Source organism: Theropithecus gelada, chromosome 14 (genome assembly GCF_003255815.1).
Source record: "Theropithecus gelada isolate Dixy chromosome 14, Tgel_1.0, whole genome shotgun sequence".
NCBI lineage: Eukaryota > Metazoa > Chordata > Mammalia > Primates > Cercopithecidae > Theropithecus > Theropithecus gelada.
In genome coordinates, this window is record NC_037682.1 from 17077238 (window position 1) to 17149326 (window position 72089).

Here is a 72089-nt window from a genome sequence, read left to right on the forward strand (position 1 = left end):
AAATAACCACCAAAGATTGCATGTTTTCTCCTTATTGAGACTACACTCCATATTATATTATGAAAACTAGTGCACTCTAGAATAGGTGCTGAAATAGAATAGATGTTGAAAATCCTGACACTTTCAACATCTCATTTGGTGTGTTGATTATAAGTGCTAAGTCGTATCAGTGAAAGAGATTTCTACTGCAGCATTTGATGTATCTCAAGTCCCAACCTCACTTACATTGCTGTTCTTTTAAATGAGTAGTTTTAGTGTAGTTCAGAAAGAATCTTTTATTTACATCCTTAACTGTCGTATGGGTAATTTTACAGAAAAGTTAATTATAAACTATTACCCAAGTTCTCTTCCAATGTGGTTTCATTTGTCATATTTATTAATTTACTTAATAAATATGCAATTGATTATTTAATGCCGACTATTAATTGTCATTTTCAACATTTTCTTAGGGTAGATAAGTGAGCAACCCGGGCAAGCTGCTTAACTTCTGTAAGTTTCAGTTTTCATTCAGTTTTATTACTTACTTCATGGAATAGTTATGGGGATTAAAAGATCAAACTTTTACAAAGTGATAAACAGAGCCTAGTATATAAAAAGCATTCAATATATATTTGGTAGAATAAAATTATGTTAATAAAAACGTGTGTAATGAGTGCTATTTTACTAACTTGAGTTAATAAAACAAATAGAAATGAAGTTGAAAAAAGTGAGATTAAGTTCTTGGTGTGCATATTAATCCTCAGACCACTTGCTATGAATATGAGGGTTCTCGGAGGGAGATGTCTATATCCCACAGAGTAGAACCTCTTGTTTTAAGACATCATACTTCCTTTCCTACATACTACTTGCAAATAAATTATACATGTATTATTGAAGCTAGAAAAATTCGTTTCCCAATGCCAGGAGGGGCAACTTTAAATCACCGGTGGGAGCAGAAGTATTTCTTGGTGATCCACATCTTCTTTAACCAATGACTTTCTGTTTTCTCTCACTCTCTCCACCATCCATTTGTATTTTTCCTATTTTTCCCTCGTATCTTTGGCGTGCTTGAGGCACCTCCACATCCTCATTTGTATCTAATTAATGAGTATGAGGAAGATCAACTTACTGTTCGTGTAGGCTAAATAGACAAACCAAAAGTTAAATTTATTACAACATTGGAATTGATTTCAATTTGCAAAATAAGGGAAACTTTAGGGAATAATATTGTCTAGGATGCTAAAACCTTTTATCATGTCTTGAAGTACTCCCTCTGAAATGCAGGAAAAAAGTTTTTTCCCAACATTCCATGGGAAGGCTGCTTTCAAAAAGAGATAATCTCGACACTAATTTAGAGAAAGGAACAGGAAAAAAAAAATGAATATTCAACTGTTTTCAAGGTTTAATGTTAACATATGAAATAAATATAATAAAATACAGTATTTGGAATAAAACAATCTTTTGAATTCAACAAATACAAGCCTGAACTGGTAAAAGCTTGGCCTGAGCAAATCAGAAGACAAGAGTGGTTCAGGAACAAATGGATAGTTCTGACTCTCATATGACTCATCTCTGTTAAATCAATGCCTCTTCCTCAAGTCACACATATGGCCTCACCGGGAAGCCTCTGGGATCATCTGACAGAGGAGGAAAGGATTCTGGTCAGGTTCACATACAAGTCACCACAGTACATTGACATTAACCTAAAAGGACATCCCAGCCCTAAATGGTGGCCTTAAAGGTATGTAGCGTAGAGAATTTCTGCTAATGGACAAAACCCTGAATAATATTCTTGGTTTCAACTTTGTGTAGAAGGGGAAGAGTCCTGGGTAATAAATATACATTGACTGGAGGCAGTGGTAAATGCCTAGTTTGTTGATAAAGTGCCTGGAAGATCAGAAGACTGGACCAAGTAATCTGGAAAAGAGTTATGTGAATAGACCTATTGAAGTTAGACCTAACTTGAAAGCATGTACAAGAGAACAGGCTTTAACTATCCAGATGATGAGGATGAACTGTGCTCTGACATGGTCCGTCCCTAAGGATATTCCAGTGATAGCACAATGAGCCCATGAACAGAGAGTCTATACTGGCAAGGATGTTTTATGCCTGGGCTCAGCGACACGAGCTCCCTACCATAAATGCTCATCTGCCGTCTGCCCGCTCTGAGTGTCCAACATGCCAGTAACAGAATCCATGCCTGAGCACTCAATGTGATGCCTGTCTCTGGGAAAATATTCATGTGCCTGATAGCGTGTTAATTATATAAAACCTCTTCCACCCTGAAAGTGAAAGCAATTGGTCCTAATCAGAAACAATAGACACTGTAGATGCAGATTTGTCTTCCATCTCCATAGTACCTTCATCTACACCAACATTTGACAGCTTGCAGACGGACTGACACATTGACATAATATCCATTAAAGATTGCCTAGGACCTGGTACCTATTTTGGGGCAAAGGAGATATAAAATGTTCTCATGATCTCAGAATTCACTGATCTTCCTGTATAGCCCATCACCCATAAGTATCTAGCTTCATAGAAGAGGGGAAAGGACTGGTAAACGCTCAATCAAGGGACTAGCTAGAAGTCAGCTCTGGAGGAGACAGGATGCTCGTTTCAGGATTCAGCGTATGCATTGAATGCTGACCCGATGCCTGGTACGCGGTGTGGAGTCCCCATTTGCCTGCCATATACGTCATTCTGAGATTCAAGGGGTGAAAGTAGAGTGTTTTCTAATTTTTGCACTCCCAGAAACTCACTTTCTTAGTCTTCAGATTCACGAGGACCAAAGCCCTGGTTTCTAGAGAGAAAAACATATTTTCCAGGAACACAGCAGGAACCACTATTTTGTGCTCCTTATGCAAATGGACCAGCAGGAAAAAAAAAAAATAGTTACTATTTTGGCTAGAGTACTTGATTCTGGTTATCATGAGTGGCTAGTGTTGTCATAATGGATTAGGACAGAGATGATTGTATCCAGAACACAGAGAAGGTAGTGGAATCTCTCTTAGCACTTGCACACCAGGGATAACTGTAACTGGACAATTGCAGCAACTACAGTAAATAAGAACAAGGCAACTAGGGATCAAACTCTTATATAATGCTTTCAGTCACCCCACAGGGTAGACAACCTAAACCAACTGAAGTGCTGGCCAAGGGCGAAAGAAATCAAGGGTGAGAAAATGGGTGCTGGAAGAGGAAGATGTTCTCTATCAGCTATGGTTCTGGGAATTGCTGCAACATTAAGGAAGTTATCTCAGTTGTGTTTTTCTTTAGGTCTAGTTCGGAAAACAGAACTGGTCACAATCCTAAGGACATTCTCGATTACTACCTCCCAGTCTCTGGCCACATACTCAATCAGTTGCGAACCCTGGATGTTACCTCGTTCATCTCACCCTCTCACACTGCCGGCCGCTTTGACCTTCCCTGGGATAGGACTGTTTTCTGGCATGGTCTCCAGTGTGCCTGCTGTGGCGACAGCATCCACGTCCAATCTGACTAGACCCTGGGGTTTCATTTGTAAGTGCTGTCGTGGAGAGACGGTCAGATCATATTATTCTCTAAAGGAAAGAGTTACGTGTCAATGTTTATACTATTCCTTTCTGTGACTACAAACATAACATAAAATAGAAATTATAAGTGAATATAGGTAAAAAATTATTTTTAATGGAAGGAATCATAAGAAACTGCTAACAATGGTGTGTTTCTAAGAAAAGATAGGAAAGTGATTATTATGCTTTTTCTTTCAGTTTTTACATTGTTGAACTGTTCGAGTTTTCAGACAGTTCAGTATGCATGTGTTCCTTTATATATTCATGTAAATAAGACATCTGTATGGTAATATTATGCAACTTTTCATTTTCTTCTTTTCTTTTGTCATTGTGTTATGACAAAAGCTAATAAGTGCATATTTTAAAAAATAAAATTTCTGTTAAACTTAGTAAACTGTCCACAAAAACGTATTTCCTTTGTCGTCTGCATTGTCGCTAAAATAAGAGTAAAATAGAAATTATATGTTAATCCACAATGACAAAAAAGCAGGCAGGAAATACCGGCTGGTGAAAGATTGTCACACATTTTTTTGAAAAATAGAGAACAGTGTTACCAGGTAGTTGACTCAGTGTTGTGGGGGAAGTTACAGCCATCTGAGCAAGGACGGAGAAAACTAGCAAGTTAGTTCACCTGCAAAACTGAGATGCTAAATGCTTGTAGCATATGATTCTACAGAATGTAGGAGTGAAACATACATTGTATTACATGAAAATTATTTTATTTCCACGGGCCATTTTCTACACAGCCAGGTAAGAATTCCTCTATATTATTTCACAAAAGATTGGAGGTTTATTCTTTTGAAAGACTGAGCTAAATAATTCCTGGAATTAATGTGGGGGACAGTGATGAAACATGCACGTACAAGGATAAGTGAAATCTACGCTGTGAACTATGGGGCCTTTTCCTCTCGCTGCTCCCAGGATGTCAGCAGCCAGCACACATTACAATTTTATCAATTCCCCACCACTCTATACATAGCCTCAGCAGCAGGGTAAAGGATTTTTTTTTAGGAGGGAATATATGAGTCATACTATAGTGCCTGACACCTCAAAAATTAAGCCCATAAATATGCAAACACTGCCCACACATTTGGGAATGCTAAATTTTTTAAAATTTATTTCCTCCACTTTAAACATAGGGTGAGTTTCTGCTTTCAGGGATATGACGGCAAGACCAGTGAATGGCAAGATAGGGTAATCGAAACCGGTCCCCAATGGAAAGCCAGGAGGAATTGCTCTTCTGCATATTTGTGATTCTATGTTTAATAATGTTTCTCTGTCATAGATATTTCAGGAAGTTATCTAATTATGAAATATTAGAAAAATGCGATAATAATGACAAATAATACCTTACTCTTTTGAATGTGTTATTCTCTCATTTTTCCACTCCAAATCCCATGACATTGTTATTATCGCCTTCATTGCACAGATGAGTTAAGCAACGCTGAGAAATCTTAAGATCATCTAGCTTAAATTATTAAGTCCAACTTTTTCCCTTTAGCCTCCAAGAAAACATTTCTGCCCCAAAGTTTCTTCATCGCATTCTTTACCTCTGCATTTCTCAGCGTATAAATCAGAGGATTTAACATGGGAGTGATAATGGTGTAAAATACAGCCACCATCTTATCCTCTGAAAAGGTGGTATCAGGGCGCATGTACATAAACGTACAGGGGCCGAAAAAGATAATGACCACGGCAATGTGGGAGCCACAGGTGGAGAGGGCTTTGCGCCTGCCTTCTGCTGACTGCTTTCTCAGGGAAACCAGGATGATGCTGTAGGAGATTAGCAAGATAACAAAACTCCCCAGAGCAATGGTACCGCTGTTGACTGTCACAACAACACCAACAATGTACGTGTCTGTGCAGGCAAGTTTCAACACAGGGTGAACATCACAAAAGTAGTGATCTATCTCATTGGGTCCACAAAAGGGTAGCTGGACTACCAGAGCCACTTGGATAATGGAGTGTAAGAACCCACCTACCCATGTCCCTAATAACATCTTATTGCATCTCTCCTGGTCCATGATGGTCGTATAATGTAGGGGTTTACAGATAGCCACATAGCGATCATAGGCCATCACAGTGAGGATGAAGATCTCAGTGCAACCAAAGAAATGTACTCCAAAGAGCTGCAACATGCACCCCACATAGGAGATGGTTTTGTCCTTTGCTAACAGGTCAACAATCATCTTGGGAGCTGTGACTGAAGAGTAACAAATGTCCACCAAAGACAAGAAGCTGAGAAAGAAATACATGGGTGACTTAAACAGACTGTTCAGGCAAACTGTCAGCATGATGAGGAGATTTCCCAGAAGAATGATTATGTAGAAGACAGAAAATACCACGAAACAAACTTTCTCAATCTCTGGGTTCTGAGAAAGACCCCAGAAAATGAATTCAGTTACGTTGTTTATATTTTCCATGGAACGAGTCAAGTTCTTAGGAGACAATTAAATTACCTGAAAAAAAGAAAACATAAAAAGGACTATATTTCTTCTATTTCTAGCACAGAACCAATGGAAAATAACAGTAGTTGAAAATAGGAAAAAATGCTGATTGGCATGCATACTTAACGAAATTGAAGTGCATCTGTTTTGATCATCTTACCTCAAGATTAAATCACATTCATTCACTTCAGGTGAGAAAGCAAAATCCAGAGAGAGAAAGTAAAACCCCCAGTCTCATATATATGTTATCATATGCCTCTCTTCTCTCACCTTTTATTAATGTTTATTTAGCTGTTTCTAAACGTTATTTAGTTTTTATTTTGTACAAGATATTGAGTTTTGAAACAACTTCTGTATTTTGGGATGTGGTCACATCTATGTTATCTATCGGCAAACATTTGGAAATGTTTGCTTTATTTTAGACCCATAAGTGAAACATATCCACATTTCACCTTTTGAATATTGCCATGCCTGATTATCACATCCACTCACAAATACTCTGCAATTTCTCTGCAAGTGTATCCACTCATGGGCTTTGTAAGTTCTTCTCGTGAAACTCTATTGTACACACGTCTGCACCTCCGCCAATGTGGTCTCGAGCCCTGATAGTCAAGATGTTGTGTGACATAATAGAAAGAAGAGCAAAATTACACAAACTTGATTCTAAAATGACAGTGCTGTAACCCCAGGTAAATTATTTAACTTAATAGAAATTCTCTTATCCCATTTGTGAAATAACAGTTTCAATTTCACTACTACATATCATATTAATGGTTATTTCAACCATGAAATTAAATCACTTCTGTCAGTATGAAATATTCATAAAACCCTGATAGGAAGGCAGAGAGAAGGTAAAGCAATAAAAGAAACTTTTAGAGAGAAAGCAAGACCTGGTTGATTTGAAAGGAGGTGGAGTGAAGTCTTACGTAATTTCTCCATGTACAAACTCAGAATACTTTAGGATTTTCCAGGACTGACTTTGCTTTGTATTTTAAACATTTGTCTATCAACTGAAACAAAGAAAATGGGTGTAAAAAAGAGAAGACTGTCCCTTAATGTCAACATTGCTTCATACATCTTTCTAATCTTTCAAGTTTTATTCGGGTTGTATTTATTCTCCCAGTTTGGTTGATTTATAGTTCTGGAAGAGATCATCACTGAATGATAATTTTGATGGGTTTAGGAAAATCGCAACATTTATTTAAATAGATGAATGTTCAGTGGTGAAATTTCAGGCACTACAATGGGGTCGTTGGTATGTTTGGATGGAAAAGGGCATGTGGAATAGTTTTGATTAAAGGAGCTTTTAGGACTGTTTCTCAAATCAACCACAGATATAAGTGATTCCTCCAATTACAGGTTGTCTAGCAGAGACCTGTAGATCCTCTCAAGATCCACCCAGCTGAATGCTGACAACACCTACTGAACTCTGTGCTCTCGGCTATCCCTGTGCAGTGACATTGTGGCTAACACTTCCAGCTTTTGGGAAACTACAGGGCTGTGTTTCTTCAGGTATTCATGTTAGAGTTGGCACAGTATTCATTACAGGCGTGCCATCTCTTGTGCATTACAAAATAATGATTATAAACGTAATAGTAATAATATGATTTAGGTACAGACTGACGCACATTCCCTGCTTTTACATACTCATTCCTCTTCAGTTTTCCTGCTGAATTAAAAGAAATATACTATCCTCCACTAAGAGAACCCTTCAACTTAAGGAAGCTCACATCATAGCAGTTTTGGGCAACAATTATTTATGTTGCTTGGCTCTCATCTACAAGAAACTGGGCTTTTGCACACAAGCCTGAGGATTTTTCCTCTACTGTCCATATCACAATGTTCTAGAGGAATTTTTTTTCATTCACCAAGATATTTTATTAAGGGACTAATTTATCTTGATTGCAGGATTGAGATTTAAAGTTCCATTTATCAGAATGTGCATCCTAGTAAAGGCTGCTAACCTGAATCATGGCCTCTCTTGACTCCGACTGATGCAGTAGCATCTTGCTGTTTATCTCAAGCCAATATCCATCGCAAGGATGCCTTCCTCCTTTTACTGAGTATTTTGGGCATAATGACTCACTTTCCTTTGAAATTATTGACATTTTCTTATTCATATCCATCCTACCCTACCTCATAGTCATGTTTAGGTGCATGTTATTATCTCCACTATCATCGTTGTAATAATTTGGTTATCTCTGTATTTCAAAGAACAATCTCTATCAATTATATTACAAATGTTCAAAATCTAACAATTTAATTATCTTTTTCCACAAATATTCTGTATTTAGTTTAAAAAAAAAAAACTCACCAGTATTTTCCTGAGCTTGAGTTCACTTTATGTTTCTATCTCTTCTTGAGTTAATTTGGGTGCAGCTGCGCAAAGCAAAGTAACAGTGATGCCTGAGGAATTCCTTTGTGAATAATTAGTACCAGAAAATACCTGACCCCCCAAACTGAAAGGCTGGTAGAAATCAGTCTTTGTTGTTCCTGGTTTTGTCACCTAATGATATCTGCCATTTCACAGGGTCTCTGGCAATAAATGCTCTTTTCTCTATTCTTATAGGTCTATTTAAAGAGGAAGATGCAAAATGATAAATGACCTTGGAGACAGCTTTTCCCCAAAGTCTTCCTCCATAGTCAAAATCAAATTGCAACCCTACCAATGAACTTTAATTCTAGTGTCTGTTCAATGTTTTAAAATTAAATTTTAAAAATTATTGCTAAATACAAAAACCGATCAATTCTCATATTAATGACTGTGGCCCTAATCCAAAGCAATTCAGCAAAGAGAAGTAATAATTTTATCATTCTAAACCTTGTTTTTTGAATTAATATGCTTTATTATATGCATTAAATAGTCCATATTTGATATAACATATTAAGATATCTGTTTTATGTTATTTATTGAATTGTAATTGTTCTTTCTTGAAAGCTATATTTTAATACAAAATAGTATATTCGATTGTGCTATTTGGGAACATTGCTTTTCTTCTTAATTGATTCTATGCTGATTTATGGAGAAATAGGTGGGATAAGGTTCATGTTTGGCCTATGCTTGGAGTAAGTATGGGTTGAATTTAATTCATTTACTTTTATATTGTAAATCCTTAAGGTTGACTCACGAAAACTAATAATAATCTTGCTTTTTCTCTTCCTATTCCTATTAGTTTCTTTCCCCATGCTTGACTTTTTACTTTACTCTTCTTACCTTATCTCACATTTTTCTTTATTTCGAACAACATCCAAAATGTCAAAGAGATCCTGCTTACATTTTCACTATCTGGAGTTAGCAGAAGAAATGAGTGAAACATTAAGAGCAGGAAGTAAAAAAGCAATTAGGCACAGGTTTGTGGAAACATTCATCATGATTAAGCTAGTGTGTTAGTTTCCTGTTGCTACTGCAACAAATTACTACAAGCTTAGTGACTTAATACAAAGTCAGTATTTCACATTTCTGCAGGTGAGAAGTCCAAAATGAGGCTCACTGGGCTAAAATCAAGGCATTGTAATGGATAAATCCTTCTGAAGTCTGTAGGGGAAAACTCATTCCCTTAATTCTTCCAGTTTCTAGAATCTACCTGCTTCCTTATGACTCCTTTCCTTCATCTCTAAAGCGGGCAGTGTAGCATCGTCAAATCTAACTTCTGCTTCACTTTCCTACTTTAAATAAACCTTGTGAATACATTGAGCCCACATGGAAGTGCAAGATAACATCTTTGTTTTAAGGTCCACTTATTGGCAAACTTAATTTTTATCTACAACCTTTATCACCTTATCCTGTAACAAAATATATTGATAAGTTCTGAGGACTAAGATGCGAACATCTTTGGGGAATCCCTATTCTGCTACTCAGTTACTTAGATGAGTAAAATTATCTATTTTAAGGTAATTTTTGTAAAGGGTATAAAACCCAGATCTAGATTGGGGTGTGAATTATTCGATGCTGATGAAGAATTTATTTGTGGCAGGTTAATTATAATGAATTATTCTGTGGAAGAATTAACTATAAAATATGATAAATTCCTTTGATTTAGTTGTTGACTATACTGTTCTATATATGTCTGTTAATCCTGCTTTGGATCATTTGATGGTTTTGGATCAAATTCTGTCTATCCTTCTCTATCCATGTGAAGTTAGAATTTGTAAATGTTTCTATCTTGCAAATTCCATTAATATTTAATTATTTAAAACATAATAATCAATATTGCTTCCAATGCTAACATATTTGCCTGCTTTATCCTTTTCATGCTTTCAGTTTCACTTTTGTGTGTATGTGTAATCAATGGTTTAGGTGCATCTTCTGTGAAAGCACATTTGACAAACTGTATTTTAAACCTTTATGATAATTTTCATTATTCTGTTGAAGAATTTACTTCATTTTGTTAATTTTGTTCTAACTTGTATATTTTAATTGGCTTGTTTGATCATTTTTTGCTTTTATTTTTGTTTCTGACCAATTTTTATGTTTCCTTCCTATTTTCTTGCCTTTTATTTGGAATGATATTGTTTCTTTTTAAAAATACATCCCTGGTAGGGTGTGGTGGGTCATGCCTGTAATCCCAGCACTTTGGGAGGCCGAGGTAGGCAGATCATAAGGTCAGGAGTTCAAAACCAGCCTGGCCAATATGGTGAAACCCTGTCTCTATTGAAAATACAAAAATTAGCTGGGTGTGGTGGTGCACGCCTGTAGTCCCAGCTACTCAGGAGACTGAGGCAGGAGAATCGCTTGAACCCGGGAGGCAGAGGTTGCAATGTACCCAGATTGCACCACTGCACTCCAGCCTGGTGATAGAGCGAGAGTCTGTCTCAAAAAATAATAATAATACATTTTTATGTCTCTTTTCCTCTCCCGCAATTTTAGTAATTACTCAAAAAATCATATCTGTACATTATTATTACCAAGTCCAAATTTAATCAGTATCTTTTCTCTCCTACTAAGCAATACTTCTTTTCAATTTACATGATGTTGTGGTCTACGTTTTTCGTTCTTGCTTCTATTTTTCATCTTCTATATATTAGACATGTTTAATATTTTTAACACAATATCTCAGTTTACAGATAAGGTTAGTATTTTCCTGATTCACTATTCCTTCCTGGATTTTAAATTTTCCTTCTTGGAACATCTTTCCTCTTAATAAAAATTAATATTTACAACTACTTTAAGTGAGTGTGTCTGTATAGTAAATTCTTGGTCATTTTTAAATGGCGGTTTATTTTGTTTTATTCTACTGAAGACTCCCCACTTCACTTTTCTTGAAAAACTATGGAATTCAAGGATAATATTTTACATTTGGCATTTTTAAAATGTAATGCTATTTTCTTCTGGCTTGTAGTCTTTCTGTGTTTTGAATTATTTTATTTATTTATTTATTTATTCATTTATTTGAGACGGAGTTTGGCTCTTGTTGCCCAGACTGGAGTGCAATGGTGCGATCTCCGCTCACTGCAACCTCCACCTCTCAGGTTGAAGCGATTCTCCTGCCTCAGCTTCCCGAGTAGCTGGGGTTACAGGCACGCACTACCACGCCCAGCGAATCTTGCAGTTTTAGTAGAGATTGGGTTTCTCCATGTTGGTCAGGCTGGTCTCTAACTCCTGACCTCAGGTGATCTGCCCGCCTTGGCCTCCCAAAGTGCTGGGATTGCCGGCGTGAGTCACCGCACCTGGCCCCGTGTTTCAAATTATTATTAATTAGAAGTAATATTTTGTAGGGCTCTTTCAGAGAGCAACTCTTTTACTTTGTTGTAATTTTTTTCTAAATATTTCTCATAGTTCTGGAAATTGTCAATTATTATCTCTTTAAATGTATTTTCTCACTATTTTATAAATCCTGAAGTCTGGTAGACATATGTTGCTCCCTTTTATTCCATTTCTAAGGTCTGTTAATATCCCTTTAACTTTTTCCATATATTTGTCTCTCTCTCCTTTGTTTTGAGTAAATTTGTTGATATCTGGAATTCACTAGGAAACACTACTGTTTTATCCACTGAGTTTCTAATAAAAATATCATTTTATTTATTTATTGAAGTTATTTTGTTATCTAACAGCCCAGAAAATTTTTAAACTAAATGTAATTTGACTTTAAAATCATTTTCTATTTTATACAATAAAGATTTATATTATGTTTTGTGTCCATTAACTACAATAAATCCCGTCTTTGTATGCTTGTATGCTGTGCTCTGGCATAGCTGTTTCCAACCTAATTTCCTCCTATATTCAGTCATTTTTATTGTGTGATCAGTTGCTCTTGAGCAAATTTTTTCTTCTTTTAATTTTTGGTTTTCTATATGAGCAGATTTATTTCAACTATGCCTTAAATATAAATTCCTGAAAAGACTTTATTTTTTGCATTAGATGTCTGCACACACGTGTGTATGTGTCTGAGGGTGTGTGTGACAGTCCAGTGTTAGCATAAACTCATAGCACGCCTTCTTCATTTGGCATCACTGCCCTTATTGGGAGTTCAGTGAAGTACATTATTTTTCCTTCTTAGAAGCTAAATACAGAATGTTTCCAGTTTCATTTAATATGGCAAGTGACTTCATATGCTACAATGAATATTCTATTTGATAACATTTTTCAGTGGTGATACTTCTGTGTTAATCTTGCTATCATAATCTAATGCTGCATCCCTGGAAGTTTTTCTAAGCTTCATTGTGTAAACTACCATTCTAAGAGCATTCATCCTTTTTTCCTGTGATTCACAGACAGGTTTGCATTAATCAGCTTATCTCGTATCCCACTGTGTGGATCCTAGAAGTGTAAGCTATTTCACATATTTATTTCTAAATCTTTTATTTCACTTAGTGTTTTTCTATGGCTAATTATTTTTTCAATTAATATCTTTCATTTATATGAGTAATATATTATGAAAGATATGAATACAAATATAGTACTACTTTCTTAAAATTGTTTTAATTACATTATAAAGCATAATGAAATAATAAAAGACATATATTCACTAAAAAGTACGTTTCAAAATGTTCAAAGCAGCACTATACATAATAACCCTAAATGGGAAACCACCCAAATGCCTGGCAACAAGGGAATGGATAAATTAATCATTATATATTCACATCATAAGATACCGTATACATTAATGAAAACAATCAGAAAACTTGCCAACATGAGAAATGACTCACAACTGAAATACTGAGAAGGCACACATTCAGCAGCAAAATCTATATCACTCTTATTCTTCAAAGTACAGGAACAGATAAAAACATTATTATTATTACTATTATTATTATTATTATTATTATCATTTGAGATGGAGTCTTGCTCTGTCACCCAAGCTAGAGTGCAGTGGCATGATGTCAGCTCACTGCAAACTCCGCCTCCCCGGTTCAAGCTATTCTCCTGCCTCAGCCTCCTGAGTAGCTGGGATTAAAGGCGTTCCCATTGCGCCCGGCTAATTTTTGTAATTTTAGAAGAGACAGGGTTTCATCATCTTGGTCAGGCTAGTCTCGAACTCCTGATCTCGTGATCCACCCACCTCAGCCTCCCAAAGTGCTGGGATTACAATACTACAATATTTAGAAATAAATATTGTGGTTAACTTTGGGAGGTATTAATAATAAACAGGAATAAGGAGGACCTCTGATGTGCTGATACTTCTGTCTCTTAATCCAGTTGCTGATTACACGATCATGCTCAATCTGCAAAAGTTCATGAGCTGTACACAGGCAATATATGCATTTTTTTGTTTAGACTTCAGCACAAATGCAAAAAGTTGAAGGTAATATTTCATTCATTTTCTTGGCAGTTTAAGGCATGAAAATGCATAGTCTATTTTATTTTTTCAACACAACGCCATGTAATCCGTATTTTAAAGAAATTTTCTGGTTATTTCATATCACATGAGCACAATCATAATGATTAAGAAAGGCGGAGGAGAGTATGGATAAGAATAATGTTCAACTGGTTAAAGAGACGTCAATGCCTGTAGTCCAGCTACTCGGGAGGCTGAGGCAGGACAATAGTGTGAACCTGGGAGGCGGAGCTTGCAGTGAGCTGAGATCCGGCCACTGCACTCCAGCCTGGGTGACAGAGTGAGACTCCGTCTCAAAAAAAAAAAAAAAAAGAGACGTCAATGCAGAAGTATAAAATCCCAGAAGGGATATGCATCCTGTTTGCTCACTTTTCCCTCCAAACAACAAGGACAAGAGCATGATGAGAGTGAATCTTTCTCACTCATCAGTGTGGTCTCAGGGAACCATGGCATGAAAAGCAGAAACAATTCAGAAAAGTTCACTTCCTTTCAGGAGTATTTGACAACACCACACTTTCCTCATGGTGTTCTTCATCTCCCTGTTTCTCAGAGCGTAGATGAGAGGGTTGAACATGGGAGCAATGATGGTATAAAAAAGGGCAAACACTTTATCTTCTGAGAATGTTGTGACCGGTCTAATGTAAATGAATAATGCAGGTGCAAAAAACAGGACTACAACCATTACATGAGAACTGCAAGTGGAAAGAGCTTTGCTGCAGCTCTCTGCAGAATATGCTCTGATGGTATACAATATAAAAACGTAAGACAACATCAAGACAACAAATGTCACCAAAGCAATTAAGCCCAAATTAGCAATGACTAAGAGACCTATCATGTGTATATTAGAACAAGCCAATTTCAGCAAAGGATACACATCACAGAAGTAGTGATCTATCTCATTTGGGCCACAAAACGGTACAAAGATGGTGAGAAGAAACTGACTGGCAGAGTGTATAAACCCCCCAGTACAACAGACTATGATGATTGTGTTACACCTTTGCCTGCTCATGATGATGGTGTAGTTCAGGGGCTTGCAGACGGCCACATAGCGGTCATAGGCCATCCCTGTGAGAATGAAGATCTCTATGCCTCCGAAAAAATGGGTGGTAAAGAGTTGTATCATGCAGTTATTATAAGAAATGGTCTATCAGTAAGTCAGCCATTAATTTGGGGGTCACTGTGGATGTGTAGCAAAGGTCAGAGAGTGAGAGGTAATTGAGGAAGAAATACATGGGTTGGTGAATGAGCTGGGTGCACTGGTGGAAGGTGGGGAAATTCATGGACTTTTCTAGAAGTGCTTTACAATCTCAAGTGAAAAGATGGGAATAAAAATCATGCACAGCATATCTTGATGGAAATGGGCACTACCAGGTAAGAGCTGTTGGTAGACGTGGGTAGGAGATAATTAAACAGAAACAGGCTACTCTGGACAAACTGCCTAAGGGTAGCCCCGCTCTGCAAGGAGCAGTAACAAAATGAATAAATAAACAAACAGAAATAAAATGTATTGGGGTGTTCCAGGAAGTGCTCCACGAAGGTGATGATGTCTCTCGTGGTATGATGCTGTCTTCCTTCTCCTTAATGGCAACTAAGTATAAAATAGTATAAAACATTAATGATTTGGATCTATAGGAATTTCTTTTAATTCTTTGATTCAACAGATATTTATCAAAAACCTACTTTTTCATAAATACTGAAATTTAGCAGTGAACAGATAAAGATACTCTTTCTTATGTTGCTTCATTCTAATATATAGTACTATAAAAATGTGTAATGATGTCTATTTATATCTATTTATTCCTGCTTATTCATTTATTCTGGAGATACGTGTGTGTGTGTGTGTGTGTGTGTGTGTGTGTGTGTGTCTTTTTATAATACTTAAGAGAAGACAAATTCAATTTTTTATTTCTGTTTGCTAAAGAGCTTTCACAAACTTTCAATACAGGAAGTGAATCTCCAGTTAGTGACAGTGTGTCTGCATATGTTGTATTTACAGAGCACTGAGTTTCAACACTACTGCTATATCTGACTTACTCAAATTTGTGAAACTCAATGTAGCCCTAAGAATACCACTAGAATACCTGACTACAACAGAAGGCAGTTGTGATGGCTCAGTGACATGCCATCACAAGGTGAATAACAACCCATCTCCCAAGGTAAAGCTTTTAAAGCATTATTTTTGATGTAGCATTATTATGACACATGGTCAAATATTACCAAAGTGAATATTTTTTAAAGTAGGTCTTTCTCCCATCTCTAATGCCAAGAATGCAATTTCCCCACTCAGAGTCATTATAGTTTTTTCATACTCTTCTACTATAATTCATGTATTTAAATATGGAGGTGTGTGTAGTAATGACTGTAACTGATGTTAAGGAAAATGTTACAATTCTAAGCATGCAGTATTAATCTCTTACATTTCAATTTACACCATATGTCAGGGACCATTTTCTGTGTGTGTGTGTGCGCGTGTATAAACACACAGATATATGTATCTGCTTCATTCTAATTAATGGTTGCATAAAAATATCATCCTTGATTCTTTAATGTCCCTTCCGAGGGGCATAAAGTTGTTTCCTATCTCTTGCTACCATCTAAGGCAAAATGATTGTCCTTCTTTCTATGAATGAGTGTGTCTATAGGAAACAGAATAACTGGATCAATTTCTATATGCAGTTGTCATATTATAGATACTGAAGTCACTTCCTAGAAGGTTGCACCCACTTACATTCCCACCAAAAGTTTGTAGGGTTGACTGTGTCCCACACCTTCGTCAAGACTATTTGTTAAGACATTCAGCAAAAGGATTACTTTATTAGCCTTATAGGTGAAATTTACCTAACTGGAATTTTAATTTGAATGTATTTAACTGTGAATGAAATTGAGCATCTTTCCAGAGGCGTACTCTTTACCATAAGGAGAACAATCTCTTTTAAGATGGGTTGTTTTCCTAATGTTCATTTGTGTCATGTTTTTCAGAAACTTATCTGTGAAATCCATTTACATTTGAAAAAGTTATGCTTTTGTCTCGCATATGTGTTGTAAATGTATTTTATCATATAGGCACTTCCCTTTTAATTTTTTACTGTGTTACCATGTGGAATATATATGTGAAAAGGTATATGGAACAATTTGTTCAATATTTGATATATGCAAATAAATATTAATTCTCTCTATATATTTAACTTCTCTTTCTTGCAGTCAGGATATGGGATTCTCAAGAACATACAAACTAAAAATTCTATTGAAAGTTTCAGTCCTGACTCGGAGCACATAGATCTCATTTTCTAAGTCACTGATGCTTTCCTGTAAAACTGAAATTTGAAAGAATGTCCTGATATATATGTCAAGTATTCTTCCACTTTTTTCCTCATTTTAGTCTCAGTATCTACTTGTCTCTTAAGAAAACTTTTTGAAGAACCCAGAAGAATAATGAAAGAGGGAAGAATTTAACTTTGGACAACACAGTAGAACAAGGCAGTGCAAAGTTGAATAATAAAGGATGAATTTGGAGCTGAAAAGAATTAGAAAATTTTCAGAGGTAAATTAAAAGGAAATAAAGATAGTCAAGGCAAGAGGTTAAAATAATGCTCATGTTGGGCTGGAATGACTGACATTTTGCTCAGTGCAAAAATTTTATGTTTATTCTCTGTGTGTGTGTGTGTGCACGCGTGTGCGTACACGTGCTCGCCCACATACATGTAAATTTTATTAAGGAAGGTATTCTGAAGTATTTAAATAATCATTATTAGAATGATCAGTATATTTACTAAGTAAATATATTATAATGGTACTATCAGGTTCAAATAATGTGAAAGCCTATTGAAGTAAGTAATGTACATTTTCTTCTGTTATTGCAACAGAGTACAAAATATTTATTATTCCTGGCTATAAGCTAAAGAAACACATTCAGCTCAGAAAGATACCTACTCATACCAACCCTCTAAACTAATGTTTACTTTGTTTGAAAAATCATTTGTTTTTAAGTTATTTTTCTATTTCTCATTGTATTATTTTCATGTGTAATTGTGTCATGCCACTGCAGTCCGGCCTAGAGGAGAGTGTGACACTCTGTCTCCAAAAAAAAAAAAAGTAATTTGGTAAATATATTGAATAGTTACTATGAATTCATTTTACTAAGAAAAAATACACAGATTTGTGAATAATAACCCATTGGAAAGTTGCAATTTCATTGCTAAGAATATGTATTTGACTTCCAAATCGAGCGTTTATTTCCTTTTTTTCTTCCTTTGCAGATTAACTATTTCCTATCTGTGGTTTCTTCACATCAACTGAAACAATGCAGCAAAATCACAATGTGACTGAATTCATACTGTTAGGATTAACACAGGATCCCTTGAAGCAGAAAATAGTGTTTGTAATATTCTTAATTTTCTATATGGGAACTGTAGTGGGGAATATGCTCATTTTTGTGACCATCAAGTCCAGCCGGACACTAGGAAGCCCCATGTACTTCTTCCTATTTTATTTGTCCATTGCTGATTCTTGTTTTTCAACTTCCACAGCCTCTAGATTAATTGTGGATGCTCTCTCTGCAAAGAAAATTATATCCTACAATGAGTGCATGACACAAGTCTTTGGGCTACATTTATTTGGCTGCATGGAGATCTTTGTCCTCATCCTCATGGCTGTTGATCGCTATGTGGCCATTTGTAAGCCCTTGCGTTACCCAACCATCATGAGCCGGCAGGTCTGCATCATCCTGATTGTTCTTGCCTGGATAGGGTCTTTTATACCCTCTACGGCTCAGAATATCCTGGCCTTAAGGTTGCCTTTCTGTGGACCCAATTTGATTGATCATTATTGCTGTGATTTGCAGCCCTCGTTGAAACTTGCCTGCATGGACACTTACATGATCAACCTGCTGTTGGTGTCTAACAGTGGGGCAGTTTGCTCAACTGGTTTCATGATTTTGATAATTTCATATATTGTCATCTTGCATTCACTGAGAAACCGCAGTGCAGAAGGGAGGAAAAAGGCTCTCTCCACTTGCACTTCTCACATAATTGTAGTCATCTTATTCTTTGGCCCGTGCATATTCATATATACACGCCCCCCAACCACTTTCCCCATGGATAAGACGGTGGCGGTATTTTATACTATTGGAACACCCTTTCTCAATCCACTCATCTACACACTGAGAAATGCAGAAGTGAAAAATGCCATGAGACAGTTATGGCATGGCAAAATTATTTCAGAAAACAAAGGATAAATTGAGGGCCTGGCCTGATTACTTATTCAGTCAAATCATGATTTATTCAGTCAAATCATGATTTAACTGAGTAAGTATAGATATCAAATAGGAAAGTACCTGAATGTTGTGGGAATAATATACATCATATCTAAGTTTGTGGGTTCCTATGTTTTCTAGTGAACAGGAGCTATGACTACCAAGACATTGTCTTTTGTGACAGAACTAGGTAGAGTATAGATTAATTAAGGTGATTACGGACCAATAGTCTTTTCTTTTCAGATTATCTTCCTTTCCAGTCATGCATTTTCTAAGGTGTAAACCTGACTATCTCTATGCATTCTAATCTAATGCATCTGATTTTCTTACTTCTTTCCTGTACTTTTGACCATAGACTGATAAACTCCCTGAAATCTTCAATTTGGCTCCTCCTTTTCCTAACAGCTCAATTCTGCCATTGCTGATTGTGAACTACACATCACAACTCTGTCTACACTGGTTTAATAAAAAGACATTTATACAATCACAAGTGTTCAAATTTGTGAGCACCCACAAAGAAATCTCAAATTCCTTCCATAATGCATTTACAATAAGGTATCAAGCTTCCTCCTGAACACTTCTAGGGCAAAGGAACTAACTCAGTATATCAAGATGTCCATTTACATTTTATCACTACTTTGTATTTAGAAAGTTCTATATTTTTGAGTCAGAGGCTAATATACTGCAGGTACAACATATTTCCTGAGCCTGAGGTGCAGAAGGGTAGAACATGGTTGAAACCAAAAATGGTATGATCTATTGTGTTTAAAGTTGGGTGATGTCAATGAAATAAATAAAATTGTCATAGGAATTCAGAAAACACTCAGGACACTTGTCTCTAGTGGGTTTAGGGAGAAACTACTACTGCTATAGGAAGTTACCTCTCTATTTATTCTGTCCTAATAATTGGGGCTGCATAGATTCACAGGTTAGAAGTGGCAAGGGAATTTTCATGCCCAGAGTGAGTACAGCAGGTAAAACACTGCACTTTAGATGTTTATATAATGCACTTTTGTGTGCGTGTGTGTGTGTGATGGAATCTCGCTCTGTTGCCCAGGCTGGAGTGCAGTGGGGCAATCTCGGCTCACTGCAAGCTCCGCCTCCCGGGTTCACACCATTCTCCTGCCTCAGCCTCCCGAGTAGCTGGGACTACAGGCGCCCGCCACCGCGCCCGGCTAATTTTTTGTATTTTCAGTAGAGACGGGGTTTCACCGTGTTAGCCAGGATGGTCTCGATCTCCTGACCTTGTGATCCGCCCGCCTCGGCCTCCCAAAGTGCTGGGATTACAGGCATGAGCCACCGCGCCTGGCCATTATGGACTTTTAATATTCATCTATTTCAGTGTAATAAAGTGTACCATATCTTTAATAACTGTTATCAGATTCCACTTCATTTTTAACCTTATTTATCATTATTTAATGAAAAATATTACCAATTGAAATTATGTTCTCCTGTCAAAGATAAATTTAAAATAAATTCAATTGGCCGGGCGCGGTGGCTCACGCTTGTAATCCCAGCACTTTGGGAGGCCGAGGGGGGCGGATCACGAGGTCAGGATGTCGAGACCATCCTGGCTAACACGGTGAAACCCCGTCTCTAGTAAAAATACAAAAAAAAAAAAAAAAAATTAGCCGGGCCCGGTGGCGGGCGTCTGTAGTCCCAGCTAAGGCAGGAGAATGGCGTGAACCCAGGAGGCGGAGCTTGCAGTGAGCCCAGGTCGCACCACTGCACTCCAGCCTGTGTGACAGAGCAAGACACTGTCTCAAATAAATAAATAAATAAAATAAATTCAGTTAAATAACGTGAGTGTTTTATGAGCTCACTTCACTTCGTTTTCTGTGATGTAATGTTTCCAGTGTTCGCACTAGTGTCCCAAAGTTGACATATCATACACAAGGAAGGCCATATATTTAATAGACAGTGGAAACTTAATGATTCCATTATTAACTTATCTAATATCCTTCACAACAACACACGTACATACACGAACACACATATGCACACACATACCCTATAAAGGCCTTAATGTTGATTTGCATTGCAGATAAATAATTGAACATTAAAAGTTTAGAAAAAAGGTATATGGGTAAGCACAGGCACAGGAAAAGAAAAGAAAAGGATAAATTAAAATATAAATAAATAAATAAGGATTGGAAAATAGAATAAGAAGAAGCTATACAGGGGAAGAATATTGAAATGTTTTGTGCATTGTAGAAGTACTACTAGTCAAATCAAAATGGAAAATAAAGATAAAATATTTTAAAAGTTCTTCAACACCATATCCATTCGATGGGTAATCTTGGAATGACCATCCTCCCTCAAAAGTGATTGACCTAAAAGAAAAAGTGTAAATTCTGATTATCTCTTCATTTCAGGAACAAGCAGTGTCTAAATGTGTCCAAACTCTTTGTTTTTATTATACTTGTGTCTCACTAAAATAATACCAAGTTTGTTATTTATATTGAAAAATTAAATTTTGAAGTGAAAAATCTAAAGTTTAGAGAACTGAACAAATTAGTACCTTGAGATTGTCTTGCTAAGAAGTAACAACATTAAGGTTTTAACTCAGTTCTATATGTCTCCTATGTTAGTAAAAAATCTTAATTGAAACATCTTTTCAAATGGTCAAAAATATAAAAAGTATTAGGAAGTTGATGCAGTAATTATGAACTGAACTTTTTTTAACTTTAAGATGGGTGGTGGAATATGATGAATAGAGTAGTATGCACCCTAGAATCACACTACATAAATCCAAATCCTGGCTTTGCCAATTTAAAGCCTTGTAACTTTAAGAAAAATGTGTGAAATCTTAGGCCTAATTTTTATCTGTAAATCAAAAGTTAAAATAGTTTCTATTTTATTGGCTTGTCATCAGAATTAAAGAAAATAATATTCATAAAGAACTTAAAATAACAAATTTAATATGAGCTTTCATAATAAAATAGATTTTTCGAAAAATTAATTTAAATCTGTTTTTTATTAATATAAACCACCATATTTATTAACAATGTTTTTCTTTTGTTTTCAAAGAATGTAATTTATAATTGGAAATAAAGTTTAACTCAAAATAACACAGTCAAGTTTTGTTTTAATAGGATTAAATAAAAACCTAAGAGAATTTTAAATGCATTGGTATCACTTTAAAATAAAAAGAGGAAGTCTTTATGGAACATGTTCCCGTATCTGCACATTTGCATCATCAACTTTAAATAGTCCGTATGTAAAGGAAAGAGAGGAGCATCCTTCTGATGTGAGCGTATAAGAGATAATCATAAAGTGGGGCAAAGGGACATCAATTTAAGTTGGTGTCTGGCATGTAACTAAGGTTTAAAATAGCAGAGATAAGAGGTGAACAAACTCTAGATTATCATTTACACATAGTTAATAGCACATGACCTGGAATAGTTTATTCTACTTTTCAGTCTTCTGCTTCCTTCTCTATTCTTCATTTCACCTCAATGCTGACACAAGGTGGAAGAGACATATTATTGAAAATCTACTTATATTGAGGTCCCACAAGAACAATTTTGGTTAATTGATTGGACTACTGAATACTTAGTGAAATTTTCCTTCCTCTTTAACCTTCTTTTCCCTTGCCTTCCCATCTATTTTCTACCATGCTTTGTACACACACTTTCAGAAGACACCATTGAGAGGCAGGGTTGTAAAAACAAAGTAAAATTAATGGGGAATATACATGGGTAAATAAGCATAAAAAAACATGCTCAACAGTATCTGTTATTAAGGAATTGCAAATTAAAACAATGAGATACAACTATACCCCTATTAGAATGGCCAAAATTCAAAATAATAACACCACCACATGTTGACAAGGATGTGGGACAACAGAAACTCTTATACATTGCATAGAAGAGGAAATGAAAATTGACATTGAAGAAGCTTAAAGTTTTCCAAATACATTGAACCTAAAAAGATTGCCATAAAGACACATTGTAAATAAAATGTTAGAATAAAAAGACAAAGAGGTTGGTCACAGAAAGTAATGTTAGCAGCACGGCATAATAGGAGTTCCCCATTTTCACTCCCCTGACGATGACAGAAATTCAACCAGCAACTATCCAGATGCAAAAAAATATTATCACGAATATCCCAGACCTCGAGAGTGAGTCTGAGAAAGCCTTTTGGACCAGAGAACTGAGGAAAGCCACATTTTCACATCTTCCTCAGCCCAGGAGCCAACTGCAAGTCAGTGTTATCCATGGACGGAGCGTCTGCCCCCATTCAACGCCAGCAGCTGCATCATGACTTGACCAAGCCTCAGTACTCTGCTTAAGACTACCCCAGGCTGAGAGTCAAGCCCAAGTCAAAACATATCAAGCATAATTTTAGGCCCTGCCATACTTGTGTAGCCTAGCAGCAAGCCCATCGGCCTCACCCAGTTTCAGATTCCAGCACACAACTCTGCAAAACTACAGATTCCAAACAACCATGGTGCATCTAGGAAAGACAACCTGTCACCTTGCCTAATCAGAGATGTTTGTAGTGCCAATCATCAGCTCCGCTTGATGTCAGAGTGATCTCATCAGTCCATGGAGCATAGCCATCAGTATCATTTAACCTCAGAGCACAAAACATTATCCAGCAGCACTAGATAACCCAACACCATGGTCTGCCTGTTTGGAGTTGCAACCAGCCAGCTCATCCAGAAACACAGACTAGACTAGTAATAAAGGTTTATCACTGCCAAAGAACAGCTTCAAAAGCTAGAAGAGGTGGTTATCTTCTCAAATGCACTGGCATCAATCTAAGTACACAAAGATTATGAAAAGATCATGTTTACCTGTAAACATGACACCACAAAAGGAACTAATAAAGCTCCAATAATAGACTCAGAAGAAGTGGAGATCTGTGAAACAACTGACAAAAGAATTCAAAATAATCCTTTTAAAGAAGTTCAGAGAACTTTAAGAAAACATAAATACAAAATTAAATAAAATTTGGAGAACAATGAATAAAATGAAAGATTTTACAAAGAAATAGAAACAATTTAAAAGGAAACTCAAAATCTTAGAGATAAAGAATAACTACATTTAAAAATTCAATAGAAAGCTACAAAAGCTGTCTTGAAAAATAAAAGAAAAAAATCAGTGAGCTCAAAGATAAGACATCTGAAACAATCTAATTAGAAGAACAAAAATAAAAAAGAATGAAAAACAAAAAAGGAGGCCTACAGGAATCATGGGACATCATCTGACAAACTATCATTTATATTTTAAGAAGTTTATGAAGAAAAGAGAGCAAAAGATCCAGAAAACGTATTCAAGAAAATAATAGCTAAAACTTTGCAAACCTGGGGAAAGCCAACATCATCCAGGTGCAGGAAGATTAGAGGTCACCAATCAAATTCAACTGAGAGAGGAATTCACCAAGACAATCATTATCAAATTATCAAAGACAAAGAATACTGAAAACAGCAAGAATTTAAAAAATTTTTTAAAATTCACATTCAAAGAAACCCAAATACAGCTTTCAGAAGATTTTTCAGCAGAAACTCTTTAGGCAAGAAGAAATTGGGATTATATATTCAACGTGCTGAAAACAAACAAACTGTCAAATAAGAATACTTTACCTGGCAAAGCTGTTCTTCAGAAACAAAAGGAGAAATAAAAACTTTCCCAGAGAAAGAAAAGTTAAGGAAGTTCATCACCAGGAGGTCTTCAGAGGAATTACTGTAAGACTGATAATTAATAACATGACACATATGAAACTAAAAAAATGTCAATGGCATAAGTAATTCATACTCAGAATTCTCTAATACTGTAAGGTTAGTGTGTAAAGAAATTTTATCCCCAATTGAGGTTTAAAAGACAAAACTATTGAAAACAACTGTAGCTACAATAAATTGGTAAGGCATAAAAATTACAAAAACAAATGTAAATGTTGACATCAAAATCATAAAAGGTGAATGGGATAAAAGTATAGAGTTTTTGCATGCAATGAAAGGCGGCAAGTTGTTATCAGCGCAAAGTATCCTGTTATAAGGGTAAGATATTTTATGTAAGCCCCATCGTAACCACAAAACAAAAACCTGTATTATTTGCACATAACATGAAAAGAAAGAATTCAAAGCACACCACCACATAAAACCTTCAAACTACAAAAGAAGACAACAAGAGAGAAAGAATCAAAAGATCTGAAAAAAAAATCAGAAAACAAATTATAAATGGGAGTAGTAAGTTCTTACCCATTGATAATTACCTTAAATATAAATGAGTTATATTCTCCAGTATAACATTTACAGCAACTGATTGGATTAAAAAACAAGATACAACTATATGCTTCCTATAAGAGGCTCATTTTACTAGTAAGAACACACATAGATTAAAAGTGAAGGAATGGAAGAAAATATTCCATGCAAATGGAAAACAAAAGAAAGCAGAGGTAGCTATATTTATATCTCAAAATAAACTTTTAGTCAAAAACTGTGAAAAGACACAAAGAAGATAATTCTATTAATATAATGATCAAAGGATTAATTCACCAAGAGACGTAACAATTAACTATATCTGCACCCAACAGCAGAGCATATAAACACATAAAGAAATTGTTAGCCAGGTGTGGTGATTCATACCTGTAGTCCCAGCTACTCTGTAGGATGAGGTAGAAATATCACTGAGTCCAGGAGTTCGAGGCTGCAGTGAGCTACGATAGCACCACTGCACTCCGACCTAGACTCCAGCCCTGTCTCAAAAAATAAAAATAAAGATAAATAATTTCGATAATACTGCATATCGAAAAAACTAAATGAAAATAATTTTAAAAATCAATTATTAAATGTTCTGAAAGGAGAGAGTCTGACATAAAATAACAGTACCTCATATTTAAAAATGACCAGATCCATTGAAACAAGACAAGAATGTCCATTCTCAAAATTTATTTTTATATTTAAATTAGTACTGAAAGTACTAGCCAGAGCAATTAGGCAAGATAAAGAAATAAAAGACATGCAAATGGGAAAGAAGAAGCACAATTATCCCTGTTTAAAGATGACATTACAAAATACAAAAACAAATACAAACATGTTAGACCTCAAAAAATACAGCAAAGTTGCAGAACACAAATCAAATACAAAAATTAGTTGAATTTCTATACACTAATGACAATGTCACTGAAAAGGATATTAAGGATATTAAGAAAATAATCCCATTTAGGATAGCATCAAAAATAATAAAATTATTTTATTTTATTTTATTTTATTTTATTTTATTTTATTTTATTTTATTTTTGTAAGACAGGTGTCACTCTGTTGCCTAGACTGGAGTGCAGTGGTGCAATCACAGCTCATGGCAGCCTCAATCTCCTGGATTCAAGCCATCCTCCAGCCTCAGCCTCCCACATAGCTGGGACTACTGGCATGCACCCCCTACCCAGCCTTTTTTTTTTTTTTTTTTTTTTTTGTAGAAACAAGGTCTCACTACATTGCCCAGGCTTGCCTCAAATTCCTGAGGTTAAAGAATCACCCCGCCTCAGTCTCCCAAAGTGCTAGGATTACAGGAATGCACCACCATTCTCAGCCAAGAATAAAATTTGTAGATATAAACTTAACCAAGGAGATGAAAGACTTGTGCTATAAAGCTACAAATTATAGATGAACAAAATTAAAGAAGACATAAATAAATGAAAAGGTACCCTATGTTCATAGATTGGAAGACCTGACATTGTTAACAGTTCATACAACAAAGCAACCAACAGATTCAATCCAATCCCTATCAAAATTTCAGTGGCTTTTTATACAGAAACGAAGGAAAATATTCTAAAATCCATGCAGACCTCGTAAGAACCCAGAATAATGAGAACAATCTATAGAAAGAACAAAGCTGCAGATACCACAGTTCTTGACTTCAAAATATTTTACAAAACTTATACTAATTTTAGCAGTATGACCCTAGCATAAACCCAGACATATAGTCCAATGGAACAGAATAGAGACTCTGCAAATAAATCCAGGCAGATATGGTCAACTCATCTTCAACAAGAATGACAAAAATACACCCTAAGGAAAAGATAGTCACTTAAACAATGTTACTGGGAAAACTGGATATCCATAAGCCAAATGACAAAAACAGACTCATTGTACAGCATAGTTTAAAAATCAATTCAAATTTAATTAGAGATTTAAAGACAAAGACCTAGAACTGTAAAACTTTTAGTAGAAAAAAAAAAATACAGGAAAAGATTCATCACATTGGTCTTGGCAATGATTTCATAGATACAACAACAAAAGCACAGGTAACCAAAGACAAATAAGATAAGCGGGATACATATGAAGGGCACGCCCAAGATGGCCGAATAGGAACAGCTCAAGCCTCCAGCTCCCAGCGTGAGCGACACAGAAGACGGGTGATTTTCGCATTTTCTTTTTCTTTTTTTTTTTAATTATACTTTAAGTTCTAGGGTACATGTGCACAACGTGCAGGTTTGTTACATATGTATACATGTGCCATGTTGGTGTGCTGCACCCATCAACTCGTCATTTACATCCGTTATAACTCCCAATGCCATCCCTCTCCCCTCCCCTCTCCCCATAATAGGCCCCGGTATGTGATGTTCCCCTTCCCACGTCCAAGTGATCTCATTGTTCAATTCCCACCTATGATCGAGAACATGTGGTGTTTGGTTTTCTGTTCTTGCCAAAGTTTGCTGAGAATGATGGTTTCCAGCTGCATCCATGTCCCTACAAAGGACGCAAACTCATCCTTTTTTATGGCTGCATAGTATTCCATGGTGTATATGTGCCACATTTTCTTAATCCAATCTGTCACTGATGGACATTTGGGTTGATTCCAAGTCTTTGCTATTGTGAATAGTGCTGCAATAAACATACGTGTGCATGTGTTTTTATAGCAGCATGACTTATAATCCTTTGGGTATATACCCAGTAATGGGATGGCTGGGTCAAATGGTATTTCTAGTTCTAGATCCTTGAGGAATTGCCACACTGTCTTCCACAATGGTTGAACTAGTTTACAGTCCCACCAACAGTGTAAAAGTGTTCCTATTTCTCCACATACTCTCCAGGACCTGTTGTTTCCTGATTTTTTAATGATTGCCATTCTAACTGATGTGAGATGGTATCTCATTGTGGTTTTGATTTGCATTTCTCTGATGGCGAGTGATGATGAGCATTTTTTCATGTGTCTGTTGGCTGTATGAATGTCTTCTTTTGAGAAGTGTCTGTTCATATCCTTTGCTCCTTTTTGATGGGGTTGTTTGTTTTTTTCTTGTAAATTTGATTGAGTTCTTTATAGGTTCTGGATATTAGCCCTTTGTCAGATGAGTAGATTGCAAAAATTTTCTCCCATTCTGTAGGTTGCCTGTTCACTCTGATGGCAGTTTCTTTTGCTGTGCAGAAGCTCTTTAGTTTAATTAGATCCCATTTGTCAATTTTGGCTTTTATTGCCGTTGCTTTTGGTGTTTTAGACCAACCATCATTCTCAGCAAACTATCGCAAGAACAGAAAACCAAATACCGCATGTTCTCACTCATAGGTGGAAATTGAACAATAAGATCACTTGGACACAGGAAGGGGAACATCACACACCGGGTCCTAATGTGGGGAGGGGGTAAGGGGGATGGATAACATTAGAAGATATACCTAATGTAAATGACGAGTTAATGCGTGCAGCACACCAACATGGCACATGTATACATATATAACAAGCCTGCACGTTGTGCACATGTACCCTAGAATTTAAAGTATAATAATAATAATAAAAAAGAAATTCACCAAGTGACCTGAAGGAGATGGTAATAAACCCATGTTAAATGATGGAATCATATAATACAGAAAAACCCACATTTGAGGTTCTGCAAATGCTCTGGTCTGCGCCCTTCTTGAGTCCTGAATTTTTTTTGTTTGTTTGTTTCATTAGAATCACTGACAACAATGTCCTAAATATAAAGTTCTTACTTGAAATGTAAGTTTGAGTAAATTTCTCTTCCTATTCTGTAGGATATGTGTGTCTTTCCTCCACAAAGGTTTTTTTCTAAATCAGCAAGTGAATTCCCAGCAGTCTAACAAATAATTTTTCGTGTCATTCTTTTTTTATTATTAAATCCCAACTATGCATAAAATTCAACTCTCTTCAGTTTGAACATGAGAATACTGAGTTGCCAGCTCAGAGTTGATGAATGACCTGAGGGTGGAAACATAATTTTTCTGATCCCACATTAATGCTTTTTTTCTAGCATTACTTTATATCTTGCCATGAAAGGTATATCTCGTTAAGTTTTTACTTAAGATCATTTTGACCTTTTTTACTCACAACTTTGGATTTTTTTAAGTTTAACATTTTATTTCTTATCAGAAACCACCATCAATCTATTCCATATTCTCCTCATGGCCTGATTTACTTCCTTATTCCTGAAAGTGTAAATCAGAGGATTGAGCAAGGGAGTTAAGATGGTGTAAAATATTGCCACCATTTTGTCAACGGAAAAAGCAGATGGAGGTCGTGCATATACAAATATGCATGGGACGAAGAACAAAATCACAACAGCAATGTGAGATCCACAGGTGGAGAGAGCTTTCCAACGCCCTTCAGAACCGTGGGTTCTCAGAGAGAGCAAGATGACAGCATAGGAGACAAGCAACAAGGAGAAGTTTATGATGCAGATAAACCCACTGTTGATGACCACCAAGAGGCCAAAGATGTGAATATCAGTGCAGGCAAGCTCCAGTAATGGGTACAAGTCACACATAAAATGATCGATGACATTGGGGCCACAAAAGGGAAGCTGGACAGTAAAAAGAATTTGTATCATGGAATGCAAGAGGCCCCCTGTCCAGGCTATCCCCATCAGAATGCCACAGAACCTCCGGTTCATGATAGAAGAGTAACGCAAGGGCTTGCAAATGGCCACATAACGATCATAGGCCATGACTGTGAGGACAATCACCTCCACCCCAGCAAAGAAGTGTTCAGCAAAGAGCTGCATCATGCAGCCTTCAAAAGAGATAGTTTTCGTCACATAGAGGGAGTCCACAATCATCTTTGGGGTGATGACAGAGGAGAAGCACGCATCCAGGAAGGACAGGAAGCCCAAGAAGAAGTACATAGGGGACCCCAGAAGAGCAGGGCTGCTGAGTATGGTTACTACAATTAGCATGTTGCCCCCAACACTTGCAATGTAGACAAACAAAAATACAGCAAATACTATTTCCTGAACATTTGGATTCTGTGAAAGTCCCAGGAGGACAAACTCAGTTACAAAGCTTTGGTTTTGCATGTTTTCCAAGGAAAAGATGAAAGCTCCGACAGGGATCATGTGGAATCTGCAATTAGGACAAAGTAAAATTTGTTTCAAATCAATTTGTAGTATCATAGTCATCAACAAGTCGGTTCATCCATATGCAAAATTATTGAGTGCTTCTGTTGTCATTGAAAACATAAATTAGAAATTCTTGGAGGTAGCACTGACATATCAGGCAGAATTATGATGGAGATAATTTAAAGAATACTTGAAAACAACCAGAGGTTCAATACGGCAAAAGGATATGTGGTAGAGAAGAGAAGAGAAAGAGTTTTCATATCAAGTGCCAGCTTTGATCATTTACTAGTGGCTTCCTGCTATGAATTATTGAGAAGTATTCTGAAGTTACCTCTCAATTATGAGAGAAAGAGCATTGTAACTTACTTATTCCTGCCATTGGCATGAAATCAGAGCACGGATAACCAGCATCCCATTCCTAATCAGGAGACTGCTTTATCTACAATTAGAAGAAAACAGCATATAGTTCAAGAGACACTTAAAAATTATGGCTGCTTTTCAAATATTTCTTTAAAAGTCTTAACTGAATTCATTCTGAATTCATTCTTTACAAAAGAGAAAGATCTCTAGAAAGTCCCTAACCTGACATTTAATACATAAAAAGTATGCACTAAGTGCCAAGGGTTTTCTTATCTGTCATTTTAAAATGAAAATAGAAGTTTATTATTATTATAAAAGTAATAATGTCTACATCAGAATGTTGTTATGATGACTAGTGAAACAATGGAAGGCTCAGGACCGACTGCCCTAGGGAGTAGTCTGCATTAGGTCTTATTATCCCTATTTGATTGCTGGGAAACTCATGCTTAAAGAAGTTAAGTTCAAGCAAATAACAGATAATCTGGGATATTAACACAGAACCTCAGGCTCCAACACCCAATTCCTTTCCACTGGATCAGCAGAGAAAGGAGTGGGGATATTCCTTTTCCAGTAAGAACTGCAGAGTAGGAGTGGCCTTTCTACAAACACTTGCATGTACAAATTGGCATCAACCACATAAGTAAGGAAGAGAAACAATATATTGAATATAAATATATTTATATTTTATAAATATATAAAATATATTTTAGAGCCAAAGCGGGAAATAGGATGAGGTGAAATGAGTAAGAACTTCAGCTCCAGACTCATATAGACCTGGGTTCAAGTCCAAGCTCTCCTACTCATTCTATGGCATGTCAGAACAAGTCACTTCAGAATCTTGAGGTTTTATTAATTATTTTCCAATTTTTATATAGTGTAATCAGGTCTAATGAAGTTTAATTCCTAAAAGTATATGTTTCAACTTTATATGCATTATTGTGTACCAGAGTGTTTATATATAGCTTACCTACTCATCTCTCAGGATTATGGTGATGGTCAGATTTGAAAATGTGAACATTTTACTTAGGATAAAGTGCTCTTATCAATTGTAGTAACTATTTACTCACTTAAAAAGTCAGCCATCTTATCTACAAAAAGCTTTTCTATGAGTCATCTAGATAATGACTCTCCAACTTTTGACTTCATTTCCACAGGCAGACACAGCTTTAAAGGATAATTGTGTCTTCACCTGTACATATAATTGAAATATATTTTTCAATTACCATATATATATGCATGTGTTTGAATATATGTATATGTGTATATTTATATGTATATATACCTCTATTAAAAAATAGGTGAATAAAAGAATAAAGGGATTTATTTTGAGATTTAAATAAGCTGATTTTTATGAATGTCAGAGTTAACAGAAACAATTTAAAATGTTAATAAAACTAACAAATATACAACTGTATATGTTAATATACATTCTTTTGCTTACTTTAAAACAGTCATTTCCATTTTTCAGGTTCCATTTCTAAGCAGTGTCTGCACTAGGAATTCCATATCCAGTTATAAGTTATCACCAAGAAAATATGAGCTGAAACAAACCTTATAAGGTTATTAGATAAATCAGTAACCATTTATTGCAAAGTAAAGCATGGCAATAAATGATCCAACAGTGCTCATCTTAGCCTAGAGCCAAAGCGGGAAATAGGATGAGGTGAAATGAGTAAGAACTTCAGCTCCAGACTCATATAGACCTAGGTTCAAGTCCAAGCTCTCCTACTCGTTCTATGGCATGTTAGAACAAGTCACTTCAAATTCTTAACATTCTCAAAGCCTCAGCTTCCACTTCAGTACATGGATATGGTAAGAATGTCTATCCATACATATCTTGTGAGAATAAGATAAAGCAATGCAAACAAAAGCATTGATGCAGTAAGAAGCATAGAAGATCATGCTGAGTGGTGAGAACAAGCTCTCAGAGCCATTGACACAGAGCAGAAATAACATTTTTACCCTAATTTTTGCTTTACCAAGACCAAGGTGGTTTTACTCATCCTTTTATTAATTTACAAATGTTAAATATCTTATTTGGTCGGTCTCAGTGCAGACATGGTGTTTTAAAATGCACAACACTTTTAAATGTCTTTAGTAATCCCTAAAGTACTGTGGCCCCCATTCTGTCAAGTATCCACTCCTATTTCAAATAACTTCATTGTACATAGAAAACCTAATTGGGTTGGAGATGGGAAGAAAGACAAGGCTCTATGTTAATCTAATAATTAAATGATTCTTAATCTCTCCACTTCCTTTATCTGGGCTGCTCTAAGAACAATAACACTTTAGAATTAAAATATTCATTAGATATAAAGAAACCAACCACTTCTTTCAGATAAAAGGGATTTCGAAAATTAGTGTGGAAACTTTGACAATAGAAAGTATAGCATCTTCATAATTTATGGTAACATTTATGGTTTTAAATCATTTTAAAATACTCCTAAATGTGATGTGTTGTTTCAGATTGAATCCTAGAATAGAAAAAAGACAGGAGAAAAAATAATGAAATATGAATAAAATCTGGTGTTTAGTTAACAGTATATATCAATGTTCATTTCATAGTCTTCACAAATGTACCATGGTAATGTAAGATGAAAACATTAAGGGAAACTAAGTGAGTAGTATGCAGAAGCTCTCTATAGTATCTTCACAACTTTTCTCTTAATCTAAAATTACTTCTAACGAAAAGTTACTTAAAAAGTATTTTTTTTCTGCTATCAAAAAGCTAGCAATCCCAGCTTCATCTACTAGTCGCATACCATGAACAAAACACTATGATTCAGAATCCTCTACTATAAAATAGATAGCAACATTTGAAGCTTCCTCACCCATGAGAGTCCAATAGATAGTTATTCTGAATGTGTTCTGCAAAGTACAAATTAAAAGTAAGATATGAAATCTTTATGTCAATATTATTTTTAAGCAGCATCTACATACACAAAGTGAGCTGGAAAATTGAATCGATCATAAGAGTATAATACATGTGTTCAAAACTATACTATTTTTAAGCTACATCCCTTCTAAAATTACAGTAAAACTGCTTAATTCATGTCATCCTTTTGGAAAACATATTAGTAAATAGCTTCAGAATTATAAACATGTTTATTTTCTTTATACTAGTAACCTCAACTCTAAGAACATATTCTAAAAGTGAAATGAAATGGGAAAGTTTTATAATAAAAGATGGTGCAATGTCATTTACAATAGTGAAAATTGAGAAACATGTAAAATATACAATCATAGGAAGATATTTATCTAAATTAGACTATCACAAATTAATATCACATGGTGCTATAAATAAAATACTAATTAATGACACGAGGACATAGAAGTCGAGGCATTTTCACAATATTTTAAGTGAGAAAACAGAAAAAATATAACTCTGCCCATTTGTATAGATATTTATAATATAATTTTATGATCTAGAAGGAAACATAAAATGACAGAGACTCTATTTGTTTTGTATATCTTGTATTACTGTAAGAATATTTAAAACTAAACATTAAGTTTAAAACTCACACCGCCATATTTTCCATCATCTAAACAGTTCAAAAAGGAGGTGGAACTTGGGGATAATTCATTTGCACACCTGAAACTAATATGTGAACATAACACAGAATCAAATAGTAAAAATTTTAAACTTCCTACACTTTCCATAAATAGTCATACTATGGGCCCTGCCCTCTCCACCCTTTAGACATTCATTTTGATATCAATTTGAAATTCATACTGTCCTATAGGTAGAGGCTTATTTTGTTTATATTTCTCATAGAACATTCCATGGTCTTTCCTTTCTTGATAGCCATACCCTTAATATGCTGGAGTCACCCCTGAGACTGCCCCAGGGCCCCTCACATAATGAACTGTGGTTGCTGGGCCATTTCTTGGGCTGTGACCTGAGGAAGTGGCCTCCTGATTCCCCTCTACACACGTTGCCTACTATTTCCTTCCCATCAGTTTTAACAACAAAACTAATTCTATTTGTCCTGGAAATAATAGAATTCCTATTTCAAGTATGAAGTATATACAACATTCAAAACTATAAGAAGAATTAGTGGTAAGGTTATCATTATAAGTAATGTTTTGTAGTTATAGTTCAAGCAGTAAATTTTAGAGACGTTTATGTGGACGTATGAATGCATATTAGTCCCATTTGCGTACATTTTTTCCAAATAAATACTGTTACGACAAAGAAGAAGAACAAATTAAAATCCTATTTGTAATTATCCTCCCTGTTAAGTTTCTTAAATCCACCACATTTTTGATCCAGGATTATTATTCAACCATGAAAAGTTTATTCCTGGCCTGTCTAGCTAAGCATGTTCCTTTCCCTGGCAACCTGGGAAATAATGTTCTCTTCAACTTTCAGAATTTCAGTATCATTTCCTCTCTTTTCAGTGTTGCTCTGTTAATTTCCCTAAATGGTCCAACTTTTATACTATTACTTTCTGGAATTTGAAGGAAAAAAAAAAACCCTTTTTCTTTTTCCACTTTTCCACTGGTGTCCTTTCTCCTATTAGATGCCTGACCTTTCCTTTTTACTTTTCCTTTCTTTTCTTTTCCTTTCTTTTGAGACAGAATTTCTCTCGTCACCCAAGCTGTAGTGCAGTGGCATGGATCTCATCTTACTGAGACCGCCACCTCCCCTCCTGGGTTCAAGCACTTCTCCTGCCTCATCCCCTCGAGTAGCTGAAATTACAGGCAGCCACCACCACACCTGGCTAATTTTCACGTTTTTAGTAGAGACGGGTGTTTGCCATGTTGGCCAGGCTGGTCTTGAACTCCTGACCCCAGGTGATCTGCCTGCCTCAGCCTCCCAAATGCTAGGATTACAGGCATGGGACACCGTGCCTGGCTCTTTTTTTTTTTTTTTTTCTTCTGTTTTCTTAGTGATTTATCTCATTTTAAGGAGGAGACAAAGCCATGACAACTAGTGCTAAAGCAATTCACAGCTTCAGGCATTTAAATTTTCCTAAACAATTCTAAGAAAGGAACTTAAAGCTACTTATGACATCAAATGCACTTGGGAAAAGTGAGGGAGCCATGGTTAAAATCAGAAGAATTTACTCTGTGGCTTGAGTCATGATTTATCATCCTTGGGGTCCTTCTCAGGGCCATTTGTGAGGGGATAATTGTGGAAAGAGTAAATGTTTCATTCTATATCAGTAAATATAGTCACTATCATTCTATGTAAGTAAATGTAATCAGTATTTAGCTCTGTAAATGATACAGTAGTACTTGAATTATCCATGTTACATCAGTTTTCTTTATACAGCCTCAGGAAATTCTACTCTTTAAAACATCAGGAAAGTGGCAGCATTAGAGGATAAATGATAATTATTTTATTAGACTTGAAGTAATTAGGTGCTTTGGTCCTCCAAAAACCACCAGCTTGCAGTTTGTTATAACAGCTACTGTTTACTGGGTACCTATTATGTGTCAAGTGCCATTCTCTGGCCTCTGCATGTATTATTTTATTTGTTTTGGCATTCTTTGAGCTTGCTAATATTATTGTCCTCGTTAAATATGAGGAGTCAGAGAATCAGAAAGGCTATGCAACTGCCCAAGTTTACAATTATTAAGGTAGGCTCGTGCGTGGCATTAAAATTTGTATCCTGACCACAACACCCACACTTTAAAGCACTACAACACAACTTGAAATCCTCTCAGAAAATGCAAAAATGCGAATTATGACCTCACCATTTATCAGTTCCCTGAAAATTTTGGTGATGCCCAGTCTCCTAGTCTCTATAGTGAAGAGTCCATCCCGTGGCTAAAGGTGAGGTTGTTTCCAGCTCTTCCTTCTACATTTAATAGACAAAGGAAGAGCATCTTCGGCAGGCAAGGCAGGCAGTGTTCCCCACTGCTTTTCAGGTGCTGTCTTCAACATGGTCTCAGGAAAATCAATAAATAAATGAAGGAACAAAAGTTTCCTCCTTGGTTTCTAACAGGAATTTAAAGAGGTTTCCCTGAGAGGTCATGAACTTGAAGAATAGCTCCTCCATTCCCCACAGGGTTTTGGTAATGTCCCATCAGTATGATTTGCTAAGATGCAATTTTATGTTTGCATTTGCTCAAGAGTTTGCAAAACAACTTTCATGGCCCTGATAATTAGAGTTCTTTGTTTGTTTGTTTTAACTTCTCCTGGGTTTCTATTTGAAGATGCTTTCCTTTCCCTTTGTGCTCAGGAACAGAACACTGTGTACTGTGATGAAATATGTCTCTGCAGAATTTGGGGAAAATGCCTACTCACTACGCCCTAAAGAGTGATTTCTGGGACGAGGCAGCATTAATCAATAAGGACAACATGTGTTGTTTTGGGACTGTGGTAGCAATGAGATGAGTGCTTATTAAAGAATAACATTTTATGTATAGGTATGCAAAGAGGTATAGAGTAATTGAAATGTGATTTTTTTTCTTGCAGAAACTGATCTTGAGATGCCATGACTTTAAAAATTACAATCTCTAGAAAGTACAGTTCCTAGAAATTAAAGGAATTTTTATCTTTTTATTTTATTTTATTTGAAAAGAATATATGGTCTGTTTAAGATAACGTAGCATTGAGACTGAAGCTTGAGGGACAACTTAAACTGATCACCTCAGGTCCCTTTAGAAAGGGATCACATCAAACAATTGGCTGCTTTCCACAGTCTCCAAACATTTTTACCTATTTCTTTGCAAATATGTAATTTTTAATTTTATCATTGATGAATGACATGCATACAGAAATACACACACAAAGCATTCAGGTAAAGCTTGATGAATTATTACAAGACTAATATACATACGTAACCAAGAAGTAAAACCAGCCTCATTTATATCACCAACAATCACTTTCTCCCTCCTTCTCCCATAAAGGCAACCAATGTCTTAAGAGCTAACATTGTACATCAGCTTTCTCTTTTTATACAAGTGTTGTATTATAAAAAATTTTAAACATATACAAAACAAATAAAATTGTATAATAGACCCCATCACTCAACCTCAAGAGTTACTAATCATGTGCCATTTTTGTTTCATCTGTACTTCAACCCATTCACCACCTCCCACTTCATTCTTTATTTTCAGTTCTTCTTTTGGTGTGTGTGATATCCTGCCTATTTTTATATCTACTCATATCCCACAGAAAAATGTAGGATTGAAGAGATTCATCAAAAAAGTCAAGGCCCGGAAGCACTGTTACTTCAATTGCCTAGGAATTTACAGAGAAGTGTTTTCTTGTCATGGGATTTTAGATGTGTGTTCTGAAACAGAAGAGTCACCTGGCATAGACCACGGTCCTGGTTACAGTGATATTTTTAAAATATCACTCAGCAACAAGCCCAGCAATTCATTCTGGAATCCTGGTTCTCACTTCAAACCACAGTTACACTGTTAGAATCTTCTACTTTATCCCATGTCCTGCTTTGCTTAATCCTTTATTAGTACTGTAACATGAAAATAAGATTGTAAAGATGGGCCAGGTATGGTGGCTCGAACCTGTAATCCCAGCTGTTTGTGAGGCCGTGGCAGGAAGATGACTGAAGCCCAGGAGTTTGAGAGTAGCCTGGGCAACAACAGGGAGACCCCAACTCTACAAATATTTTTTTAAAAAATTAGCTGGGTATGGCAGCACTTGCTTGTGGTCCCCATTACTCCAGAGAAATGTGGTAGGAGAATTGCCTAAGCCCAGGAGGTCGAGGCTGCAGTGAACTGTATTTGCACTGCTGCACTCCAGCCTGGGTGACAGAGCAACATCCTGTACCAAAAAAAGAGAGAGAAAGATTGTAAAGATGGAGTAGGGAGATAACATAAGAAATATATTATATTTGCACAGTTATGAAAAATAGAATAACTCAGAAAAGTTTAAATAGTTTAAATCAGAAAAGAGAAAGGCAGAGACAGAGAGAGCTATAGTCAAGGAGAAGAAATAGCAGGTGAAGGAATAGCCAGTTTTTCTTCTAGAATTTATCCAATATTCTACTCTTTCCTACTGATTTAAAACTCTATCTTCATCATTTATTAAATTTAAAAAATTATACTAAGTTTTCAAAGACAGGTGACTCAATTTCTAGGCAATTCCTTATCATGCAACCTATAGCAAAGTTATTTACAAGGCAGAGCTTCAAGAAATGTTCCTGATATCTAATAGATCTAGTCCTCTATCCCTATGCTTCTCACACTTTTTATTACCAAGGCTACTATTCAAACCTGGGCCCACATTCATATGCATTTTAGAACTGGTTTATCAATTAACGTGAAAAAATGTTTCATCATTATAGAGGGAGGAATCTGAGGGTATTAATTCATCATAAAATTAATGTCTCTAAAATCAGGGTCTCCCCTAGAATGTGCAAAGTCAGCCAAATGTGTTCTGCAGGAACTCTGTTTATATAATCAGGTTGATGTAAAAAAAATAATTTGACTGAAGAGTGTATTACAAAATGTCTGAGCCAGTGTCTGATGTAGTGATTTGTTGGGTAGAGATTTAGAATTGTGAGCAGAGAAGAGGTACCTATGTACTTGTTTATTGTCCAACCAGAGCACATGAAAATTCTTCTTGGTGCCTAAGCATCTCTCTTCCTATTCAGGTCCAGGAACCATCTCTTCTTGTTCTTTGCAAACCCTGCTTATGTTGAAATAATGCCTTTGCACTTCTTTCGTACTATTTATTTAACTCTGTTTTACCTCATTACTTATGACGTTGTATCATTTATGGGGCTGTCCATGAATATGGGATTCCAATGACTCTCTCAAAGATATTTTCTTAATAATGATCACAGACACAAGTCTGATAACCAGAGGCTGCAAGATTATCTGAACAAGTTCCTTGGTCATGTCGAATTGACCTTTTGGAATTTTAAAGCGTTAATATAGAACTACAATTCTTCCAACAATGCCTTCTGTTGAGCACATTAGACTATAATCATGGTATTCCTGGAAAGTGATATCTTTTGAAATTGTCAATATCCCTACCTTCCAAACACCACCAACAAGGCGGAGGACAGATGAAAAAACTGGGGAATCAAGAAAAGTGGTTACATTCATACAAGACATGTCCCTCATCACATGTGGCTTAAGACCAACACAGGAGAATACAACGTTACCATCCTTGCTACCAAAGGAAGTAAGAGAGGGCAACCATTGGACAAGTCAGTCAACACTCCAGAGCAAAGGTCTTTAAAGCCCTTGAAATGAATAAGCCTAGCCACCCATACAGAACTTCCTGACACATAGCATAGAGCCTGCAGAAGAGCTGAGGTGGCCTTTCTGAGTGTCAGCATTAAGGATGCACAAGACAAAAGATGTCTGCCACCACTCTTAGCACCTGCAGGGCCGGAGATGCTGGCACCGCATCAAAGCATGAACAGATAAAAACTGATGAAGCCCCACACACATTTCCAAGGCCAAGTGTTGGTAAGGGGTCATTTATATCCCAGAACTTTGTCCCTGTCCTATGTCACCCAGAATCATCATGTCAACACAATTCTAGTGAGCAATGTAGTACAATCCCATGAGAGAAACAATGAACTCACCTCTGGAAGACATTTGCTTGTCAAGCTGTACTTCTGCTACTCTGATCCTGGCCACAGAGCCTGGGATAACATCATACATGCAGCAGCCAGAGCTTCTGAGGACGTCTGGGTAATCTCATGGAATAGAGTGACAAACAGCATCCCAAACAGAAAAGACAGGAAGGGGATCCATGCAGTTGGGTCTGGGCTGGGATGCCCCATCAAAAAAACTGCCCAGTCACAGATACTGAAAGAAAACGTAGAAAACTTTAATGAAGACACTCCGAAGTCTGGACTTCAGAGCAGCAATCCTACTTGTACAGGAGGAGTAAGGACAGTACTATCTAAAATATTATTTCTGGACTGGGTGCAGTGGCTCACGCCTGTAATCCCAGCACTTTGGGAGGCTGAGGTGAGCGGATCACTTGCAGTCAGGAGTTAGAGAGACCTGCCTGACCAACATGGTGAAACCCTGTCTCCACTAAAAATACAAAAATTAGCCACGTGTGGTGTCACACACCTGTAATTCCACCAACTTGGGAGGCTGAGGCAGGAGAATCGCTGGAACCTGGGAGGCAGAGGTTGCAGCGAGCTGAGGTCGTGCCATTCCACTCCAGACTGGGCGACAGAGTGAGATTCCATCTCAAAATAAATACATTATTTCTTCCCATCTAAAAACAAGAAGTGAGCTGGTCATGCAGATGATTGGAAGAAAGTTTTCCAGGCTGAGAAAATAGCCTATGTAAAGGTTTTATAGCAAGAGTATACCTGGCCAGTAAGAGGAACAGAAAGGCTGTTTGTTGTAAGAGAGGTGTTCAGAGAAATCATAGGGCAGCCAGAGTATAGCTGTCAGATAGTTAACAATTACAGTAGTTTTAGATTTTACCCTGAATGACATAGAGAGCTATTGCAAAGTTTTGAGTAGAGGTGTGAAATGATGTGACTGACTTGTGAATTTAAAAGACACTACACCTCTGAGTGTAGTGTTGAGAATCAAATACGGGACTGGGGGAAATTGAAATAAAAGCAGGAGTAGGTAAGAGGCAATTGCAATAATCCAGGTAAAAGATAATGCGGCTTGGAACTGGGTGACAGCTCTAAAAGTGATTAGAAATGGTTGAATTTGGAATACATGTTGAAGATTGAGTCTATGGGATTTCCTGATAGACTGGATTTGGGGTCTGAGATAGACCAAAATGTACCATCCACTGAGATAGAAAATGTGATTAGAGTAGGGTTGAGAATGGGGGAAGAATCAGAAGTACATCTCTAGACCTGTTCAGTTCAAGGAATCTATTAGTCATTCAGATGGAAATGACACGAAAGAGATTGGATTTCCAAGTCTTAACTTCAAGACAGAAGTCTGAGATGGACATATTTACTAATTGGGGAATCTCGGTTATGTTTGGAGAGTCTGACAAGGAAAACTGATGTAAATGTTGCTAATTGATTTAATAAAATTAGAAATGAGAAGTGACCATTAAATGTCATGATACAGGGGTCATTGGTGTCCTTGAGAAAAGCATTTTCAGAAAGTATTAGATATTGAGTATGACTAAAAGGCACTATCAAAGAATGAAAAGAGAGAAGTGAAAGACAAGCATAGATATCTCTTGAGTTTTGCTACAAAGGAGAAAGAATGGAATGGGATAACAATTGATGAAAGAAGTAGGCTCAATGGAAGGATTGTTTTTAAAGAAAAGAGAGATTTAAAAATTGCTTCTTGGCCAGGCACGGTGGCTCTCGCCTGTAATCCAAGCACTTTGGGAGGCCGAGGCGGGTGGATCATGAGGTTAGGATCATGAGGTTAGGATCGAGAACATCGTGGCTAACACGGTGAAACCCCGTGTCTACTAAAAATACAAAAAAATTAGCTGGGCATAGTGGCGGGCGCCTGTAGTCCCAGCTACTCGGGAGGCTGAGGCAGGAGAATGGCGTGAACCCGGGAGGCAGAGTTTGCAGTGAGCCAAGAGATTGCGCCACTGCACTCCAGCCTGGGCGACAGAGTGAGACTCCATCTCAAAAAAAAAAAACAAAAAAAAAAAAACAAATGCTTCTTTTCTGATGTAATGATCTGATAGAGAGGGAAATGTCAATGAAAGAAGAAAGAGAAGAGATTGTTAGACCAATGCCCTTGTGTAAGCAGTAAGAGCATGACCTCAGTCCAGCACACAACAAAGTGGTTTTCTTGGCTTTGGATTGGGGAACAGATAATCTATGTGTAGTAGCAGGTAGGGAGACAGCATATAAGTGGATGCATGTTGGCAGATTGGCACAGCTTACGTATTTGTGAGAGTCTGGAAGTTCTCTTCTTATCACTTACATTTTCTCAGTAAAATGGGAAGGAAGCTCACCTTATGGTTCAATCAATTTGCAGTAGTTTTTAAGGCATATCTCCTTTATTTTAAAGTACCCTTCTATTCCTAGTTTGCTATGCCTTTATATCATGAATAGAACTAAATTTTTAAATTCAAATATATAGATATTCATGATTAATAAACTATTAATAACAGTAAGCACTTATAAAAAAATGAAGACCAAGATTTATTCCAGAAGTCAAGAGGGTTTTAAAACAAAAAGTCAGGCATTGAGCTGCTAGGTAATGTGTTTTATTAGTAAAACTACTTAATGTGAATTAATTTGGGGGATGTATAGAATACAGAAGAGAAGGAATTTTTTTTAATATAACTGACCAGTAACAATTTTGGCATGAATGATCAGAAGAGCTCTTATCTATTAAGTAGAAGATGTAGATTCTAGACCTACTTCTGAAACTATAAAAATTATCAAGCAGATTACAAATATTTGAAGTTAGGGATCTCATTATGATCCTTTCACTTCTTTTCTGAAGACATGTAAAATGAACCCAGGTATTTAATCCTAAAATATTATGGCTTTTCCTATTTTTCATTTCTTTTTTGAAACAGTGTCTTTCTCTATCACCAAGGCTGAGTAGAGTGCAGTGGCACAATCACAGCTCACTGCAGCCTCAGACTTCTGGGCTCAAGCAATCCTCCTGTCTCAGCCTCCCCAGTAGCTGGGACTACAGGCACACACCACCACATCCATCTTTTTTTTTTTTTTTTGTAGAGATGGGGTGTCACTATGTTGCCAGGCTAGTCTTGAACTCCTGGACTCATTCAAGCCATCCTCCCACCTTTGCCTCCCAAAGTGCTGGGATTACAGGCATGAATCACTGAGCTGAACCCTAATTCTAAAATACTGTTAAGCAGACAACAAAAACTATGTTCTACTCTTGACATAGCAAAAGTTAAATGGAAGCCATATGTAAAGAATTTTGATGCTAAGTTTCTAAAGTCATCAATAAGACCATGATGGTAGGGTTTTTATTTATTTATTTGCCTCTTTTTTGTTTTTATTTTTATAGATTTTAGGGGTACGGTGCAGTTTTCTTACATGGATATATTTTGAGGTGGTGAAGTCTGGACTTTTATTGTACCCATTGTTCAAACTGCGAACATTGTAACCAATAGGTATTTTGTAGTATTCCATGGTATATTGATATACACACACACGCACACAGCATATTTTCTTTATCCAATCATCTGTCGATGGACACTGATGTGGTTTGGCTCTGTGTCCCCACCCAAATCTCATGTCAGATTGTAATTCCCAATGTTGGGAGAGGGACCTGGTGGGAGGTGACTGGCTCATGGGGGTGGATTTCCACATTGCTCTTCCCATAATAGTGAGTGAGTTTTCCCAAGATCTGGTTGTTTAAAAGTGTGTAGCACTTCCCCCTTCACTCTCTCTTTTGATGTAAAGTAGTGAAGGTGTGCTTGCTTCCCCTTTGCCTTCAACCATGATTAAAAGTTTCCTGAGGCCTCCCAGCCATGATTCTTGTACAGCCTGTGGAACTGTAAGTCAATTAAACCTCTTTACTTCATAAATGACCCAGCCTCAGGTAGTTCTTTATAGCAATGTAAGAACAGACTAATACAGAAAATTGGTACCAGGAGTAGGACATTTCTATAAAGATACCTGAAACTTTAAAACTGGGTAATGGGCAGAGATTGGAACAGTTTTGAGGCCTTAGAAAAAGACAGGAAGATGAGGGAAAGTTTGGAACTTCCTAAAGACTTGTTGAATAGTTGCAATCAAAATGCTGATAGTGATATGGACAGTGAAATCCAGACTGAGGTGGTCTCAGGTGGAGATGAGGAACTTATTGTGGAGTAGAGTAAAGGTCATTCTTGCTATATTTTATCAAAGAGACTGGTATTGTGCCCCTGCTCTAGAGATCTGTTAAACTTTGAACTTGAAAGAGATGATTTAGAGATCTGAGAGTTTTAAAAAGGGGAGTTTCCCTGTACAAGCTCTCTTTTCTTGTCTGCCACCATGTGAGACATGCCTTTTACCTTCTGCCATGATTGTGAGGCTTCCCCAGCCACATGGATTTGTAAGTCCATTAAACTTCTTCCTTTTTTAAATGCCCAGTCTTGGGTGTGTCTTTATCAACAGCATGAAAATGAATTAACACAGGATGTGATTATTATAAATTTAAGCATCGCTTTAATTTCTGTAAACTCAGTAAACTAATGATTAAAAAGTAATAGCTTTCTCTGATCAGAACCCTGCCTACCTTTCATATCCCACCTTGCACTGCATTTCCCCTTGTCCACTGTGCACTGAATTTTGGACCTTCTTTACTTCAGGCTAGTGACTGCCTTAGGGTTTCTGCACAACCTTTTCTCTTTTGCCTAGAATGCACATCCAGTTGAAATGCTTAAAGTTTGTTCTATCTCATCATTGAAATCTCAGTTTAGAAATTCCTCACAGAAAAGCCCCCATGTCCACCTAACTAGAATTATAACTAGTTGTGCAACACCACTTTGTTACAGTTTTCTGAGAATCAATTACCTGTATGATTTTATTTTCATTTCTGTATGTCATCTCCTGAACTAAAATGTAAGCTCCAACACATGATGAAAACATATTTTCTTGTTTAACACTGTATACCCAGTTCCTGGAAGAGTATGTGAAACTTTTTACAAACTCAGCAAATATTCTTCAATGAATGAATGAACCTAGTAATTATTTCATATAATTGGCGATTACTCATATATATTTTAATTTTAAAATAAACATTTTTATTTAAACATTGTGTTTTTTTTCAAATATTGTAACACATGTAGTCTCAGCTACTTGGGGGCTGACACAGGAGGACTGCTTGAGCTCGGGATGCTGAGGCTGAAGTGAGACCTGATTGTGCCACTGCACTCCAGCCTGGGAAACAAAGTGAGACCCTGTCTCCAAATGAAAAAAATTTTTTAAAATGCCTCTGGCTCCTCTGTGATCCAGTGGATTAGAGGGAATGAGGAGGGTAAAACCTTACTGATCTTACATTAAAAATTTACTCTTAGCATGTAACCTAGTGACCACCTAGGGTCCCCTGTTTCATCCACAATTTTCTTACATTTTTTACCTTGATGTTCCTCAGGGTGTAGATCAGTGGACTTAACATGGGTGCAACAACAGTAAAGGAAATGGCCATTTCCTTGTCTATGGGGTAAGTGACCACAGGCCTTGTGTACAAGAAAATACACGCCACGAAGAACAAGATGACCGCTGTGAGGTGAGAGCCACAGTTGGAGAGGGCTTTGCGTTGACCTATAGAGCTGCAAGACTTCAAGGAGCACAGGATGACCATGTAGGATGCAATTAGGATAAGGAAGATGGCCATACTCATCACCCCACTGTTGAGGAGGACTAAGAGACCCGGGATGTGGGTGTCCATGCAGGCAAGTTTCAACAATGGAAACAAATCACATATAAAATGGTCAATTATATTTGGACCACAGAAGGGTATTTGATCTATGATAAAAAGCTGTATTGTGGCATGCATGAATCCCCCCATCCAAGCTTCTACCACCAACAGCAGCACTCCCGTGGACTCATGATGGTTGTGTAGTGCAGGGGCTTACAGTCATAGACCATCACAGTGAGAAGGATGATCCCTACACCACCAAAGAAATACTCTGCAAAGAGCTGGGTCATGCAACCTTCAAGCGAAATGGTAGTGTTCTCAGATAAAGAGTCCACAGTCATCTTAGGGGCAATGACGGAAGAGTAGGTGGCATCCATGAGAGACAAGGAAGTAAGGAAAAAGTACATAGATGACCTCAGACTCCGACTTGCAGCCAGAGTCACCACAATGAATAGATTTCCCAACACTGTGGTCACACACATGGTGGGAAACAAAGCAGAGAATATTTTCCTTAGTTCTGGATTTTTTGTAATGCCCAAAAGAATGAATTCAGTCTCATTATTTGAAGTCCCCATTTAAGACGGGCTGATGAAAGCATATTGTTCTGAGCTGAAAAATCTTCAAAATCGGTATTACTTTTAATTACTAATCAACAGGTATGTCGGGCATTTTTGATACTCTGTCTCACACCCTCTTAACCTACCTTTTTTCTTTAGTTGTTGCTACAGAAAACAGCTGCTAGGAATTAAAACCTTGCAGCAGCTTCATCCTACTGATCCCCACAATGACGCCTCCTTTCACTGGTGCAACTCTCTTGCGTTCTGTTGTGCTGCTTGCTGCTGTGACACATAGGAGACACTGCCTCATCATTCTGGTGCACACATCTGAAAATATGAAGGGAATAACACGTTTGACCATCAGTAACTAGGAGCCAATTGATAAATGGTAATCACCTTAACACCATCTTGGGTTAACTTTCTTTCCTTCCCTGTTCACTCTCCCCAATACCTTCATTCTGTTTTCTGAAATAAACTACTTATATACAAGATGTTCTCTTAGCCTTTGCTTTTGGGTAACTCCAAGCTAGGATGCTGACATTCATTTCATTAACACACCCAAGAAAATGTCATATAAATTTTCACTTATTTATTCCAGACATTTATTGAGCACCTAGAACATGCTAGCTGAGAGCTGGTTAAGAGCCTTGTAGGCTCTTGATGACATTGATACTGTGTCATTAAATTCACAGCACAGTTCACATGCCAAAGATTATTCACTTATTAACAACTATACTTTTTTATCTACATGTCTTTTTTTCCAAATTTGATTATCATTATTATTACATATTTCTGATATTCAGTTAGTCCCTACTATGTCTCAGTCAGTGGAATATCCTATGAGACACTCTTAGATATTCGATACTGAGGCTTAGAGACGTGAAAAAAAGTGATGCAATTTCCCACAACTAGTAAACACCGAAGTAAACCTCAAATCCAGCTTTTCCTTACTCTAAAATTCATACTAACAACAATCTGTATTGCTTATTTTATAATATTGAATGCTGAAAATGGGATGAGATATTATCCTTCATAATATAATTTCATTTTCATAACAATCCAGTAAGATAAATTTATGCTTCCGGGGATTATTTTATTCAACACTTCTGTAATAAAATCCAATGACGATCCCATAATTAAGAGCATATTCTCATTATATATATGTATATTGGAATATGTATGTTCCAATCCTGAAAGTAGAAGGTACGGTGATTAACTAAGTTTTCAAGTATTCTAATCATTGTCCAGATATGCTTATTAAAGCAAATTTAATCTTAAGCCTCTTTCTCTGCTCCAAGAAGATTCAGATCTACAACTTAACTGACACCATCCCTGCACATGAGTCTAAATCAGTCTAAATCATTCTGTGGATAATGTACATCCATATCACTCCTCCTTCATTACTCACTTTCTCACTTCCAATTTTCCTTATGAAAGGCTGCTACCAGATAAAGGATTCTAAAGAATAATCAAAATATCAATTCAAAACTTTTATTTTGTACTCACTATGTATCGTCAATGAACTGCATCTGTTACATGCATAATTGCATTTATTTTTTGTATCATACAAGATGTGTACTATAAAAGATCGTATCTTCAGGATGAGGAAACTGAGGCTTGGAGATGTTAAACATCTCATCTAAGATGAGTGGGAATTATGAATTTAGGTAATCTCATCTTGAAGCATAAGTTCTGAATCTTTATGCTGTATCTCTGAAGAAGTGAACAGCAGCCTCAGCTGGCTAAATGCAATTGCTAGCACAGCCAAATGACATGGTAAGGGAACTGATTCAGTAAGTAGCAAATTCATCTTTGTTAAAGACACTTAAATAGAGGCTGTGTGCCACTTGGTTAGAATGTATCAGAGACCATTGCTTTAAATGGAGATGTAAACTCTGTTTCCTAAGACTTTTCTAAACACGTAGAGGCCCATTCTTAGTATTCTACACTTTACTAAATAGACAGCTACCAAAAGGTTTTTTTGTAGATCAATAATAGGTACTAACCCCAGCCTCTCCCACCTGCAGCCCAAGAACTTCTAAAGTTCTTGAATAGTTCTAACGAAGCGGAGAGAACACAGTCCTGGAAATCAGTGCAACTGGATTTCATTCTTTTGTTGTCCGTCTAACTCCTAGAACATGTTGTTACATTACTCAGTTTTCTGGGTCTCAGTTTATTTCCTCATCTGCAGTGTGGGCTGGGTGTAGTAGATGAGTGGAATGCTAGAAATTCAAAGAAGCTGTCTCACGGACTTTGTCCTTTCCAAACTCAGCAGCTTACCTCTTATCTGTATTAAGCATTTACACTTTCAAGTAAGATTTTCTTTGAGCAATCTCAAGACCTAAAATATTTTTAAATGGTGTACACTATACAATAATAATAATAATGCCCTTTTGCCTTAAAATCTATGAATCTATCATATTTTATTTAACTACTAATATATCTCCACTTCTCAGCCTGACATCCAAGCCTCTTTCCCATAGTAATCAACCTCTCTTTTTGTGGTCTTCCTCCACTGCAGTCAAACCCAACTCTTACTGCCAGAGCCTCAGCCTGTCTTGCACAGTGGAAAAGTTCGTAGATCCAGAGGGATCAGACTTAGCTCTCTGGCCCAATCTGCCACTTACTCACAACAGAAACTTCAAACCTTGTGAAAATAAAACAATGCAATCGTAATTAAAGTCAATGTACAAAGCACTCACTATTTCAGGGTACTGTGCGAAGATTTTCATGATTTTTTCTTTTAATATCACAAAAGCCACATGAGATAGACACTATTGCTATCCTTACTTTCTGCTGCAGTGGATAGTTTTGGGTACCTAGTGAAACTGATTAAGCCTGTGGGTGAGTATGTCATCAAGTTCACAGCACAGGCCACTAACCTCTGTGCTCTACAATCTATCCAAGAATTTTGTGTCTGCCTCACAGCACTTTCACCAGAATTACAGGAAGTTACAAGCATAAGAATGTTTGGAGAGCACTTTTCAGATAGTCATCATTATTATTTTCCATTCACATAAGCTCACGACCTCCTCCTGCCTCTGCCCTCTGTTAACAGAGGGCCCTCTATTACCCCTTCTCCTTAATGCCTCACTTCCTCCCCAGTGTCCGCCATCATCCTGGATATGTGTTACATGCACCTGTAGAGGTTGCATATTGACAATAATTCAATTGTCTTTTTTGTTAATGTTTTTAATGTCATGTTGACTTTATCTTCTTCTGGGCGTGCTTAAGGGTGTCTAATTTATTCTCTTTCCAGCACATTTCTAATGCTGTGCTGTGTACATACTTAACGTTTAATTACATTAATTAAATCTACGCAATTGATTTCATCCAAGGAAAACCGCACTGAACTGTGGGGCCCAGGCAATGGCAGTGCCAGTCTCTGCCTCCAGGAGCGAAAGTGCTGTTGTCAGAGGTAAATTTTGATAGCTTGCCAAAAAGATTAAAGCAAAGCAAGCTACAAATTGTTGACAAAGTCTCTCCATTCTGAGATCTGAATTTGCATATACAAATAAAACAAGCAAATTAATAGACATCTTAAGCATAATATAATAGTGCATCTAATTAAGTGATTCAATTATTTTAACAATTTCAAAATAGTAGCTCAAATTAATAGGAATATGTTTAATGCTCAAATAAAAATTTAAGGCCATCACCAAGGTTCATTTGGTGTGTGGTGTCATCTCTGTGACTCCCAAAAGCCAGTTACCTGATGATCCCGCTAAGTAGAAGGCAGAGATCATGCAAGAAAACTTTCTTAAGATCATGTCAGAGGGACAGAAAGTCTGGCCCCATCCAGGACGTACTCACGTGAACTTTCTTGTACAAAAGAGCTAGGACCCATGACACAGTAGAGTGTCAAAGTAAGTCAGGACCCGGCCAAAAAATAAATCATCTCATCATTTAATGGAAAGTTGACAGGGCTAGAGTTTCTGGGGATTTTAAAGAAGCATGTAAAATAGTTGTTCTAAGTGTCCAAGAACTTAAATGAAAAACAACTGTTGTGCTGGTTGGCGAAGAAGCTTAAATTTTATCTAAATAGGAAAAGTTACCAACAAAGGTAGCCAGCTAAGCTGTCTACAAAATCATTCATGGGACTACACTTGCCATTTCGCTGCACTTTGAGCTCAATTTGTAAAGAGCTTCCAATCCACATTTCAGAAGAAATATCATTAATAAGATGTCCATCTTTTGGTCCCATGCCTGGGCTATAACAGGGCAGAGTGTCACTTTGAAATAGCACAGAATTCCACAATGTGCAGACTTGCCTCATTCCAACCACCTCCCTTTGAGGCTGTGTCTCTGTTGACTGAGAAGCTAATCACAGTACATCACCCCTGCAGTGATTGGGTTTTTCCAAGGGGCAGAGCTTCGCTGGAGCCAAGCCAAGCTGATGCTTCACAAGCACAAAACTAGATCATTGTATTCCCCATTCAATGATTTTCTCCTCAGCTACCCTCTGTCCTTCAGTAACAGAATGGCCACACAATTATCCTGCCTGACAGCATAGATGAAGAAACGCGAGTACTACTTCTCTGGGCCACCTAGCAAGTATCAGGACATAATTTTTTAATACTAGTCTGATACTCTCTTCATGTTTTCAGACTATTCTTGAAATTGTGGCACATCTAACTGCAGGATAGCTGCCATTCTTAAGAATTTAAAAATGAACCTCAGCCAGAAAAACAATATGGACTAAATTCCTTCTCACTCCCTAACATTCAGTATTCTTAAATAATATGGCTTTAATTTTCAAAATATTTGGAGTTATAGCCTTCATTCTTTTTTTCTTTTCTGAGGCAGCATCCCACTCTGTACCCAGGCTGAAGTACAGTGGCAGGATCATGGCTCACTGCAGCCTCGACCTCCTGAAGCTCAAGCGATCCTCCTGCCTCAGCCTTCCGAGACGCTGGGACTACAGGCAGGCACCACCATGCCTAGCTAATTTTTGTGTTTTTAGCAGAGACAGGGTTTTGCCGTGTTGCCCAGGCTGGTCTCAAACTCTTGGGTTCAAGTGGTCTTCCCACCTTGGCCTCCCAAAGTGCTGGAATTACAGGTGTAAGCCCCACCGTGTTTGGCCTATAGCCTTCATTCTTTTTCTACCTTCAATAGTAATAAAATTATTATTCTACATTTGCAATATATTTCACAGGTTACAACTGGTTCACTAACATATTTGACTGAATACCCTAGAAGTATCCTGCGAAGGGAGAGTCCCTCAATTTAACTGGATCTGAGCTCACAGGTGATGGGTCAACCTCTGCACTTGAATTATCTTTTCCGTGCACCAAAGGTACTCTGTGTTCTTACCTAACCATGTAGACATGGATGAAAGCAATGATCTTCAACTTTTTTTCTTCCTTATTTTCCTTCTGAGGAGGCTTTTTAGATGTTTTGTTCTCCTAATGACCCTGCCTCTGAAATTGAACACCACAGATATACTATCCACCAATTTACGTATTTTATTTTATCTGTATTAGTCCATTCTCACACCACTATAAAGAAATACCTGAGACTGGGTAATTTTAAAGAAAAGAGACGTACTTGGCTCATGGTTCTGTAGGCTGTACAGGAAGCACAGCAGCTTCTGCCTGTGGTGGTGGGGACGGGGGTGGTCTCAGGAAGCTTCCAATCATGGCAGAAGGCAGAGTATGTAAAAAACCTAACAATACGTATGCTTCATAGTCGGCCTTAACAATAATAAGCTCACTCCCCTTACCTAAATAATGCCTAGCATTTTACTGAATTGAATGTTTAGATTAAACCAGAGCATCCTTTACATCAGATCCAAATATTATTTTTCTGCTTAATTTATAGGGGGAAATGTACATACTTACTTTTAGATCATTTTATTTTTAAGCACCAGAAATAATCAGATTGAAGTTGGTCCTCATGAGAGACTCTTGATGATGGGTGCAAAGGGATATCTTAACACTCTTTAAAATTCTTTATAAACCGGCAGGACTTCATCCACTGAGAATGCCAGGTTTATTTACATTTCTCCTTTTGGTTTTACACTTTCCAAGTTTGTTGTGAACAATTTATAATTTGTGTCTCACTAATCTTCTCACCCCACCACTGAGCACTTGGTGTAGCTCCTAAGACACAATCATTGACCTTAGTTTCCATCCTCAAACCTTTCTTTTTGAGTTAGAATAGAAATAACATTTTCTCAACACTTTCTCAACTATCCCTATCCCTGGCTTACACTCAACCGTGCCCTAACAATCTTGATACAAAGTGAACCACAAATTATTTCATCTAGATTCTGTTGAAATATTTAAATCTCACCAGCAATTGCAAATTTAATTATTTTTATTAGATTAAGCGCTTACTGTATCATCTTTTGGGCCTAGGTTTTGTGAGAAAAAATTCTATTTCTTATGAATTTGAAACTTTCATGCATAAGCTGAAACACACAGTCTTGCCCCCACCCAAAATAACAGAAATTCCATGTTCTGGCATTACTGTATGCTCAAATCATGGAAGAAATAGGTCAAGATGACCAGTGAGCTTGAGAAAGATAATATTTGTGAGAAGTAACTGTGTTATAGTCAGAGAAACTTTGATTCATGAAATGTTTTATAGTAACATAGAATGGTCTGGTATTTTCCACTTGTATATAGGAACATTACTGCTGAAATATATTTCAGTAGTAATATATATTACACGTTATAAAAGGCTACAACAAATTTGGCATCATCTTTCTTAGTTTCACATCTTTCTTAGATTCACAAAGTGAATCACTAAGATTACATATAAATTTCTTATATATGGATATAAACTTACCATAAACAACTGTTTTATTTGAAGTAGGACTGATATTTGGAAGACCTACATTCAAATTTTGTTGTTGAAACTCAGATGTGTGATCTGAGACAAGCAAATTTGTGTACCTATCCTAACTTTCATTTGTTTCTCTATAAAATGGGGGCAGTAATCTTGAAACTGGCAATTTAGTGTATGGCTTCAGTAACCTAAGTGAACATGTCTGATAAATAATAAGACACTCATTTAATATAAATATATGTAGCATATCTAATGAGTAATAACTCTGGAAACTTAGCATATGCCTTTTTGAGATTAAATACAAGAATGTTTACTCTTGCTGCTTCAAATGGCTTCTCAAATCTTAGTGAAGAAAACAAAACAAAGTCCTTTATATTCAAGAAAAACTGTGAGCTATGAGGAGATTTAAGAAAATCAGAACAAACTAAGTGTAATCTCAGAATTTCCAGCTTCTTTTTCATGACAAGGAAAAAATTTTTAAGATAGGTTATTAATTATGTCTTTCTTTTTTGTGGGTATCTCTCTTTGCTTTCAGTAGATTCATGATGAGAAAGAGAGAGAGAAGAAAGGAGGAGAAAGGAAGGGAAGGGAAGGGAAGAAAAAAGAAGGGGAGAGGAGGGGAGGGGAGAGGAGGGGAGGGGAGAGGAGGGGAGGGGAGGTGAAGGGAGGAGGGAGGGAGGAAAGAAAGAAGAAAGAAAGAAAGAAAGAAAGAAAGAAAGAAAGAAGAAAGAAAGAGAAAGAAAGAAGAAAGAAAGAAAGAAAGAAAGAAAGAAAGAAAGAAAGAAAGAAAGAAAGAAAGAAAGAAAGAAAAGAAATGAAGGAAAGGAAAGGAAGAAAGAAGGAAAATAAAAAGAAAAGAGAGAAAGAAAGAGAAGGAAGGAAGGAAAGAAGGAAGGAAGGAAGGAAGGAAGGAAGGAAAAGAAAGAGAAAGAAGGAAAGAGAAAGAAAGAGAGAAAGAAAGAAAGAGAAAGAAAGAAACAAACAAACAAAGAAAGAAAGAAAAAAAAGAAAAGAGAGAGAAGGAAAGAGAGAGAAAAAGAGAGAGAAAGGGAGGGAAGGAACAAATTAGCAAAGGAAGAAAATCACCAGTGGTTCTTTTGCTCCTCAATTGTCACCCTCCATCTACTCATGTCTAAGGATTTCTAGCCTCTTTTTTTTTTTTTTTTCTTTACCAAGCGCCAACTAAAATTTTTAAAAGTTCTGAGATCCAGATTCTATGCAAAAGCCAATTTCACATATGTAACATATGTATGAAGCAAACATATGTTAGCAAAGTACAGTGAGATTCTAGAAAAAAACATACTCTAAAATTATAAAGCTAGGGATTTACAGTTGTTCTTTCCATTGCATAACCAGAATCAATGCACAGGAACATAAAATGTTGGTAAAGTATGTTAAAGGCTATCAAAATAGCTAGCAAAAAGACCTAGCCAATATTAAGTGCTCAATAAATGTTAGTTTCTGGGGTTCTTTTTAAATTGTTTGCTTCTTTGTTTTGTTTTTGTCAATGATCTGTAAATTTGTGAATAGTCTCCCACAATTTACCACAGATATAATCCTCCCTATTTATACATATCATCACCTTCTTGCCATTATGCACAGATTAAATTACTCTCTTCAACAAGCTCCTCATGGCATTTTTTACCTCTGTGTTTCTCACGGTGTAAATTACAGGATTTAACATGGGAGTGAGGATTGCAAAGAATACAGTCACCAACTTGTCCACAGAGTAGGTGACCACAGGACGCATGTAGGTGAATATGCAAGGCACAAAAAAGAGTACAACAACAGTAAAGTGGGAACCACAGGTGGAGAGGGCTTTGCGCCGTCCTTCAGAGCTATGGGATTTCAGGGAGCTCAGGATAACTATATAGGAGATGAGGAGCATGGAAAAGATGAGCAAGCACATGGCTCCACTGTTGGCTGCCACCATCATCCCAAGTCTGTAGGTGTCTCTGCAGGCAAGTTTCAACAATGGGAAGAGGTCACACATAAAGTGGTCAATGACATTGGGACCACAGAAGGGCAAGTTAGTCATGAAAAGAATCTGCACAGTGGCATGCAGGATGCCTCCAATCCAGGCTATCACCACCAGAAGGTGGCAGATCCCTTGTCGCATAATGGTTGTGTAGTGCAGGGGCTTGCAGATGGCCACATAGCGGTCATAGGCCATGACAATAAGGAGGATGATCTCTGAGCCTCCCAGCAAGTGCTCCACAAAGAGCTGAGTCAGGCAGCCAGCCAAGGAAATAGTTGTCCTCTGGTAGAGCAGGTCGGTGATCATTTTGGGAGTGGTGACAGAGGTGTAGGAGGCATCTATAAAGGATAAGTAAGTGAGAAAGAAGTACATGGGTGATGAAAGTGTGGGGCTGGAGGAGATGGTGATGACAATGAACAGGTTGGCGAGCACAGTAAATAGGAAAATAAATAAAAAGACAATAAAGAGTATTTTCTGCAAGTGTGGATTCTGTGTGAGCCCCAAGAGAGTGAATTCAGTCACATTGTTGGGAGGCTTGAGGTCATCCATTCAGAGAGTAATACTTTCCAGGGGTCTGAATTACCTACAAGAGATAAAGAAAGATTATCTATTAATCATTAAAGGATTACAGTCTGAATTTCACAGTATAGAGATAGGGTAGTTAACTGTGGAGCATGTCTTTGGCTTCCCTCACCCCACTAATTATTTAAATTATTCATTTTCACTTCCTCCATAATGCTTTCAGTCTCTTCAAATCCCTAGTCTTATCACCTGCAAAACATCTATAAGGCAACAGTTCCCGTGTAGTTTGCTGAGAACATACTTGACTACACACATGAGATCTGGATTCTTCCTCTTGTTCCAACTCCATGTGACTTTGCTAAGTTGTTCCCGTGTCCCATGCTTCTGAGCCATCCTCTACATCTGTGAGTTTACAAACTGTAGCTGTGAGATTGATTTTGTAAGCTATAAAGTGCTGCACACAGGTAAGGATTGTTCTCTCTTCCCGTAAATTTACATTTGAACCCACAGCTCTAAGTGGGAGAAAGATGTGGTCAAGAAATATCCATCATAAGTAGGCAGATTAGGGAAACGTAAGTTGTCAGAGACACACTCTCCCTAGCACCCACCATAACAAATATGCTATTCATGTTACTTTCCTCACTGCACCTACGCGGTGGTTGACAAAGTATCTTCAGTGCCTGGCAACCACCAGGCAATGAATACATGCTTGGTGAATTCCCCTACATCTTCCCTTCCTACATCTCCATGTGTAAGGATGCATGTGTTTCTCCAGCCCATAAACCTAGGAATTTAACTACTCTTGTCCTCCCACTCTGTTTATTCATGCTCTCTACCTCAAGAGAACATAAACTTTTGAAAGGAAGATGCATTCCAGTTTAATAGTTTCTATCATATAATATAGGGTGAGGATGGAAGTATCAATTGCCTGCAGGAAACACTATGTACTAGGTAATTTGACTTTCAAGATAATTACGATGTTCTTTTCTTTTCTTTTCTTTTTTTTTTTTTTTTTTTTTTTTTTTGACAGTCTCGCTCTGTTGCCCAGGCTGGAGTGTAGTGGTACAATCTCGGCTCACTGCAACCTTCACCTCCCCAGTTCAAGCAATTCTCCTGCCTCAGACTCCCGAGTATCTGGGATTATAGGTGCACACCACAACTCCCAGCTAATTTTTTGTATTTTTAGTAGAGACGGGGTTTCACCATGTTGTCAAGACTGGTCTTAAACTCCCGACCTCAGGTGATCCACTCGCCTTGGCCTCCCAAAGTGTTGGGATTATAGGTGTGAGCCACCGTGCCTGGTCATGTTCTTTAATTAATATTTTTTATTCCTCAAAATTATGTTCCACATACAATTTAACACAGTCCCAACTTAGTAAATTTAAAACTTCAATAGACTGGTATGTATATATAAAGAAACTCTTGGAGAAGTTTTTCAGTCCATAATCTGTCAAAGCCAAAGAACCCGTTATTTTCAAAGTTAAAAAATAGAAACTCAATGTAGAGAACAGAAATAGACTGCTAGATAAGATAAAGTACTATACAGATATATACACACACATACACAAACACAAACATATAAAATCTACTAGTTACTATAAGTAAGTATCTATGACTTACATATTCACTCATTCAGCAAATACTTATTGGATACTCTACATATTCTTGTACTTTTGTCCGTATAAAATCATAAATATGTTCCTGACAGAGCCCTTTTGTCAGCTCTCCCTTGACATTGTATTACCACATAACAACAATTCACCTACTCACAAGATGAATAATCCCTTCTACTACTTTATTTCTGCTGTTTACATTCTCATGCCTTTTCCTCCCACTCTTCCCTAATATCCATCGTACATCACTCTTGGTTTGAGAAAACTGCATCATTAATACAATAGGAAAAATTATCCCAGTTTGGAGACATGCACTTCCCAAAAATATGAAAACAAGGGTGAGCATGGTGGCTCACGCCTGTAATCCCAACACTTTGAGAGGCTGAGGTGGGTGGCTCACGAGGTCAGGAGTTCAAGACCAGCCTGGCCAACATGGTGAAACCCCGTGTCTACCAAAAATACAAAAATTAGCTGGGATAGTGGCAGATGCCTGTAATTCCAGCTCCTTGGGAGACTGAGGCAGGAGAATCGCTTGAACCTGGGAGGCAGAGGTTGCAGTGAGCCGAGATCGCTCCATTGCACTCTAGCCTGGGCAAGAGTGTGAGACTCCATCTCAAAAAAAAAAAAAAAAGAAAAAAGAAAACATAAATATAACAAAATGTATTCTGTGAACTATATTTTTCTTTTGAAAAAATAAGTGGATAAAGGGGTTTATTTTTTAATTGTTCAGGACAAAACTCATGTACATATGTGAAAGCAAAGTGCAGCCGCTTCATCTTTTTCTCTTATGCTGAGGTCGACTCCCAAGCAGATCTGAAAGAGTATGGTGTGTGTAAAGTAAGAGAAGACATAATAAACCTGATCTAAAAATAAATATGAATAAATTAAAGTCACCTTGTCTTTTTCCTTGGACTTCACCATATTTTTTCTAAGAATAAATCCTGAAACAAAATATTTTAAAAAGAGAAAAATCATTCAGTACTAATATGTTCAACAAAATTATTAAAAGCTGCAAAAAAATTAGGAACTCCATGGAATGTCTCCCATTAGAGAAGTGGAGAAGTAAGATATAGTGAGCCTCTCAGAATAATGTGTAGTTTTTAACAATGTTCTTAAAATTTGTGTAATATCAAATGAAAATTTTTACGTTGTAACATTAAGTGGGGAAAATGTGGACACAAAATTTGAATACATAATATGATTCTAATTAATTTAAACATATATCAATAGAAAAAAAAGACCTTAAAATATTTTTACTTCTAAAGTGGTGGGATTACAGTTGATTCTATCTTTCTTGATACTTTACATGCAGAAGAAGAGACTTAAACCTTAAATTGATGGGGAAGAAGGGTGATTTTTAAGGTCCATTTAATCCTGAGATTCTATATTTATACTATTTCTTAAAAAACAAATCTCACCTATTAACTTGTCTGGCATAGCTCCATGGCCAGAGCCCCAGGCAGCTGTTAGGTCATCAAGAAGTGACGTTGTAAGATAAAAAATGCCAACTAGCTCAGCTCCAGTAGGTCTTTGTGGATTTATAAATGGCATCTTTGGATAGTACCTTCCTCTTGAGTCTCAGAAGTGCTACCACACATCCTCTTTGCTGGCAAATTCTGCAAAGTTTCTTAGCTGTGGTTAATTAGACCTCACGGGTGTTTCACTATTATTAGCAGACCTCGCCTACAGCCTAATTAGTTCACATTGCTTAACAGAACACGAGAGGAGAATGTTTGCAGCATTTATCTTTAATTGTAACTCCTTGCTTAGGTCTGCATGAATATTAATCACATTGTGTCAAAAAAAAAAAAAGTTGACCACTTATAAATTTGGACATTTGATAATGTATCAAATAAACTTAGTAGGGAGTCTGGATATTTGGTATTGTATAAGTTAAACATTTGGATGAGTAACTGACTTAAATTTTTCATTACAATATTTCCTTATTAACCTGTCTTTCATGGTTATCATTATTTTAATCTGTTTTCAGATGTAAATTAAGTGACAGTAATGACTGCTAATAGCGGCACTTCACATCAGTCATAGCTGACAGTACTTCAAAGTACTTGTTTCTCATGCTAATTCTGGAATCAGATTAACACGACAATGATTAAAATAATTACATTCTTAAATTATATTCAGAGCAGTAAAATTCATTTATTTCAGTCGTTTACATTTAATCTAACAATATACCTATGGCATGGGAAAGATATGGGCATCAGTATTCCTTCTTTACAACTTGGAAAACTAAATCAAGGAATTAGAACCTCATCTGCCAAGGCAAAATTAGAAGCCAAGCCTCCTAAATTCTGGGCCAGGATCCTTATTCTTAAATTATTGTCTTACAACCAATGTGTCATGAAATTTTTATGTTGTTGCCAATTGTGAAGCATGTTAGAATTATCTACTAGTAGAAATATTTACCTAGTGTAGTGCCATGATAATAATATTCATGAGGGTAGGTGGCAAAGAAAGTTTGAATGAGGGTTTGAAACTAGCTAAAGAACTATAACAAATATGGATTTTGCTAAAGTGTCATCTGTGAAAATGTCTTGAACTGTCTCAAGTCTGGAGTGAAAGCACACAGCCAGATCAGAGAATTTGCATGTGCTTACAAGGTCATCACGCCCAACCTAATAAAATGTTAAACTCTCTTCATCATGGCCCATTAAGTGGCCATCCAGTCTCTAAATAGCTAAGAATGGTGATAGATAAGAGTTCTCTGGAATCCCTACACCTGTCTAGTCAAGCTCCCGGGATCCTGGAGTAGCATGGAGTGAAGAAAGGACAGTCTACAGAGTTAGGTCCCAGTCAAAGAGTGTTGAACATAAAGGTAACTTTTCAAAAGAGGAGTTCCTGGAGCTATAAGAAAAAGTCTGTTTCCAGAATACAAGTCCAAAAAGTGAGCGGGAAAAACTGAAGAGACAGCAACACAGATTTTTCCAACTAAAACAGTAAGCTGGAATAAGCAAAAAAATTAAATATGGATCAGACCACAATTGGTAAGAAACCAGTTGAGTGTAAATTTAACATTTGACAGATCCAAGTCAGGAGCTAATTAAACAAAAAGAAGGTGTCTGACAGTGTTCTTATGGGCAGTTTAATGCACTTCAATAGACTCAAGAACACATTCTCAAAGTAACAAAACACTCAAGAGCAGAGCTCATATTTTCTTAGTCCAATCCAAAGTCCCTTTTATCCCAGGAGGACATCTCGTAAGTTGTTTATTAAAAATTGAAAAGTTTAGAGTTGTATTCAGCGGCTGGCCTGTAGACACACAATCACTCAAAACCCTTCCAGTTTTCCCTCTTCTAGTTATAGAAGAAAATATAGCAATATTTGTGATACTAAGGATCTTAGTATGGACATAATCACAGAACTTGTAAACACCTTCTAAAAGTTCTAAGTAAACTACTTGTAGAAATAGGGAGAGCTATTTAAGGTCATGGAATGAATACAGTGGAACAGAAAGAAATAAACCCATGTCTTCTGATCCTGAAGCTGGTGTTTCCACCATGTTTCCACAATCATGATATACTTGCTAAATATTGTCACATTACGGAGTCTACAGAATTTTTAATAAAACATACGGTAACCATGAGTTAGGAGGCTGGATTTTTCTATCAAAAGAGGTAGCTATAAATGTATCTATGAGATATATATTTGTATTTTGGTAATAGGCCACATTTTTTAAAAGATCCAAAAGTTATTCATAACAAAATCTTGTAAGTAAGGTAAGTTGTTTAACTGAGAAATATTTTTGTTGGTCAACCACGAATAACTCCTGTTTTCTTTCTGTATATTTCATGAACCATCTCCTAAAGCAGTTTTCAAAAAGGATTTCATATTCAGGGAGCTAAGCTGAAAGCCAGCTTTTTAACAGTGAAATTGTTTTATGGTTATATTTTACTATGTACTGCTGAAAAAAATTATTTGTTGACACTAATAATTTTTAATCTAATAAATTTTCACTTTTTATGATATGTATCAAAACATAGTTTTATATACCATACCATACCATAATAAAATAGTAGTTCCAAGGAATTCTGCCTAATGAAAATATCACAGGATACAGAGTAAGAATATTTGGGCTCAAAGACAATGTGCATGTTCTATAATTTAGTTATTTAATCTTGCTGATCCTCTATTTCTTCTGTAAAAACAAGAAAATTAGATTTCAATTTTACATGGCTATTGTGACTAAGTAAGGACACTAAAAATTTTGCGTAGCTTTAAATGCAATTCAGTTTTTGTTGATTTTTATTTAGTTTCTAGAATTAGATAGCCAACCATGTCCTCTTTGGTCCATTAAGGTGACTACAGCGTGTGGCACCCGAACTATTCACTTCTGACCTAGGGCTAGCTTGTTGGCATCTTCTGTAAGGATTGTGGTAGCTGCCAATGCCCTGAGGCAGTGGGGGCAACCTAAGGCCACCAAGTCCAGTCTTTTGGATAAGTATGCTACCGGCTGATGCCAAGAGGCCAACAACTGAGTTAAGACTCCGACTGCCATTTTGTTTATCCACATACAAAAAGAAGGGCTTTTTTACATCTGGCAATCCTAGTGCCAGGGCCTAGATAAGAGCTTCCTTTATATGCTTGAAGGCATTTTCCTGTTCCTTTTCGCATAGGACGGGGTCTCTTTTCCTACTTTTGTTAACCTCATGTAAGGACCTTGCTATAGGGGAAAAGTTTGGAATCCAGATTCAGCAGAATCCCACTGCTCCTAGAAATTCCCTGACCTGCTTCCTTTAACTGGGGTAGGCAATGCACATACAGCCTCCTAGCGTGCACCTTTAAGCCTGCGTTGGCCTTGGGATACCATGAATCCTAGATATCTAACTTCCCAAAAACAGACTTTTGCCTTGTCCTTGGACACTTTATAATCAGCCTCACACAGCAGGTGAAGAAGCCTCTCTGTTCCTTGGAGGCATTCCTCCCTCCCGAGGGCAGCGAATAACAAATCATCAAGGTATTGCAATAGCACACAATTGTCACGAGGTGTTACAAAAGCCTCAAGATCTGTAGCCAAAGCATACTCAAAGATGATAGGAGAATTCGTAAAGCCTTGAGGCAGCCTTGTCCAGATACATTGTGATTGTCTTCCCCACTGGAAGGCAAATATAGGCTGACTTTGGGGAGAAAGCCTCAAACAAAAGAAGGCATTCTTTAAGTCCAGACATGTGAACCAAGCGGCATCAGCAGGACTCTGTCCCAGCATTGCGTATGGGTTGGGTACTATGGCATGGATAGTGACAGTGGCCTTGTTTACTGCCCGGAAGTCCTGCGCTGGCCTGTATTCCCCATTTGGTTTGCACACAAGCAGCGGAGGAGTATTCCATGGGACTTGCATTTTACTATAATCTCATGCATATAAAGCCGATTTAGGTGCTTTGTTATTCCATCAATTGCCTCTCTGGGTAGTGGGTATTGACGGACTCACACTAGGGCAGCATGAAGGTTAAGATCTGCTACCACCAGGTGTCTGTTTGCAGCAAGTTCAGGGCAGTCGTCCTCCGCCCATACACCCGGTACCTTGAAAAGTATCCCCCACATATTGCGTAGGTCTGGCTCCGGTGGCCATCTGGCACACGGTTCATAGAGCTGCCATTCCTCAACTCTTGGGATAGTCCGGGTCAATACCATCATTTTAGATTTTCCAAACTCCAGAGTCTTATTTTCTTTAGGTGTAAAGGAAATTTATGCCTGAAGTTTCTGGACTCAGTCTCTCCCCAACAAGGGCACTGAACAATTTGGCATATATAGAAACTCATGCTACACTTCTTGTCCCCCAATGACACATCTCCCGGATTTGCAAAAAGGTCCCTTTTCTTTGGCCCCAGGAGCCCCTATGATAGTAGTACAGTTCTTGTAGAGGGGGGAATTGAGTGAGTTACCACAGAGAAATCAGCACCAGTATTGACCAAAAAATCCATTAATCGGCCCCATACTTCCATAGAGACCATAGGCTCCCCAGGCCTAAAAAGATGGAGCCCGGTCGGTCTCAGTCCTCAAAATTCTCAGCCCCTACTAAGACGATCAAATCAGGATCCACCTTTGAGGCGCCATGACTAGCAACCAAATGCCACACTCCAGTGTTAGACCATTGACCATTATTTTCATCCTTTTCCTTTTCGGGGCACTCATCTTTCCAGTAGCCCATTTGCCTGGACCTTGCACATTGGTTCCTGTCCAATCGGGACCAGCTTTCCTCTCCCGGTCTTGTCTGCCCTCTTCCTCAGCCTCTGCCTTGGCCACGCCTTCTAGCAAATCCAGGATTACTTTCTGCTAGTGCAGCAGCTATAAATTGAGCCATCTCTTTGTTCCTATTTCTGTTTTTTCTTTCTTCCTTTGGTTGGACTGCCTGAGCCACTAATGCTTTGTAGTATCCCTCTAGGCAGTGCTGTAGCCACTTGGGGCAAGTTTTGCCACATTGAGCCAAGAGTCTATATAGGAAAACTCATCGAGGTATCCTGGTTGTCCTCCAGCTCCAGTGACCATATTAAACACATGGCCAATTATTTCCCTGTCTATTGTGCCTTCGGAGGGCCAACCCACATTGAAAGCAGGCCAATGTATCTCACAGTATGTCCTTAATTTTTGAGTGTTCAGTTTCATCCCATAATCACCTCTAAATCCTTTTTAAAAATTCTTTATCATGCACTCCAGAGGAGTTGGTTTCGAGGCTTTCCCTCCCATTTCCTCCCTTGCAGTGCACTTTCACTCTCATTTTCACTCTTGGATCCACCAGACCGGGTCCTATTACAGGAGTTTCGGACACTTTTTAGCCAGGAATATGCCTTCCCCATCACAGCCTGCTGCAGCTGCGAAGCTCGTCCTAAGGTCAGCCGTATGCAGTCTCCTAGGTCTGATTTCCGCCACACTCACCTCAGAGCACACAGCCCCTGCTAAGGGATCTGTGCCTCCCCATGTCACTGTCCACATTGGCCTCTCCTGAGACCATCTCTTTCACACACTTTCATACACCTCCCCTGCCCCAAGACTCCTCCTCAGATGAAACCAGCCTCTCTCATGTCCCAGGCAAGCCTAGTTAGGCTCCCACATTCACACACATACACACACCACTCCTATCCCAGGACATCTCATTGGACTAAATAAGCCTCTCTCGTGTCCCGGGCAGGTTCACACACACCCGCACACTCCCAGTTCCTGTCTCCAGATCGGGCGAACCACTTTCGCTTTGTTAGTGGGTATATGAGGTTCATCCAAATTGGCAAGCCACTGCTGCCACCCCCAGCCGCTCTGGGTTGGATTAGTGGTTGTTCCCCGGGAGGTGATCAAGTTCTCCTTCATCCTTATGGAACGGGCTTCCCTGCCTTGGGCCCTTGCTCCTTACCTTGGTTCCTGAAGTGCTGATATCATCCTGCAACCCCATCCCCAGTTCCATTGTGCTGTTGGGCAGGCCACTGGGACACAGGGAGAGCTGGTATCCTTCCAGGTGAAGCTCCCCTGTGGTGCACCTTGGATGCCAAGTCTGCCCCAGTCCCGGGGCTCTAGTCCCGCAGGCAAAGGAGACGGTAAATCGGTGTCTCCTATCCCAGGCAAGCCCCTAGAAATGTTGCGGGATTTTTAAGGAATCAGAGAGACCAATGGGGTTCAGGAGGATATTTATTATTTAGGTGGACTGGCCCAGTTGGATTAACATCCAAAGGACTGAGTCCTGAACAAAGAGTTAAGTCACCTTTTAAGCATTTTGTGGGGCAGGGGGAGATCTGTGCAGGGGGAAGCATATTACAGAAGCGAGAAACAAAGGCAGTTATTCAATCTATTGAGCCACACATTACATCATTTCTTACTTTTCAAGGAAAAACATGTTTTGTGACTTGAGTTTATCTATCTAGTGACCTTGCAGCTGCATATCTAGGGAAACAGGGTCTTCACAATCCCTGGGAAAGGAGGAGAGATAAGACTTACAAGCCACAGAAAAACAGGCAGTTAATTTTTAAAGGACTCCAGCTCTTTCTCTTTCTCAGGGGGAATTGGGTTTTCTTACATACAACTGAGTTTCTGCTTACACGCTCTTTAATTTCTTTTAATTCCTGTTGCAATAAGAAAGGAAATAAATCATTGTATCAAAGAGACATCTACATCCTCATTTTTTATTGCAGCACTATTCCCAATAGTCAAGACATGGAATCAACCTAATTGTCTAACAGATGGATGGATAAAGGAAATGTGGTCTATATACAACATGGAATACTATGCAGCCATAAAAAAAAAATGAGATTTTGTCATTCATTACAATATAGATGGAACTGGAGGAAATTAAGTGAAATAAGCCAGGAACAGAAAGTTAAACTCCACATGTTCTCACTCATATGTGGAAGCTAAAAGGAGCTGATCTCATAGGTGTCAAAAGTAGAACAGAGAATACTAGAGGCTGGGAAGGGTAGTGGGAAGGGAGGGATAGCAAGAGATTCACTAAAGGCTACGAAATTACAGATGGATAAGAGGAATAAATTCTAGTGTTCCATGCCACTGTTGGATGACTATAGTTAACAACAGTATATATATTATATATTAATATATATTATATAGTACAACATATGTTATATTACATAGTTCAAAATAGCTAGAAGGAGAATATTGACTGTTCCCAATACAAAGAAATGATAATGTTTGAGATGATGGACATGTTAATTACCCTGATCTAATCACCATACATTATATGTATGGAAATAGTACTTTGTACCCCATGAATATGTACAATTATTATTTGACAATTAAAAAACAATTTAAAAAAAAAAAAGAATTAGTTTCCTGAGTTCCAGTCTGTTAGAATAATTCAAACCAAAGGTATTGTTCTGTTTGCTTAATTGATCTATATAATTGCTTGAATTAGCCCCATTGTTCTTCAAGTGAGATATGCCTTTTGGGAAATGAAGATGCTGACAGATTATAACCAAATACATCCTTTGACTCTGTCCTCTAGAGTCTTAATATATACAGTAGTCCTCTCTTATCTGAGGTTTTTGTTTTGGTTTCTTTGATTTGGTTTAGTTTTTTAGTTTAGGTTTTGCTTTTTGATTTTTTGTTGTGTTGAGACAGTGTCTCACTCTGTCTCCTGAGCTGGAGTGCAATGGCGTGATCTCAGCTCACTGCAGCCACTACCACCCAGGCTCAGGTGATCCTCCCATCTCAACTTCCCAAGTAGCTGAGACTACAGGCACGCACCACCATGCCTGGCTAATTTTTGTATTTTTTGTATAGATGAGATTTCGCCATGTTGCCCAGGCTGATCTTCTGGGCTCAAGCAATATGCCTGCCTTAGCCTCCCAAAGTGCCACAATTACAGGCATGAGCCACTGTGCCCAGCCTTATCTGAGGTTTTGCTTTCCACAGTTTATCTGTGGTCAACAATGGTCCAAAAATATTAAATATTCCAGAAATTAACATTTCATAAGTTTTTAATTGCAGGCCAATCTGAGTATTATGTTAAGATCATAAGCCACCCTACTCCCTCCTGCCCAGGAAGTGAATCATCCTTTTGTCCAGCATATCCATGCTGTAGATGCCCCCTGCAGATTAGTCCCTTAGTAGCCATCTGAGTTATTAGATTGACAGTTGCAGAATCACAGTGTTTGTGTTCAAGTAACTCTTATTTTACTTAATAATGGCCACAAATAGTGCAAGAGTAGTGATGCTGCCAATTTGGGTATGCCAAAGGGAAGCCATAAAGTGCTTCCTTTAAATGAAAAGAAGTTCCCAACTCAATAATAAAAGGAAAAAAAAAAAAAAAAAACTCTGCTGAAGTTGCTAAGATCTACATTTAAAAAAAAAAAAAAACTTATATTTGTGAAATTGTGATGAAGGAAAATGAAATTTATGCTAGCTTTGCTGTCACACATCAAATTACAAAAGTAATGGCCATAGTGTGTGATAATGAGATGGGATAGTTCCCTTGACCTCCTTCACAGGCAGGAACTGGAGTGGCTCATTTCACTCAGTTCACCACTGGCCACTTGTGGGAGGGAACATGCAAGTGAGCAAGTGTGGGAACCAGAGGGAACAAACACTGGAACTGGCTGGTCACTCCTCTCTGGCGGCAGCAGGCTCTATGTAGGCCCCACAGCAGCATCCAAGTGTGTTACAATCAATGCTTTTTCAGCTCTGCCACCCAGGGATGGCCAAGTGCCAACCAGCTCAGTGGAAGGTCAGGGTGGTAGCCCCTGCCGTCTCAGCACCCAGGTTCCTGTACAGTCCACAAAGAATCAGGTCACAAGAACTGTTTGAAAGGTGATGCATGAGGAAGACTTTATTGAGTGGTGGGTGGCTTACAGCAGAAAGAGAGGCTGGAAAGGGGACGGGAAGGTGATCTTTCTCTGAAGCCATACTGTCTGAAGTTAGCCATGTCTATTCATAGTCTCTGATACTCAATAGCTTCTCTGCTCTCCATTCAGCCTCTTGTATCTTCAACACTCAGCTGCCTGTGTTGCCCTGCCAGCTGAAGTCTTTTATGTGCACAGGGTAGGGGTGGGGCAATCAAAAAAGGCAATGTTTGGGTAGAAAAACAGGGTCAGCTGTTTTCACTTACGGCTGCAGTTCCAGGTTTAAAAGTGGGGTTTAGTCAGGAGCCCAGGCCTTCTGTATGTATAAGTGCTTAGTTAAGATGGAAAAGACATTAAGTTTGTAGGTAAAACCCATGAACATTATCATATTCTGATTTATGGCAATCAAGTTCATTACTATCCATTTCAGGCATCCACTGGGGGTCTTGGAATGTATCCCCTGCTTATAACAGGGGACTACTATAAAGGAAAATCACAAAAATTGAAGATTAATGATACAAGGTTTTTCAACTTCCACTTCCACACAGATTAAGCCTGTCTCTCCATCTTATTCCTAAGATAAACAATTAAATGAAAATGGGGTAAGAATCACTATCTGCATCTATCAAATTTCTTGTCAGCACTAATTTTTCCAAGTAGACCAAGGATATGGTGCTGCTTTGTGCTTACTATTTGGGGAAAAAAGGTTCATTCCAAATACTTCTACTTGGTCCCTTATACCAAAATAACTTTACTTCAGAGATCAGGTACCCTATATAGGTACTCTATATAGACATTTATGCATCCATCAAGAATTAAGTTTTGAAAATCTCCACCTAGATTTCAGAGGATGTCCAAGCAGAAGTTTGCTGCAGGGGTGGAACCCTCATGGAAACCTCTGCTAGGGCAGTGTGGAAGGGAAATGTGAGGTGGGAGCCCCCACACAGAGTCCCCACTGGGGCAGGGCCAAGTGGAGCTGTGAGAAGAGTGCCACCATCCTCCAGACCCTAGAATGGTAGATCCACCAACAGCTTGCACTATGCACCTGGAAAAGACACAGACACTCAATGCCAGCCATGAAAGCAGCTTGGAGGGGGCTGTACCCTTCAAAGCCAAAGGGGAAGATCTGCTCAAGGCTGTGGTAGCCCACCTCTTGCATCAGTGTGACCTGGATGTGAGACGTGGAGTCAAATGAGGATATTTTGGAACTTTAAGCTTTAATGACTGCCCTATTGGATTTTGGAGTTGCATGTAGCACCTTTGTTTTGGCCAGTTTCCCCCATTGAAGGGTGTATTTATCCAATGCCTGTACTCCCATTGTATCTAGGAAGTAACCAACTATGCTTTTGATTTTACAGGCTAATAGATGGAAGGGACTTACATTGTTTTAGATGAGACTTTGGACTTGGACATTTGAGTTAATGTTGGAATGAGTTAAGGCTTTAGGGAATGTTGGGAAGGCATGATTGTGTTTTGAAATGTGAGGACATGAGATTTTGGAGGAGCCAGGGGAGGAATGATATGATTTGGCTGTGTTCTTACCCAAATCTCATCTTGAATTGTAATTCCCGTCATCCCCATGTGTTGTAGAAGAAGTTTGGTGGGAGGTAATTGAATCATGGAGACAGTTACACCCATGCTGCTGTCCTCATGACAGTGAGTGAGTTCCACAGGATCTGATGGTTTTATAAGGGGCTTTTCCCCTTTTGGCTCCTGCCACCATGTGAAGAAGGATATGCTTACTTTCCCTTCTGCCATGATTGAAAGTTTCCTGAGGCCTCCCCAACCATGTTGAATGGTGAGTCAATTAAATCTCTTTCTTTTATAAATTACCCTGTCTCAGGTATATCTTTATTAGCAGTGTGAGAATGTATTAATACACCAGACATATACCCAAAGGAGAATAATTTGTTCTGCCAATTTAAAAGACACCTGGACTTGTATGTTTATCACAGCTGTATTCACAATAACAAACACTGGAGTCAACCCAGATGCCCATCAATGATGGAGTAGGTAAAGAAAATGTACATATTCACCATGGACTACTAAAGAGCCATAGAAAAGAATGATATCATGTTCTTTGAAGCAACATGAATGCAGGTGGAATCCATTATTCCAAGTGAATTAACGCAGAAACAGAAAATCAAATAATGCATGTTCTCACTTACAAGTGGGAGCTAAATGTTGGGTACACATGGACATAAAGATCAAAATAGTACACACTGGGGTCTCCAAAAGTGGGGAGGAAGAGTGGAGGCAAAGGTTCAAATTGGATACCATGTTCGTTATTTGAGTGACAGGTTCAATAGAAGTACATACCTCAGTATTACACAATGTATCTATGTAACTAACTTGCACATGTACCGTCAAAACACATTAAAAAAAGAAATACCAACCTCAGGGTTTTAAATTTATGGTTCAAGCCAAGGACAGGGTTTAGGGAGCTTACTTACGTATCTTAAAAGAATGTCTTACTTCTTGTATCACAGGACTGACATAGTTGGAAACACATGGGTTAGTGAATTAGAATATAAGTTAGATTCACAGCCTCACTACTTTGCTTATTCGAAACAGAGTGCACAGATTAGGAAAGAGAAAGATCCCTAGTATTGGAATGGGAGCACCGAGGGAGTTTGAATTTCCAAACTCTGCTTGAGTTAGTTTTAACAACAGAAGCAGTTCTTCCTCCCTTTATGATAAACCTGGCCTTCCATTGCTTGAAAAAAACTGTTACGTTGGAGATGATTTTGTTCACTTAGTTGGTTGGACTGAAAACTCAATTCAACAGTAGTCTATGTTAAATGAAGTTGAGATTCCAAAAATGTTCACATAAAAAAAAAAAACTTTTTGATATAGTATTGTGCACAGCTTGCTCATCTATTTTGTAACTATAGCCACTCTGAAGGCCCAAAGGGCACTTCCTTGACTCAGAAATTAAGAAATACATTAGTGAGCAGACTACTAGTATCACTGAAGACTAATTTGGTGCTAAGTTTTTATAGGTGAGCAATGAACATGTGTGACCTTCCATTGAAGGTCCCTGATTTTACTAGGAATGACAGGATCTTGGAGTGTTTATAGGCAAGGATGTAGAATTTAACCACTGAAGATAAGGCAGGCATGCCATCATGATAGTCATAGAATTTAACTGGAATTGTTAAACTCAAAGGGACCATTGGTGTTAAAAGCTGGTCATGGAATCCCTTATGTTCCACCATATCTGGATGATGATGCTCATTGTTATGGGCTGAATTGCATCCTCCCTCAAATTCATTTGCTGAAGCTTTAAATTCCAATGTGAATGCTTGGGAGATGGGGCTTTAAAAAGGTATTTATATTAAATAGGGTCATAAAGGGGGGGCCTAATCCATTAGAACTCATATCCTTATAAAAAGAAGAGATTCTCCCCTCCCATGGCCACAGAAAAAAAGCCATGTGAGAACACAGTAAGAAGGTGGCCACCTGCAGACCCAGAAGAGACCCCTAGAGCCCTCACCAGTAACCAATCATGCCAGCACATTTATTTTGAGCTTCCAGATTCCAGGACTATGAGAAAATAAATTTCTGTTGTTTAAGCCACCCAGCCTGGGATATTTTGTTATGATAGCCCCAGTAGACTAATACAATGATGATGATAATGGTGGCGGTAATAATATGAAATCTAGATTTGGTGAATAGATGTTTGAAGTGAATCACCATGATGGAAAGTCATGGCTTCTCATCCAATCTCAGATGTGCACAGTTTTCAAATCCAGAGCTTTTTAAATGAAGGTTCAAAAAGCTTAAATAAGAACCTTATGAAAAAGAAAAAATAAATGAAACAAATAAAAAAGAATCTGTAATATCATCACAAAAATGTGGTGTAAGTATTTATCCTAAGCTTCCTCTGAGGAATCTGAGACTATTTACAAGAGTAATTGTGCTCCTGGAAAATAAAAATATTCAAATCTTTCTAGAGTTGAATGTAAAAATGATTTGAGCTAAAGCTCATTCCTAGGTGGAAAATATGCCACTGTGACCCCCTAGCCAGAAAGCAGACTTGAAGGTGGAAGAATATGGGCCCAAAGCTCTCACACTGTTGAACGGTTCCTGAATTCATAGGCTTCATGTATTCTGCAGGATGCATAAATGTCTATATAGGGTACCTGATCTCTGAAGTAAAGTTACTTTGGTATGAGGGACCAAGTAGAAGTATTTGGAATGAACCTTTTTTTCCCCAAAGAGTAAGCACAAAGCAGCACCATATCCTTGGGCTACTTGGAAAAATTGGTGCTAACAAGAAATTTGATAGATGCAGAAAGTGATTCTTGCATTTCCAACAAGTTCCCAACAAGTTGTTTATCTCCATCTGAGACTACCTCAGCTTGACTTCATTGTCCACATCACTGTCAGCATTTTGGTCAAAACCATCCAACAAGTCTCTAGGAAGTTCCAAACTTTCCCATATTTTTCTGT

The 72089-nt window shown here is 37.6% G+C and overlaps 6 protein-coding genes across 6 annotated transcripts; 1 reads left to right on the forward strand and 5 right to left on the reverse strand.

Moving 5' to 3' along the window:
- Window positions 1–5002: 5002 nt before the first annotated feature.
- On the reverse strand, window positions 5003–5956 carry LOC112607385 (olfactory receptor 4S2). Its single transcript, XM_025358502.1, has one exon. It carries the CDS (start codon window positions 5954–5956, stop codon window positions 5003–5005), a length of 954 nt encoding a protein of 317 aa, XP_025214287.1.
- Window positions 5957–14224: 8268 nt separating this feature from the next.
- LOC112605854 (olfactory receptor 4P4-like) lies at window positions 14225–15035 on the reverse strand. Its single transcript, XM_025355784.1, is given in 2 exon segments — window positions 14225–14900; window positions 14902–15035. Coding segments are annotated over 2 exon segments (810 nt in total).
- Window positions 15036–18036: 3001 nt separating this feature from the next.
- Window positions 18037–19088, forward strand: LOC112607236 (olfactory receptor 4C11). The gene has a single exon (XM_025358351.1). It carries the CDS (start codon window positions 18056–18058, stop codon window positions 18986–18988), a length of 933 nt encoding a protein of 310 aa, XP_025214136.1. The 5' UTR covers window positions 18037–18055; the 3' UTR covers window positions 18989–19088.
- Window positions 19089–29320: 10232 nt separating this feature from the next.
- LOC112605749 (olfactory receptor 4C15) lies at window positions 29321–30358 on the reverse strand. The gene has a single exon (XM_025355587.1). It carries the CDS (start codon window positions 30356–30358, stop codon window positions 29321–29323), a length of 1038 nt encoding a protein of 345 aa, XP_025211372.1.
- A 15189-nt stretch (window positions 30359–45547) lies between these two features.
- Window positions 45548–46458, reverse strand: LOC112605855 (olfactory receptor 4C6-like). The gene is given in 2 exon segments (XM_025355785.1): window positions 45548–46056; window positions 46059–46458. Coding segments are annotated over 2 exon segments (909 nt in total).
- Window positions 46459–54835: 8377 nt separating this feature from the next.
- LOC112605856 (olfactory receptor 140-like) lies at window positions 54836–55759 on the reverse strand. The gene has a single exon (XM_025355786.1). It carries the CDS (start codon window positions 55757–55759, stop codon window positions 54836–54838), a length of 924 nt encoding a protein of 307 aa, XP_025211571.1.
- Between the last annotated feature and the right edge of the window lie 16330 nt (window positions 55760–72089).

Bases quoted from the DNA above. Each gene is read 5' to 3' on its own strand.
- LOC112607385 (XM_025358502.1), bottom strand. From the start codon at position 5,956: ATGGAAAATATAAACAACGTAACTGAATTCATTTTCTGGGGTCTTTCT.
- LOC112607236 (XM_025358351.1), top strand. From the start codon at position 18,056: ATGCAGCAAAATCACAATGTGACTGAATTCATACTGTTAGGATTAACA.
- LOC112605749 (XM_025355587.1), bottom strand. From the start codon at position 30,358: ATGACTATGATACTACAAATTGATTTGAAACAAATTTTACTTTGTCCT.
- LOC112605856 (XM_025355786.1), bottom strand. From the start codon at position 55,759: ATGGATGACCTCAAGCCTCCCAACAATGTGACTGAATTCACTCTCTTG.